We start from the raw sequence: 72089 nt of genomic DNA on the forward strand, positions 1-72089 counted from the left end.
GATAGATAGATAGATAGATATACTAGAGGTCTAGTGCACAAAAATTTGTGCACTCAGGGTGGGGGTCCCTCAGCCCGGCCTGTGCCCATTCACAGTCCAGGACCCCTTGGGGGATGTCCACCTGTCAACTTAGGCCCACTCCCTGGGAGATCGGGTCTAAGCTTGCAGTCAGACATCCTTCTGGCAGCCAGGGAGCCCTTGGGGGATGTCCGACTAAAGGCTTAGGCACCCAAGGGATTGGATCTAAACCGTTAGACATTTTTAGTGCTGCCACGGAGGTGGGAGAGGCTCCTGCCACCACCACTGTGCTGGCCAGCCATGAGCCAGCTTCTGGTTGAGTGGCACTCCCCATATGGAAGAGCACTGACCACCAGGGGGCAGCTCCTGCATTGAGCATCTGCCCCCCGGTGGCCAGTGCGCATAATAGCAACCGGACATTTTGCCGTTCAGTCAATGTGTATATTAGACTTTTATTATTATTATATAGGATGTCCCTATTTTCCCCTTTTTTCCCCCTATACCCAGCTCTTCCCCCCCCACTTCTCTGTGGCCATCACTATACTTTTGTCTGTGTCCATGGGTTGTGCATATATTTTCTTTGGCTAATCCCTTCTTTAAATTCACTTCTTTAAATTTTTATTTTCAGATAAGTGCTTATAACTGCACTATTATATATTTTCTATTATATCATTTAGAATTAAGATATTTTTTAATTGAACCCTTGCAAATTTTAGCACAATTTAATTATGCTAGGAGCAATTAGGAGATTTTTTCATGTAATGCATACACATTTCAATTAACATTTTATTAATTTTTAATTTTTTAATATTTTAATTTGAAATAATCTCATACATGTAAAAAAAAAAACCTATAAAATACTACAGCATATTATATGTACCCTTCACCCAATTTCTTAGGTATTAATAATATAGTCAGTCCATTCCCTTTCTATGTCCCTGATTCTATTATAATCACCAGTTCATTCTGTTCATCAGATTATTTATTCACTTGATTCTTAGATTCACTTGTTGATAGATGCATATTTGTTGTTCATAATTTGTATCTTTACCTTTTTCTTCTTCTTCCTCTTCTTAAAGGATACCTTTCAGCATTTCATATAATCTTGGTTTGGTGGTGATGAACTCCTTTAGCTTTTCCTTATCTGTGAAGCTCTTTATCTGACCTTCAATTCTGAATGATAGCTTTGCTGGATAAAGTAATCTTGGTTGTAGGTTCTTGGTATTCATCACTTTGAATATTTCTTGCCACTCCCTTCTGGCCTGCAAAGTTTCTGTTGAGAAATCAGCTGACAGTCGTATGGGTATTCCCTTGTAGGTAACTGAGTTTCTTTCTCTTGCTGTTTTTAAGATTCTCTCTCTATCTTTTGCTCTTGGCATTTTAATGATGATGTGTCTTGGTGTGGTCCTCTTTGGATTCCTTTTGTTTGGGGTTCTCCGCGCTTCTTGGACCTGTAAGTCCATTTCTTTCATCAGGTGGGGGAAGTTTTCTGTCATTATTTCTTCAAATAGGTTTTCAATATCTTGCTCTCTCTCATCTTATGGCACCCCTATAATTCTGATGTTGGTACGCTTGAAGCTGTCCCAGAGGCTCCTTACACTATCCTCGCATTTTTGGATTCTTTTTTCATTTTGCTTTTCCGGTTGGGTGTTTTTTGCTTCCTCGCATTTCAAATCATTGACTTGATTCTTGCGCTCCTCTGGTCTGCTGTCGGGAGTCTGTATAATATTCGTTATTTCAGTCCGTGTATGCTTAATTTCTAGTTGGTTCCCCAATATAAGATCGAGGGTCTCATTAGTTTTCTTGTAGATCTCATTAAGTTTATCAGCGGCTTCTAAACAGTTCTTGAGAGACCTTAAAAGTGTGGTTCTGAACTCTATATCTTCCATTGACAATTTTGTCCTGTTTCTTTGTCTCCGCATTTTGTTATGCTTCCTTGGTGCACCCCAGGTGTTAATAATTTAAACATAACCATTATACAACTAACAAAATTTGGAATATATTTTTCTTATAATCTCTTTAATGTTACTTAATCCATTTACTTTGTTTTTGTTAATCTTCACCCAAGGATATTTTTCCATTGAATTTTAGAGAGAGTGAAGGGAAAGGGAGAGACACATTGACTGGTTGCCTCCTGCACATGCTTTGATAGGGGCTGGGGATCAAGCCAGCAACTGAGGTACATGCCCTTGACTGGAATGGAACCTGGGACCCTTCAGTCCAAGGGCTAATGCTCTATCCACTGAGAAAAACAGGCTGCAGCTTAACTCATTTACTTTTAATCTATATGTGTCTTTATATTTAAAGTGGGTTTTGTTTTTGATTCACCCTCATAATCTGTCTTTTAATTGGTGCATTTTTGCCACTGACTTTCAGAGTGCTTACTGATAGAGTTACTGCCATATCAAGTGGCTTCTGGGGCTTCTGGGGCTGGCCTGGGGCCCAGGATCGGATCTGAATCCGGGCGGTAGGCAGGCAGCTTCGGGGGTCACACATGGGAGCCTGGATGGCGGCTTGTGCTGTCCCACCCTGCCTGCAGTATGTAAATTAGCTGCCATATTTGTTGGCAGTTAATTTGCATATTGTGCTGATTAGCCAATGGGGAGGTGTAGTGAAGGTACAGTCAATTACCATTTTTGTCTATTTTTAGATAGGATATAATAAACTTGCTTAATTAGGCCTGCTTTCTGATTTAGCTAAACTTTTTCCAGCCCAGGGAAGCACCCCAACTTCTCTTTTAGGTAATTGTCAGCAGCACAGCAGTAAATGTCAACATAAAGCAGATTATTATTGTAGATCACGCAAGGAGAACAAAGGGTAAAATATTTAACTGCAGCAGTGTTTGACTATATTCTGGACAGTGAGAAAACCTGAAGTCATTTTCAAGGTCCACCATTTCTTACTTCTTTTCAGTCGGGTCAAGTTTCTAAGCTTTCTAAATCTCTGTTTTCTGGCTAATGTAAAGAAAATAGGATTACACTGAGTCTCCTATCTACCTTCTCCAGGACTTCTGTGAGGATCAAATGAGATGAGGCATGGGAAAATGCTTCACAGACATTTGTTTAAATTGTAAAATGTTTCCACCTGGCTATAAAGCAAGTCATGTTCCTGGACTGAAGAAACTCCAAGGAAGCTAGTTGCTAGGGAGAGAAAGCCAGGCATTGCTACATGACATCATTATCTGGTGCCCACAGCCACCGTTTCTGGGCTGGGCTGAGCTGTGGGCCACATTTTTCTCCATGAGGTCTCGGCACCGTCGGTTGTGATTTGGTGGGGTGTCACTCTGGGGTGGTGGTAAGGCTGTGTCCCAGTTGGGAGAAGCCAAGTGTTGTTTTGAGGGCACCAGGTCCATGGTGCCATTTCTCTGTAAATGGACAGTGCACATCACAGCAGTTCCTGCATTGAGCGTCTGCCCCTGGTGGTCATTGTGCATCATAATGACCAGTCTGATGGTAAGACACTTAGCATATTAACCTTTTATATATACAGATGCTACCTGCCATGATTTTGAAAGTTATTATCCTTCAGGCTACTATGCAAAGTACTCTAGAACTTCTATACATCCACAGGGGGGGAAATCTATGTGACCCTAATTCTAATGGATAATTTGTGTGAGTAGGAACTCACATTAAAAACAACAAAAAGTCAAGAAAGAAATTACTTTCATAATATTACTCATTGGTCATTTATTCAATAAATATTTGTCAAATATTCACTCTACAAAAAGTTCTATAGCAGCTGCTAAGGTTCTGAAGATAAGACTTTTCTCTTTTCCTTTCCTTTATGTAAAAATAGCAATAGTAAGGGCTAACATTTTTCAGTGCTTATTTTTTTGGCCACACATTGTGCTAAGCTCCAAATATAATTCATCTCACAAAATTTTCACAGCAGTTGAATTAAGAAAAATATCCCTATAGTACAGACGAGGGAGCTGAGACTCAGCGAGATTAAGTGGCATGCACCACGCCTAGGGGAGGGTGTAGTTAGGACACACTGCAGCAGGCTGGCTCTGGAGCTGACCTCACAGATCTCCCTAGTGGACACCGTGAAGACTCACTGTCATTCACTAGGGAACCCCTCTGTCCAGAGCACCTATTTCCCCTGAGAAACCTGCCATAGCTAAGCGTTACTTAAATGTATTTCATACAAAGTATTTTATTGGAAAGTTTTATTTTTTTAGAATTATAAAGAACAGAGTGCCACAAGGGTTTCCAAGGATATACTCTTTCCCTTCTCTCTCCCTATTCTGAGTAGACCTCCACTCCTTCCCAAGGCTGTACTTGGACTTGAGGCCCTTTCACAAGGTGCTGTTAGGGGGGCCGTTCTTCTCGGCAGGCATAGTGTAAAAAGCACTGTGTATGGCAAAACACTGTATGTGCTAAGGTCCTTCCTTGCCATTTCCTAGCTCTGTGAATTGCCACATAACTGGACTGAGCCTTTATGTTTGAATCTGTGAAGAGAACAAGACATGTCTACTGGAAATAAAAGGTGTCAGCTTCATTGAGGACACCTGGTGATAGTGTCATGTGGTAACTTCAGCACTAACAATCCCTCTGTTGGGCACATGGTTAGGCTTGCTGAAGGGCTGATACTCAGCCACTGTGCTCTTAGGCCAATACTGGTGATCATAATACTGGAAAACTTCCTGGATAATAAATAGTTGCCCTGGGTCCTGCGAGCCACTCCCTCCGCTTCCCAAGCTGTCTCCTTATCCCCTTCTCTTGGATCCCTCAGACCTGTTTTCTCTCCAGAAAATAAAAGGTAACTCCTGGCCCAGCAAGATCCTCCAGAATCCTGTTCCACTTCCACAGGTCACATCTTTTCTAACAAAACAGAACTCTTGCTGTAATGGTTATAAAGTAGTTTTTAAAATCTTCTTGCTTTTAACGAATACTTCTTGCACATACTAAGTGCCTCTCAGAATAAGATATACATGGCTCTGTCAGAGAATGTAAGGTCTCTGATTACCTTTCAGAAAAGAGAACCAGTTTTCAAAGAAACAAGGAGCCCTGCCAGCAACTGTTTGTGAATATGATGACATGCCTGACTTTAGAGAGAGCTGCGAGTAATCAGTATGCTACACAATTTTCTCAACTGTTTATACTGTTCTGCCACCTTAGTGGCTTAGGCTTAATGAGGACTGGGGCTTGAAGCATTCAGTTTTATTCTCTACTATAAGGTATAAATTGTTTGTGTTCTTCTGAATAGTTTGTAAACTCACAGGAAGCCTTGGCACCTGGATTTCCATTGGCCTTTGGTTCTTGCCGAATGTTGCATGTGCTGAAAAGCCATTTATTACTTTACAGCAATTTTCCCCTCACCTTAGTCACTAATGACTCATTACTGATCCATTATGGTCCAGCTATTCAACTTCTTTATGGCATAAGCTTGGATTTCATTTTCCAAAAATCTGTGCTTTCAATTTAAACCAGAGAAGCCATTGATGTACAGATGCAGAATATGCTTGTGTAAGCTTTCACATGGGAAATACTTTTCTGCAACAAAAAAACTGATGCATTAAAGAAAAAGAAAAATGTTATCACCCAGAAATCAACTGTTCAGTCATGAACAGATCACAATATTGAGAGCAAGTATACTGGAGAAAATAATCTGAGTGGAAGACAATGCGAGTTCAAAACTTTTTGAGAATTACAGTGAATTCAATTTCAGAGTTAATACTGTATTCACCTAACAGTCAGTAAATTACATATTGAGAAATGAACTCTGTTGGGAACACTGAAGTCAGGTAGTAGAACCAAGATACTGATTCTGCCATTCATAGAAGAGTCCATACAGGATAGAAATACTAATGTACTAATTATAGCTGACTAGTTTATTGTACTACTGAATAGACCATGTAGAGGGAAATCCCAAGCCATCTTCTTTCACTGCAGCTAAAAGAAGTTCCAGTTCTAATTAATTTCTTCACAATATTTTATGCATTAAAATAGTTTTCTCCAAATTTGATAATTACTCTACATAATCATGCATTTATTTGTAGAACAAATATACAAATAGATTAATGTTTGGGTGTTACCTTAGAGGGCTCTCTCTGGCTTTGAAGTTGAGTAGACACTAAAGTTGGACTAAGCAATGGATTTGTTTGTAAATGTAAATTAAATATAAAACAAGTTTAAAGATAGTATCAGTGAGCACTGTTTCCTCAACATGCATTGACTCTGTCCTGAAACTTTTCAATGAGAAAAGTGCAAAATCAGAAAAATGTCAGTGATATTATAAGAGTGAGATTAACAGGATAGTGAGAGCTCAGAAAGATAGTTGATGGTCAAAATGAAGGAAGAAGTATATAAAAGAACATAGATTAGATTAAATTTGTTCCAAAAGATACCAACATTTATCGCTACCTAGCTCTGAAGGAACCAAAATTTACTTTTCTAATGCACACTTTTTGTAAAAGCTTCCTTTCTGAAAAGAGCTTGTATAGAATTGGTAAATATTAGAGATTTAAAGATGGCTATTTCTTTTTACCACTTCATAGTTCTTCTCTCCCTTGAGTAATGTTTGCTTTTTTTTCATTTCTCCTAAGTTGCTGAATGACATTTAAGATTTGAATTCAAGTATCAAATGTTGTGATTGAAAAAGAAAATATAGCAAAATTCAATGAAAAGTAGGAAGAAAACACTACAAAAAACAGAAAAGGAACTTAACATCTATTAATTAAGAATTAAATTCTAATTGTTTTCACAAGAATTGTGCATTGAACTAGTTTTATAAAATAGACATTGAGTTTTAACTGTACTAAAGATATCATGTTTACTCCTTTAACATGTATTTGTGATTCCAGGAGGCATTCATTGATTACTTATTTTAATCCTGTCATTAAGAACTTCTAAAGCAATTTGTTTGAGTCAAATTACATAACCAGCTTTTGAGAGGTTTAAAATGTAATCATAATAATCACTCAAGACAGTGTAACTCATTTTGTAGTTTGAACTTAATGATGTTATAGGTTTTCACAAAAGAAAAAGCTTGCATTAGGTTGAAATACTCAAGAAAAGAGCGGGGGGTGGGGGGGAAGGAAAGAGAGACACTCCTAGAGTAAGTGGAGTGTATAAAGCTGGAACTAAGTACTGCGAAATGAGTACAATGTTGACAAGTAGTAAGAATGCAAGAAGAATTTCAAGGGAGAGTCCACTACAAAAATGGAAAATGACAAAGTGAACAGTAGGCAATAAGCAGAACACAGGCATCAGACACAGGGAAGAGACATATGAAGAAATCGGTGTCCTTAAATGGCTGCTGACTTAGAAGATAGATTGTGGTGTCCACAGTAACAGGGAAAGCTGGAAACAAAAGGAGGAAGGGTACTGATGGAATGTACCAAGAAAGCTAATGTGCTTGTAGAGGCTGGGCTGTTTGCAAACCACGGGATGCTTGAATGTATAGCATTTGCAAAGGCAAATCAAGGTCAGACATTGCTTTGGAAGCCTCTGTGTGGCATTAAAGAGAAACAAATGTTCCAAAATAAAATGCGGTAGAAAGTAGAAGAGGATCTGACACAAAATGTTACCTTTAAGGCAAACACTTAAAAACCCATTATCCCTCATGATCCGTCCACTCATGGGTATACTCCAGCCAAGGTGAAGAAAAAGGTACGAGCTACTCCAACATCACAGAGCAATGTCAAGAATAAACTAGGTGCTCATGTGCTAGCACCAAGACCAGTCTCTAATCTCAGCAATGTACTGGAATGCTAATTAAAAAAACCAAAGTATAAACTCAAGGACATGGTAGAGAACATGAAGAAAAAGGAAAAAGGCAGACAAATAGATAACAGTGAGATTTTGCCTGGAGATATGTTTCATTTAGCCTATTCAGTGTTTTTAGCAAATATTGAATGAACTCTCAACATTTAGAAATTAGAATATTTAAGAGTAGAAAATAAACGCCTGAAATTCTACCTTTGAAAACTGTATTGCAAAATTAGCTTCATAGTCCTGAATGGCAAACAATCTGCATTATTGTGTTATAAGAGTCTCTTACATTTAACCAGGTTCCTATTTTCTCTGCTTAATATAGTTATTAAGTCTATGAAGACATAATGCAGTTACATTACCTGCCTGGCTCCTCTGTACGCCAGTAGGGACCTATGGTTTAAAATAGTGGTCTTCAAGCTGAGATATGCAACCTCTATGGCTCACAAAGATTTTACAATAGGTACACGGGAATGAATGATTTTAAGAGAATCAAATTTCAAATCTCGAACATACATACAACTTCCTTAAAGTTTATCTGCCTGAAAAGAAAATTTGAGGAGCAACTGGCCTGTTTTTCTTAGTAACACTTCTTTTCAAAACTGTCCATCTATGCCTCTCATTAATTTTAAATATTACTATGTTGGTATCAGCAAGATGTCAAAGCCTCTAGGGTCAACACACTTTAGGAAGGATTCAAAGGATTGCTATCAGCAGTGTTTGTGACAGACAAAGTGGGACAAACCATATATAGAATTTCATATCTTTGTGAATCTTAGTAACTTGAAACGTGGCTTTAGAAATGGTGTATTCTTACTAGTGATGAAGTTTTCTGAATTTAAATATTTTGTAGAGTGGAACTTAAGGAATATGGAATTTTTCATTTACCTATATCGCCACACTGCCTCTCTCCTGTTAGTGTTGAAAATGCATCATTACTGAAGAGATATTCATGAGATCAAAGCAAAACAGTGATAAGAAGTATTGACAAAAGCATTGCCTATTTTCATCCAGACATAAATCCATGATAAGGCTCTATACCTTTATTGAACTGGCCATTCATCCATTCATCTTAGAATTAAATTCAGAAGTCAAATGATTATCTCAGAAATTTATTTGTAGTGAAATCTGAAGTCATATTTTTCTTGATAAAATCTTAGTCTGAGGTAGCAGATTATCGAAGAGAAATGTCTTTGCCATTTAATTTATAAGATAGAGATTGTTTTGCAAATGGAATCAGTCAAATCTGTAGATTCAATGTCATACTAAAAATATATTTAGAACCTATGTTAATTTAAAAGTGCATATATTTACAGGAGTGACTTAACAGTTTTAGTTTTAAATGGCAATATTTACATAATTTAGGCAATTATACTCTTTCATACTATAAACTTGAAATGAAAGTTTTTTAGTTCTTAATTTACAAATATGTGAGAATATATATAATTTTGATAACTTTTTTGAAAGTATACAATGAACAATATTAGAAGATTACTTTTTTTGAGAAAATTGAAATTTGAAAGTTTGAAAATTGAATTGTATTGGCTACCAAATTCATTCTTGATAAGGTAGCTACATGTGTTTTAGTTGTCTAGCTTTGTCAAATGGGAGTCTGTAGCATTAATATATACTACTTACTAATCTTGCAAAAGTCAAATAAAAATTAGACAAGACTGAATTTTTATGAGAGGTCCACTGGGAAAGGCTGGGAAAGGCAGATACTAATAGTAATGGGGGAAAAGCAACATTCGAATATTGTGAAAGCCCTGACCGGTTTGGCTCAGTGGATAGAGCGTCGGCCTGCGGACTCAAGGGTCCCAGGTTCAATTCCGGTCAAGGTTATGTACCTCAGTTGCGGGCACATTCCCAGTGGGGGATGGTCAAGGTTATGTACCTCAGTTGCGGGCACATTCCCAGTGGGGGATGTGCAGGAGGCAGCTGATCGATGTTTCTCTCTCATTGATGTTTCTAACTCTCTATCCCTCTCCCTTCCTCTCTGTAAAAAATCAATAAAATATATTTTTAAAAAATAAAATATTGTGAGATCAGTTTGTGGGAACTTTGACTAAATTATAATATTTAGTTAATAAAAAACAATTTCAGGCTGAATTTACTGAGTGCTTACTATAGACTAGGGCACTTTCCTAAATGTTTACCTGCATAAATTATTATAATAACTCATGACCTTTTCCAATCAACCTTCTGAGAATGGTATTATCACTATTATTGTGTTAGTGGTTAAACAAAAACTAAGGCACAGTCCATGAAGTTTGAATCAGCAGAAGAAAATGTTTAAATCAGATATCTTTATGTTTTCTTGATCTGTAGGTAGAAAACTTAAAATTCGTAGTTTTTTTAGGACTGAAAAAGATAAATTCAAGTATCTTTGTTATAGAATCTCATTTTATCAATAAAGCAATTCAGCATTATGCCTAACCCCCTTCCCCCCCAAAAAAAGGAAAATAAAAGAAAGATCACAATTGGATACAAAATCTCCTGACATACATTGTCTTAACATAACCATGTATTTCATTACTAATATGAGAAAAATAATAATAATGTCAAAATGTTGCTTTGAAAAGTATATTGATTAATTCACATAAAACATCTAGAACATTTCTTGGTATAAAATTAGCACTCAATTAATTTGAGCTGATATTGTTGTGTAGACTGATGATTAATTTTCCCTACCTTTAAATATTTCATTTCTTCTGCAGTTCTCAGACATCTTTCATGTGTGTTTTTTTTATCTTTATTTATATCTTTTTAAAGATACAATTAATCACATAAATAACCAAAGCCTAAAATTCTTTACTTAATGACTTTAAAAAAACTATTATTTAAAATCGTTTTCATACTGTTAAAAGTTGAAAATGTTTTATGCTTGCATGCACTGAACGTGTATTTCATAATCAATAATTATGTCTAACAATCTAATTTTCCTTTGATTAAAGCCATTATGCTGCATGCCTAATAATAAAAATATAGGATTGAAGTTAACTCGGAAGTAATAGTATTTTTTTTTTCCTTGCATAAGATAATTTTCTAGTGCACAATTGATTTTTAGTATAGTGTTGTTAAAGTTGGGTTAGAACACTTTGGGAAAGAGGGACTACCTACTTCTAGAAATGTATCTGTCTCAGGCAGTAGGTAAATTTATAGTTGGAAAAACACACTCACCTCCAAACCAAATATATCCTTGAAGAACATGGCCCTAGTCATACCCGTTAAGAACCTGGGCCCCCAAGGAAATCTGATTAAGATTGAGGCTAAATAAGATCTGGGGCTTTTGTTTTTTTAAAAGGACACTTAAGTGATTAACTTTTGAACAAATTAAAGAGATGTTTTAGAACAATACTCATGTGAAAATTAAAATCTTTAAGATAAATTTAAAAATTAGGGGTTTGATATACTCAACAAAAGGCATCCAAATATTTGTAAACATTTGGAATTTCAACTGAAAATTTCAATTCTCATCTAGATGCTTATCATCATAAAACAGAGATCCTTAGCAACTTTAAACTTTTTGGGGGAGGAAGTTTGCAGAGAGAAACTGGTGTTATATCCATAATATCATTTTGTAGTCAGAAAATTGTACTTCTATTATTAACTTTTTATGTATAACATTGACAGTTTCTATTCCTTATTTATTTATTAATTACTAGAGGCCCAGTGCATGAAATTCTTGCACTCAGTCAGGGGGTGCGGGGGAGTTACCTCAGCCTGGATTGCGAAAGGTGCCAGCCAGGCCGAGGGACCCCACTGGTGCACTATTGGGGCCACGTAGGGATGTGGGAGGTTAGCCAGCTGGGGAGGGACCGCGGGAGGGCTCCAGGGCATGTCCCTCCGGTTTCGCTAATTACAGATCTGCCGGACCCCAGCAGCAAGCTAACCTACTGGTCGGAGAATCTGCCCCTTGGCCATCAGTGCCCATCATAGCGACTGGTCGACTGTCTGCCCCCTGGTGGTCAGTGCATGTCATAGCATATCATTAGCATATAATTAGCATATTATGGTTTAATTGGTTGAAAGGCCGACTGGATGATCAGACACTTAGCATATTAGGCTTTTATTATTAGGATTCTCTATAAAATAGTGGCTTGCACTCACATTTATTGAGTTTTGCAGAACATTTCTTTAAGAAATTAAATATTCCACAAGTAATTATTTATTTATGTGGATTTTTTCCCATTATAAGCTCAGTTTCTGCTACATAAATCTAGAATATATCATTTTACCATTTACATAATTGACATTTATCACAGCTGTTAAATATTCAGTTAGAATGTTCACAGTACAGTGTTGTCAGCTTGAAAACTATTGTACTCCAGGTGCTGCTTATGGGAATTTATGTTTTCAATAAAATGTCCTCCAACATAAGCAGCTGTGTTTTGTCAAGAAGTTTTCAATCCATAAGATTCAGTTTCTTCTTCCCTTTTTTCATTTTACATGCACTACATTCAGATGCCAAATTATATGTCCGAGAAAGAAAAGATTCAGAGAGTTAGAGAAAGGGAGAAGAGAGAGGGTAAGAAGGAAAGGGAGGAGGACAGGGAGAAGGAGAGAGAGAGTAAAAAACAAAACATTGTGATTAACCCAGATCAATTTCTCTAAGCTTTTCATAAACCTTGTGTAGACAGAAGAACTGATGACACTGGTTATTTCCATCCCTGTGAGCCACTATTGCAACACTTGGAAATTTTAAAGATTATGAGAATTTGTTCTTAATTTAGATCAGAACAGTCAGGCTCTTTCTTGGAGTTGAATTCAATTAAATAATTAAATATTTATATTAAAATATAAATAAGGCCCTAAAGAATTTAATTGTTGTTACTATGGCCACTAATAACCTAAGTCACATACTCCTCACCTTCAAGATGAGAAAATTTGCATGTCTTTTTCTTCCCTCTTACTATTTTGGCAGCCTACTTTTATTTAAGGTTTTCTCTCTCTTTTGTTTTCTTTACATTTTATACATAAGAGTGACAACTAAATACTGAATTTTAAAAAAAAATATTCAGTAATCATTTGTATGAAAAGATTTAATAAGAGGTTGTCTAGTTAGATAGAATAAAGGCACATAGTTGCATTTGTTCCATCCTCCAAATCCTATTTAAATGACAGAAAATGGGGTTCAAATTTTTTTAAGTCACAAAGCACCTAAAAGGATATAACAAGAGATAAAACATCCAAGCATTTTAAGAGCTGTAAACAAATTTATGAATGGTAACGTAACATACCCAAGGGAGCCAAATTCTACAGCTCAATTCTAAAGCCATGGCATTAAAGATAAAGCAACCCAGTTTATACTACAGAGACCAAAAGGCTCAAAGATTGTTAGCATCTGGTATCTCTCAGAAAGAGAGGGTGAAAGTGAGGATAAACTAAATCAAGATAGTATGAAGGTTTGTTTAATAAGTAGTTAGACCCCTGAAGAAGCTCTCAGACTCAGCACTACCAGGAAGTTTCTCTCTCTCTACACAATCCGGTGTTTTATTTGCTACAGAGTGTAAAATACGTATATTCTATCTATAAAAGTATCGCATATGTAAGAAAAAGTAAGATTCCCTATAAATCAACACAGATAACAAAAATAAGCTCTGAGAAATCAATAATTTTATAGTATAAACGGAGCCAAGATAACATTGAAGAATCTTCCAGAAAGGAGAGCAAAGAAAATTTAAAATTTGGCAAAAAAGGATGCAAGTTTTTAAAGAACTATTTCTGGCATTTCAAATATAAATAACAGGAGTTCCGGAAAGATGAACTAAAATTAAAGGAAAGAAAAATATGAAGAAAGTAATGTTAAAATGTCATAAGAAACAAGAGAAATGAATTTCCAGATTATAAAGGATCACTGAATGCTGAGAAAATAAATGAAAAAGATCAATGCTACTACCTGTCATCCTGAAATGCTAGCACACACAATACAGAAACTATTTTAAGAACTTTTTAAAAACATAATATTAGTTATTAACATAAAGAATCTGTAGAGAGAATGGCCTGATACTTTTAAACAGCAAGTCTAGAGCTAAGGAAAATGACGTGAAATCTTCAAAATTTGAGAGAAAATAACTTTCACCCAGAATTATCTATCCAAACAAATTATTTGTTATATTTAAATGTAAAATAAAGGCAGTTTCAGTATGCAAAATCCTCCCGAAATTACCTATGTGTCATTTTTTTCAGACCATGAGAAAAAAAATTGAATATAAATTAAGTTTAAGTTTTATTTACTTAACAACCTTCTTAAACTGTGAATAAAATTAATATAAACTGTCTCTTTAGCTGCAAGGATAAACCAACAATCAAGTATCATTTTATGTTTTAGAATTAATATTAAAAGATAGAAAAAACTGACTAGTTAACTAAAATGATGCCTATGATATAAAGAAAATACAAACAGTGTGGACAAAATATTGACAACAAAATTATGAGAATTTTTCCTGAAATTAAAACTTTTCTGAGATTGAAAGGACTTACTAACTTAGGGAAAACTGATTCTAAATCATCTATGCAGAAACAAATAAATTATATATATATATATATATATATATATATATATATATATATTTTATTTCAGAGAGGAAGGAAGAGGGAGAGAGAGATAAGAACATCAGTGATGAGAGAGAATCATTGCATGCCACAATGGGAATCGAGGCCGCAACTTGGGCATGTGCCCTGACCTGAAATCAAATCGTGACCTCCTGGTTAATATGTCAATGCTCATCCACTGAGTCATGCAGACTGGGTGAGACAAATAAAATTTAAGGATAAAGTACTCCTAAAACATTTAGAGAGACAAATAAGGGAAGTCAAATCTGAGTGTTCTCCAGAGGCATGATGATCCATAGAAAATCCCTGAGGACAATGGGACAATGACTGTGAAATTATGGAGACCCAACAAAAGGAGTGCCCATCCAGTTGTGTTAAAGAATGCAGGGAGGAGGAAGACGTTTCCAAACATAGAAGCCTTTTTAGATAAACTACTACAAAAATTAAAGCAACTCAGAATAAAAATGATATGCTATGATAAAATAATAATGACCTGGACTGAAATCATTCATATAAAACTACATAAAATGTGGTTAAGGACACTAAATGCCATACCCAATATAATATAATATAATATAATATAATATAATATAATATAATATAATATAAAATATACATATAGATGTCATAATAACAACAAAAAATTGGGAGGCAGAGTGAAAAATAGCAGATACTGGGATTCTATTAATTTTTCTCAATTTATTTGGTACAGAATTACAAATAGTGAATAAATGTGAAATATCAATATTAAAAATATAAGTTGTCATATACTATTATACAAGAAATGTTAGAAAATAAACAATGAAATCAAGGAGGTTAAGGAGAGTCAAAGGAAAGAAAAAGTAAAAGCAAGCTCCTATTATCCATCATAACTTATAAATAGATATTGTATAACAAAATCAGGAAAAATGCAGATTTGAATTTATCTATATCTACATCAATCTCTATCTACATAGACTAAAAACAACTACAAAAATAATTAATACAAAGGCAAATGTATGTGTATAGCTATCTATCTATAGCTATATGTTTTTATCTACTTTTATAGATAAATATTTATTTGGAACAACAAAACACAACTTTTAACTAATATTATGTTGGGAAGAGGAAATGGAGTGTGAATAGTTCTAATTTTCTTTTATACCTTTCTGTACTATTGAGTTTTTTTAAACATATGCATTTCTAGAAGTTTAAGAAGTGTTAATATATGTTTTTTTGCTGGACCTGTATTTGCTAGTTTTAGGTTAAAACACATGTGACAAAACAAAACTAAAATAAATCAAATAAACAAAATAAATAATGGATCAACAAGTTAGTTGTTTTTCTCTCAGGGCATTTCAAACTAGGCCTTCTCTTCCAGAACCTAGGTTTATTTCAGCTTGATATTCTAAATGTCTTCAAACTGGGTCACCATGTCTAAACTTCAGAAGGAGAAAGGGATAAATAAGGAACAAGCTGTTCCTGTTTTAAGGATCATTCCCAGAAGTATAATTTAAAATGTCCTCTTATCTCTTACTGGCCAAAACTTCATGGGTCTTACTTATAAGGGAGGCTGGGAGCCCTGGCATGTGTAGCTCAGTTGGTTGAGCATCATGCTGTGTACCAAGACAGGTCACTGGTTCAATTCCTGGTCAGGGCACATGCCCAGGTTGCAGGTTCGGTCCCTTGTTGGGGTACTGAGTAATATGTCATTGTATAAATATTTCACAACTTGTTTTGCCTTTTTCCTATTGATGGATATTTGGGATTATTCCCAGTTTCCAGCTATTATGAATAAGACTACTGTAAACATTTTTTGTACAAGTCTTTTTTGGCAAAATATGATTTCATATATTTTGAGTACATATCTAAATGTGAAATTGTTGGATTTAGTATAGAGATATATTTAACTGCAAACATTTCTATAAAGTGATTGTACCATTGCCACACCAATTATAAATTGAAATTTTGCCTCCAAAATTCATATGTTGAGTCCTAACCCCATTACGTCAGAACAATGTGATCTTCTTTAGCAAGAGGGTTGCTGCAGATATAATTGGTTACATTAAAATGAAGTCATTAGAGTGGTTCCTAATCCAATAGGACTGATATCCTTGTAAAAAGGGGGAATTTATAAACAGATACATAGAGTGGGAGACTACTATAAGCCAAAGAGAGAGCTTTTTGAAAGAGATCTTTCCCTCACGGGTCTCAGAAGGTACCCTGCTAACAACTTTATGTCACAGGTCTAGTCTCCCGAACTGTGAGCCAATAGTGCCGGGAGCCGGTCCATGCTTGCTGTTTCAAGGGACCTGGCATATATGGCATACTGTTCTTAATATGTTTGCTCACCTTCTTGGCACCATGTGTTTTAACCAAGGTCTCCTCTCTGAGAAAGGTTGTTTCCCCAGGTAGGGATTTTCCCCTGAAGTTAGGGAGGGAATAAAACCTCTTAACTAAGTGCCAGGCGGGTAATTAATCACTTTAACTACGAACAATCATGCTTAAACTACATAATCTTTACTCCCTGGAATGGAGATAAGAAACGCCCTAACCTTTGTAATAGAGTTTGATAGGATTGAATCAACTGGTATAAATACAGATGTAACAAGACAGCAATACACAGAACTTAGAACACAGAACTTAGGACACAGAACTTAGAAGACAGAGCTTAGAAGACAGAACCTACACAGAACCTAGAGACAGAAGAACTTCGCTGGAGAGAACATGGCAAAAGATCCTGGACTGAACCTGACTACAGAAATTGGCAAGAGAACCTGACTAGAACCTGGTGACTGAACCTGGCTGGAGAACCTGGACAGAACCTGGCTGAAGAACCTAGCGAGGGAACATGGCTACAGAACCTGGCTGGAGAACCTGGAGAACCTAGCAAGAGAACATGGACTCAGAACCTGGCTGGAGATCCTAAGCAGAACCTCTCTGGAGATCCAGACCAGAACTTGGCTGGAGATCCTGGCTGGAGATCCTGGCTAGGCTGCTGATCAACTGAACACTGTCTCCGTGTCCTTCCTTCTTTGCCGACTCCATCTACGCCTTTGGGAACCCCTGGACCTGCTGGGGTTGGACCCCGGCACAATAGATATCTGTTCTTTAAGCCATCCACTTTGCAGTACTTTGTTGCAACAGCCCTAGTAAACGAATACAATGTCCATGAGCAATATTTGAGAGCTCCAATTGGCCTACAGGCTTGATAACATTTCATATAATAATTGTTGGGGGGTTATAGCCTTCCTAGAGGTATGAATATAATCTCCTTGTTGCTTTATTTTGCATATCCTTATTGAGTAAAGATGTTGGCCATCTTTTCATATATTTATTGACAATTAATTTACCTTTTGTGAAGTGTCTCTTTAAGTCTTTTGACAATTTACTTTTACTGGATTATTTCTCTTTTTATTGTTTATTTGTAGAATCATGTATATATTCTGGATATTAGTCCTTTCTGCAAGTAGATTCTAAATACATTTCACAGCATATGGGATATCTTTTAAGTTGCCTTTTGATAAGAAAAAATATTTAAATGTTGATCAAATATAATTTATCATTCATTTTAATGTTAATGCTTTTTCATATCCTGTCAAATGATTTTTACCTATTAAACACGTCAAATTTAACCTACATTTTCTTAATATTATATGCCACTTTTTGCATGACTTGGAGGTACGTTACATTCAATGTCTGACAATCCAAATATTCTTACAATAAAGGTAAACATTAAAACATGCCAGAAATTTAAAATCTAGGATATGCTTGTTTGTTTTTTTGAAAAACTACTGTGTGTCCAATTTAGTAATACTTTCTTTTTAAAGCAAATTCTATCTTATAATACCAAATTTAATTTCAAAATGACTTAAATTATGGAAGGATTTCTAGATAAGGTTCTTTTTGTTTGTTTACTAGAAAAAATAAAATTTGTTCTTTTAAAGCAATTCAACCCTGTCTTTCTTATTTAATGTTTTTAGAGAGTTTGCCATATAGAATTTTGGCAAGTAGGATAATGAGACAAATACTTTTTAATCTTTTCATGTAAGTACAAATGTATAAGTATTAAAATTTTACTATGATAAACTCAGTTTTTAAAGCCTGAATTATTTTTCATTATAAGTTATTTAATTATATTTTCTCACTAACCTGTACACATAAACAGTCCAAGACATTTTTAAAAAGTAGGGGTAATGAAATAGATACTGTCTCAAAAATCACAAATCTGAAGCAAATAAATCAAAGATAAGTTACAATATATAAACTGGTTGGATAATGATATCTGCAAAATCCTTGACATTATTCAGTGGCAATTGTTTTGTGCTGCATGAAATTCTCTTTTCTGTTTTCGTGGTTTATATTTACTCTTATAATTGATAGTTTGAGAATATAAAATGTATTCTAAAAAGGAGATCTGGCTTCAGCTCTGACTTTGGCACTACTTTTATTCAGTGAGAGCATCACATTTGATGCATCTTTAATATAAATATGGGCATTTTGGTGCCTAGAAAACAAAGCCATCATAAACATTTACTACTTTAGTGTCACCATTTTAACTATAGCTAATAAACATATTACATAATTTCTATCATAAATAGTATGTTTGTCTTCCTGAAACAACTGTCCCTACCTCCCACCTCCATCAGGGCCTTGATAGTCTTCAGACGATTTTTTCCTTTAAGCACAGTTTCTAAACAATGTCCTTGGGCTATTTGTTGAAGAGGCAGGGCAAATGTATTAGCTTTGCCCAGAAAGCAAAGTCTGAAACTGTGGGCTTTTCTTTGCTAAGGAGTGCAAACCCATGGAGCCAGAATCAAGGACAAGGGCAGTGAAGCAGGAAGGAGGGAGAACCAGTCCAAGAGTATATTGATAAGTTGGCTAATACTTGTTATTTGCACACCTGCTTGCTTATCTCATGGGATTATTTCCTAAGAAAATACTAAGACCACTACTTATAATGATAGCTGGGAAGGAAGAGAGAATAATTTATCCTCCAGTGTGGTATTCTATTGTCAGAAGTTCAACTTTCAGGCATTATTTTGCCTCACTTTCAAGTTGTAGGCACTGAGCTGGTGCCCTTACTTCTCACATTCCAGCACCAGCCAGTGAGACCCAGGATAAGGAGTAAGAGGTGTGTAGTGTGTGCATAGGATAAAGTACGTTTTGCTACAGTGACACTTTTTGAAGTGCAGCCAGAGTCAGTTAATGAACAACACTGCCAAGGATGGGAAGAGTGGCCAAAAATTCCAGACAGGTGGCGCAGAAAGAATAGAAAGTAGAATAGAAGAGGTACCTGATATAATGTTTAAGTAAATTAGCATTTTAAAAGGAAGTCAAAATAGTATAGTAATTTCCAAAGCATGAAAAGATGTGAAGCTTACCTCTCCTAGATTATATTTCTAGGGATAACCCTTAAAATTAGATAATATCTATTCTAAACTGGGATTGTATATTTCTCCTCAAAGAATTCATTTTACAAAAAAAAAAAAGTTTGAAATACAAACACATGAATTCAATAAAGCTCTAAGTCAAAATTATCTTCAGCCAGACCCTGGAAAGTCTAATTTGGTTCATGTGCTCTAATATGCATAAATCTGTTTATAATAATTTGGCAAAAGTTTGTACAGTCATTGACAACCCTTGGTGACTCAGGCCATGAGGAAGCAAGCATATTCCATGGTGGCAGTGGGATGATTAGAAGACCAGGTAGCATACACAGGTAGGTAAACCTTAGGGAAGAACTGGATTTAGGAAAAGATGGTTAGGTCATAGGCATTTTAATTTTGAACTTGTAAGAGAAAATCTGTGTAAATATCCAGAAGGGAAATAGAAATGGAAGACTAAATCTAAAGAAAAATATTTGAGTTAGAGTTGCAGACTTAGTACCATCCCTGTAGGTTATAGCTTAAGCAAAAATATGAGTGCTCTCTTCAGAAGAAGCCAGTCAGAGAAAGATAAATATCACATGATCTCACATATTTATGGAATAAAATGAACAACATAAGCTGATGAACAAAAACAGATCCAGAGACAGAGAAGCACTGATCAGACTGTCAAACCTCAGAGGGAAGGTAGGGGAGGGTGAGAATAAGGGGGAGAGATCAACCAAAGGACTTGTATGCATGCATATAAGCCTAACCAATGGACACAGACAACAGGGGGGTGAGGGCATGAGTGGGAGGGGTAGAGGGGGGCAATGTGGTAATAAGAATGCATATGTAATACCTTAATCAATAAAGGAAAAAAAAAATATATATATATATATATATATATGTACATATATATATATATAAAAGAGAAGAATTTGAGAAGTGTCTTTATTTGGAAAACAGAAGAGGAAAATAAATCTATATATATAAAAGGCTAATATGCTAAGTGTCCCTCCACCTGTCTGACTGGTTGCTATGATGCACACTGACCACAAGGGGGCGGATGCTCAATGCAGGAGCTGCCAAGCTGCAGTAACTTGGCAGCGGTGGTTCTCAGGTGATGCACCCCAAAATCAGAGAGGAGAGAGCCCAATTCCTCACAGGGCTGTGCAATTCCACCTTCAGCCATGCATTGTGTTGTTGCTGGGGCACTGTCGGCCCCGAATCTGGTTTACTGTACACTTGCATTCCATACCCTGTATGACAGCAACTTTGCAGAGTCCCTCTCACACTTCGGGACCCCTCAGAGGATGTCGGAGAGCCAGTTTCGGCCCGATCCCCCCAGGCCAGGTTGAGGGACGCCACCTGCCAGAGGGACCTCGCTCACTCTGCAGATGCCAGGGAGGGTTGGCAGGAGGTTGGCTCCAGTGTGTGTCTGGCCCATCTAACCCAATCCCACCCCACCAGCCACCTTCTAATTAATGTCCTTTCAATGTGCACAAATCCATGCACCGGGCCACTAGTGAAAATATATAATAGAAGTAGAAAGGTAGTTAACTGTTACACAATCATCTCATGAAGCTGAATTAAGAAAGTTCAGAAAGAAATGGTAAGCACTTAGAAATAGTGTTATGGGTCAAAGAATATGAGCTATCATAAGGTGGTAAACATACTTATGTCCTTAGGAATCAGAACAACTTTTCTTCTTTGAGGTTATTGTTATTGTGCATATCTTAATGGAAGGCATTATTTAATCAGAAGAAGTTAGGCCTTCTCCCTACTTTGTGGCTGGCTAGAATGTGAATAGTTAAATGCACATATCTCCATGTTTTATTCTTGAAAATATGGCCAAGTGATCTGGGTGTTTGGAGACTTTCCCCTGCAGGATTGGCAATCAGTGCTGTGATAGTTCAGGAATGAAGACAGTGATAAGTAGTCAGTGGAACTAGAGCCAGCAGCAAAATCCTAATCAGACTGTCCCTGATGCATGACATTGGCTCTCTTTCCTGCTATCTAGATGCCCTTGGTAACTGCCCAATTTTTTTTAGCTTGGTTTCCCAGCCTCTTGTGGATATTAAGAACTGGCACATGTCCTTGAAGCAAATTCCCTTTCTGCTTGAATTTTTTAAAAATATGCTGGGAACTGTTGTTGTCATTCTGTTGAGACAAGATGGACCCCCCTCTAAAATTTAATTCTTATGTCAAAACTGATGGCACCAAAAACACACTCACCCAGAAGATATGAAAAGCCCTAGTTACACATGAAGAGCAGTACTGGCTCCCAATCTGGTCAGAAAAGGGCTTTAGAGATCTTGGAAAGAAACTGGCTTGACTTTTATCATGATTAGGGGTGGTAGCTTGATGAAGTTACTCACAAGTGGTGACCTCAGTTGCATAGTCTGACTTTGCAGTAGCCAAAGGTAGTAGAATCTGGGCTTCATGATAGCTTGCCTGGATGTGGAGCAGGAGGTCAAGAGAAGTGGTGGTTCTTTAAAGCTGTTAGCAGTTCAACATAAAAAAAAAAATGGAGTTAAATTCATCATTAGAAAAAAATATTATGAGCATCCAATAACCTAGACCAAGTTAACCAGACCAACATTGTAATTAACTAGAGACCCAGTGCATGAAATTCGTGCATTCAGGGGTCCCTCAGCCCTGCCTGCACCCTCTCGCAGTCCGGGAGCCCTCAGGGGATGCCCGAATGATGCAGAGGCAGGAGAGGCTCCTACCACTGCTGCTGCGCTCCCTAGCCGTGAGCACAGCTTCTTGCTGAGCGGCGTTCCCTTGTGGGAGTGCATTGGTCACCAGGGGGCAGCTCCTGCATTGAGTGTCTGCCCCCTGGTGGTCAGTGTGCATCATAGCGACTACTTGTTCCACCATTTGGTCAATTTGCATATTAGCCTTTTATTATATAGGATGCTTTTTTTTTTTTTAAATATATTTTATTGATTTTTTACAGAGAGGAAGGGAGAGAGATAGAGAGCTAGAAACATCGATGAGAGAGAAACATCGATCAGCTGCCTCCTGCACATCTCCCACTGGGGACATGCCCACAACCAAGGCACATGCCCCTAACCGGAATCGAACCCGGGACCTTTCAGTCCGCAGGCCGACGCTCCATCCACTGAGCCAAACCGGTTTCGGCAAGGATGCTTTTTTTTTTTTTTTTTTTTTTTTCTTTTTTTTTTTTTTAAATATATTTTATTGATTTTTTACAGAGAGGAAGAGAGAGAGATAGAGAGTTAGAAACATCGATGAGAGAGAAACATCGATCAGCTGCCTCCTGCACATCCCCCACTGGGGAAGTGCCCACAACCCAGGTACATGCCCTTGACCGGAATCGAACCCGGGACCCCTCAGTCCGCAGGCCGACGCTCCATCCACTGAGCCAAACCGGTTTCGGCAGCAAGGATGCTTTTTAATGGAATAAAATTGTTTTCTAACTAAGAAAGATTGAGCACATGTATCTAAAACATGGTAAATGAAAAATTAGAGGCCTTTGAAATAGATATGAATTAAGTTCTAACCCATCCCTACATTAGCTAAGTAATCTTGTGTTAATTATTTAATTTCTAAGCTTCAGTTTTCCCATCTGTTAAAAAGGTTATCTACATGATACCTTGACAGGATCATAAAGGTAGATCTTGTTTTCAACTAGAACTCACAATAGCAGAATTTTTCTATAATGAAGATTCTCATCTCAGGAATTATAGGGCTTTGGTTAAAATCCCCATTGTACCATTTACCAACTCAATAACCTTGGGAAAATTATGAAAGCTCTCAGAAAATAAGTTTCCTCATCTAAAAGAAGAGGTAGCCCCAGCTAGTTTGGCCTGCGAACTGAAGGGTCCCAGGTTTGATTCCAATCAAGGGCACATGCCCAAGTTGCCAGTTCAACCCCCAGTAGGGGTTGTGCAGGAGGCAGCCAATCCGTGATTCTCTCTCTCATCATTGATGTTTCTATCTCTTTCCCTTCCTTTCCGAAATCAATAAAAAAAGAATTATTAAAAAAATTAACGGGTAAAAATAGTACCCTTAAAAACATTTTTGGGGAGGAATGAAGGTGATTGTATATTTGGTTCAGAATACTAAATTCACTAAATATCAGCTGTTAATATCCTACCCACCAAATGGATCCAACTCTACTCTGCATTCACAGGGATCAGATAGTTTTACTGGAGATACTGGGGGGATGTGACCAGGTTTTATGTTATACACCACACAGAAAATGCTTATTCAACATGCTAATTTCATGGCTTGTTTCTTCCTGATTAAGATCTTTTCTCTTCACCATTTGTCTCCTATCTTTCCATCTATAAACACTAAAGCATCCCATAAATTTAATTCTTACCTTCACTCCAATACCCTAATCCAGGGGTACTCAAACTACGGCCCGCGGGCCACATGCAAATACAAATATTGTATTTGTTCCTGTTTTTTTTTTTTACTTCAAAATAAGATATGTGCAGTGTGCATAGGAATTTGTTCATAGTTTTTTTCTTAAACTATAGTCCAGCCCTCCAACGGTCTGAGGGACAGTGAACTGGCCCCCTGTTTAAAAAGTTTGAGGACCCCTGCTCTAATCAGTCAAATAAAAGCCTGAGGTCATTGTATTGAAAATTGATAGTTCTCTAACATGCTCATGGAAGAGGGTCTTATTTGCTACCACAGCACTAGTGATTTACCATATTATTAAATCAAGAAAGCACCTGTCTGTATAAAAGGGAGTAAATCTCCCAAGAAAATAAATATGTCTAAATAGGGCTGCATAGGTGTTGTTATACTTGCCTCATTTAACTAGGTAATTTTGGTGAAGAACTTACTATAATACCTTGCTCATAATAAATGAACATTTTATATTAATATTAGTAATTCATATTAGTTACTCCCATTGTGCTACACGAATCTATTCTGTATTTCTCAGGATAGCATTTAATCTTATAATGGATCTGATATTTTAAATCTTATTTGTTAAATATTGTTTCTTATTTGTGAAGCTACCTTATTTAAGTTCAAATGCCAAAACAAATTGTATGCTATTGAAGGGAAAGTAAAAAAAAAAAAAAAAAAAAAAAGTTAGAGGCATACCAGAGCAACTCTGGACTGATAAAATATACTCTTTTTATGGACCTTTAAATTTTTGTTAATGTTTCAACTTTCCTTTTCCTCTTTAGGCCTATGAAATATAAATTAACTTGGAAAAGTGTGCGAAGATTCTACTTTTACATCCATGGAAAATATTCTAAGATTACAAAATGTTTAGTTTATTTCCTTGTCCAATACATATTATGGTTTTTTTAAAAAATATATTTTTATTGATTTTAGAGAGGAAGGGAGAGGGAGAGAGCGAGATAGAAACATCAGTGATGAGAGAGAATCATTGATCAGCTGTCTTCCACATGCCCCCCACTGGAGACTGAGCCCACAACCCAGGCATGTGCCCCTGATCAGTATGAAACCTGGGACTCCTCAGTACATAGGCCACCTCTCTATCCACTGAACCAAAACTGGTAGGGCTATCTATTGTTTTTTGATTTTCAGAGCCTCTATGTAAAAATTGCAAATTTTTACAGCACATTTAACTTGTTATCCTTTAAATGTTTTGAGGGCATCTTTGCTTATTTATTATTTTAAAAACCTGAACAATGTTCATGAATATTTGGGAAAAAATATCTATATACATAAAAGCCTAAGTGACCGACTTACAAGCCAACTGGCCGACCATCCAGTAACTATGACATGCAATGACCATCAGGGGTCAGACGCTCAATGCAGGAGCTGCCAAGCTGTGGTGACTTGGCAGATGCGGTTCCCGGGTGACACACCAGGAACCAAAGAGGAGGGAGCCCGATTCCAGGTGTGTCACCCGAGAACCACCCTCTCACAATCTGGGACCCCTTGGGGGATGTCAGAGAGCTGGTTTCCACCCGATCCCCACAGGCCAGGCTGAGAGACCCCACTGATGCACGAATCCGTACACTGGGCCCCTGTAACTAGATAATGAAGGTGAAGGGATTAGCTGAAGAACAGATGTGCATATCCCATGGACATGGACAATAGTTTGATGAAGGCCAAGGGAAGGGGAAGGGTGGAGGTGGGCAAAGGGGGGGGGGTAAACAGGTGGACACCTGCAATAATGTCAACATTAAATATATATATATATATATATATATATATATATATATATATGTGTGTGTGTGTGTGTGTGTGTGTGTGTGTGTGTGTGTGTGTGTGTTAGGTGTGCACATCCTCTTTCTGAAGGTTTACAGATCTCTACTAGTACTGATGTTGCAACTGTAGAATCCTAAATAAAATCCCATAGTCCCTTTCTCTTTCAAAGTACTAAGGCAGGCCTTGGGTAAATGGCTTAATGGTAAGTTCTTGCATTACTAACATACAATGTCATCCACCTCAGAAAGAAGAAAGAAAAGGCCCAAGTAATTTTTAACTATTGAAATATTATTGGTATTTGCACACAGGCTTTTGGTTCAAGCCTGGAGTGAACATGCAGAAAGGTTAATGCTTTGACAAGAGATGGGTAAAAGATGGAGTTTGGTGGGTAATTCTCACCCTGAAACCCACTTCTTGAAATATAGTCAATCATTCTAATGCTATGTTTCTGTACATCAGCATTTTTATTAGAAGAAGTGTATTCTGTTAAGTACATTGGTGAGGAGGAAGGGTGTTTCTGAGCCTGGTTAAATCTAGGTTGAAAGACAAAAAGTGATAAATACAGGTACAGAAACTCAAAGCCAAATAAACTATTTACTAAGCAAGCAATCAATAAGTGCAACAACATGCTTATAAATATATTACCACCGTGCAAAAGGAATACACTAGTCATTAGCAAGTGCTGAAGCAGGGGCGTAAGACTCAGACATTATTCAGTAAATATTTGTTGAATTTAATTGCATGTACGTCTTCCTAAATTGTTTTGATCCCGATTTGAAAACCAAGATCTATTTCTTTACAAATAGGACAGGGGAGCAACTCTTGGTGTGACTAATATGGATCCAGAATAGCTTTTGATTTCTCAATGAGCATGACTAGAAATAGTTAATGAATCTTAGGCCAAAGGTAACACTCTTCACAATCTCTGCCTCCAGTGAAACATCCTTAATTCTAAAGAGAAGCAAGCTGGCAAGCTCCAGTTTAGAGGAAACAAAGCGGGGACTGAGTAGAAGGGAATTTAGTCTAAAAGCCAATAACAATTTAATTGTCAAAATTAAATTGCCATGACATTTATCAACGAACAAAGATTTATGTCTAATCTGAAAGATAAATAAAGATCTGTCCATGGAACCTACATGCAAATGATCCCCTGGAGTCAGAAAGAACTGCCTCTTTCCTATGAGATATGCACTCAAGTTCATTTAAGTTCCCATAATGCCTTATTGTCTTGTCATTAACATTTCACTCTAATATATTGCCTTTAGTTCTACAGGCTGTAATCTTGGTACATGCTATACTCCAACCCAATCAGGATTAATACCAAAAGCCATTGATATATAGTCTAATATAATTTTGCTCTTCATGCCAAACTCTGATTATTGAGCTTTTGTCCTATACCTATAATCCCATTCTTTCCATATACCCAGTTTATTGGATACAGTTTTGAACCCATGACTCCAAGTTCTACCATGGTAACCTGCCAAATGCCTGTACATGCTAGGTCTTATAACTGCCCATTCCACCTTCCTCTTTCCCAACTGGAGCCTCTCTCTGAATTCCAGTTATCCTATATAATCAAAGGCTATTATGCAAACAGTGGAACAACCAGAACAACCCAACAGCCGGTCGCTATGACGTGTGCTGACCACCAGGGTGTGTGTGCAGAACATGGCAGGCATTGGCTGTGGTAGGATGGTGGAACAGGTGAGTGGGGGTGCCAGTCGCTGTCATTGGGGCAAGCCTCTGGTGGTTACTGAAAATTCTTTGCTCTTGTGTGCCATGGTCCCACCTAGCGCTCGCAGCTGCTGTCAGTGCCGGAGATGCCACTTGAACCCACTGCCAGTGCCAGCCCTGTTCGCACCTGCAGCTGGCACCAGAACCGCCACTTGCACCATCCACTGCAAGTGCCTGGCGCCCATCCAGATCACTCAGCGCCATCAGCTGGTGCAAGCGGTGGCTGTTGGCCCTGATTTCCCCTGAGGGCTTCTCCACCTCCCCCTGCTCCTGAGGGGTGATCGGGACAGCAGCTACTGCTCACACCCACTGAAGGTACCCGCCTCTCTCGCACCCGCTGCTGGCACCGGCCCTAATTGCTCTGCGCCATCAGTGGGTACAAGATGGCCCTGCCCTGTCACCTGCTGTGGGAGCAGAGGCGGTAGGGGGCTGCCAGCAGACAGGGGGTCAAGGGTGCGGAGGATGGTCTGAGAACTGCCCCTATGCCTACTGCAGACTTGTGGCCCACAGTTCCTTTCAAAGTGCAGGAATTCATGTACTGGTTCCCTAGCGTGTTATAAATTTCTAATGGTACTTCCTGCATGCATGCAGTACCATCTTTAAACTTTCTGCCTTTAAGATTCCCCAGTGTTGTTCTCCATATACCAGCTGGGATGTCACTTCCCCAGCTTAATGTTGTATCACAACACACATTGTCACAAGATAGAGCTGCCTTCCATGTGCTATCAACACTTCTTATGCCTTTAGAACACTCTTCTTCAGATTCAAATGCAGCCAAACTCTTTACAACAAAGTATTTGGAATTTCAAATCACTTATTTCCAATACTCTCTCACAATTCCTAAAATTGTTCTCCTATTTTACATTTTTATGTATCTTTATGAGACATAAGTAATTTTCAAAGGTTATCATTATCTAGTGAAAGTGTTAAGTCACTCTGATATTTTGAAGATAACTCATAAAAAATAAAGCAAAATACCATCACAGTATAAAGCAGAAATATCATGAGGCATTTAGCTGTTTCATCTGAAGAATGATGGGAATCAGAATGACAATACCCAATACCCTGTTTACCGCATTTCTTGAGTTCCTAGAGTTAAATGCAGTTTCCTCATAGCATAGGACACTGTAGCATGATACACTTAAATTGCTTTTACTTCTTTGTACTTTATTCTTTCAATTATTTTGAGTTATGTTAAAATCTATAGTTATTTTAATAACCTGAACATAAGACTGAGAATTGATTAAAATAAGAATATTGTTATTGTTTTGAATTTTTACTTAATTAGTATTTTTAAACAAACATCATAACTATATACATATTTTTATACATTTTACACACTTTTGAGAAGTCTGAAAGATAAATTAATTATATTTTTTGGATAGCTTCTGATGAATTATCTTTGTGTTACCTTAAGCAAAATATATGAAGCTAGAAAGATAGATTGTTATTCTGAAGAGTTTGGATTTCTATAGCAAACTTATTATATTCCCACAATGATGATAGACCCTACTTTTAAACCATAGGATGTAATGACTTTATGCTTGTTAATAATTTATAATATGTATTATTAGATTATCATCAGAATTAAAACTAAAACTTTTGGTTTTTTCCAATTTAGAAAAACTTAAAGAGGTGACCTAAAACATCATTGATTCTTAGAAAGTCTGATGAAGGCCATCTTATGTTTCATCCACATAAGGAGACAATTTTGAGAATGTTTGAAGCATTCAAATGTGATATTTATATTGATGTATGGAACATTTGCAGAACTATAGTTGAATATATACCTGAATTATCAGTCGTATTTCAGTATCTGAAAAAATTGCAATATTTAAATAGAGATAGTGTGTGTGTGCACATGTGTTAATTTTTAATGAATTTCTAAACATTCTATATAATAAACTTTTAATATGCAAATTGTCCCTTCAACTGGTCTTTCGACCCGGAGTTCAACCACTTGCTATGACGTGCACTGACCACCAGGGGGCGACGCTGAACATGGAGGGCATCGGTGACACGGTGCTGGCAGCAGGCGGCAGTGCAAGCGCTGCTGGCCCGGATGGGTTCCTATGAGAGTGGGGCCATTGCAAGATGGTGGAGCAGATGAGTAGGTGGCACCAGGCCAAAGCAGATGTGAGCAGGAGCCCAATCGCCCCACCGCTTGCCCTGCAGATGGCGACCAGTGGCGGAGGTCGGGGGCTTGGCCACCACCCAGCTCCCAGGCACTGAGGGAGTCAGGCAGGAAGGGTCCCAGCCCTGATCAATCACCCAGTAGGCAGGATGGTGGAACAGGTGAGGGGGTGGTGCCAGGCTAAGGTGGGGTGCCAGGTGGGGTGGTGGGGCTGCAAGCCTGGGGGTGTGAGCTGGAGCCCAATTTCCGCAGGCCACCCCAAGGAACCCCACCTGTGTATGAATTCATGCACCAGGCCTCTAGTTTAAAATAATAAATCCATGGATTCCAGAAAAAAGTTAATACTGGAAACTTAGAAGCAGTTAGGAGTAAAAGTCAAGTTCTGCCAAAACCTAGAAGCCTTAATCATCTAATTTGGGGCTCTACCGGATATTGAGAAAAGGACCTAGAGCTTACTCCCAATATTATTTCTAATATAATGAAATATCTCAGCATAAACCTGAGACCTGGCCTAAAGTTGAGACCTTGAATGGTTATAGTGCCAGTATAAGAACAAATGGGAAACAAATCCCACTTTGAAGGACAATAATCTATAATGAACCTGGTATTGAGTTGATGGGGAAAGATATTCCCTGGAAATTTGTTATCATAGAATCATCCATTTGAGGTTTTTTTTTTTTTTAAATTTAAATTAATACTATTTTATCTGAAAAAAAAAATCACAGATTTAGATTTAAAGTGCCCCCTAGTTGACTAGCAAGACCAAGGCAGGTGCTCTCTAGTGAAACTGTACTTCTAGTTACTCTTCTAAAAAACCACAGAGTTATAAGGTAAATAGTCAGGCAGTTCACATTTGATTTTTCAAACATTTCATGAAACAATGTCCATGTATCAAAGCTAACAGACAGGGTAGAGAAAAGATCATAATTTTATATTAAAATCAAAGCTAAGATTTACCAGATACCGACTATAAAACAATCACGTATAATATTTCATAAACTAAAAGAGAAAACAATGATGTGGAACAAAAGAAACAAATCAGCTTTGCCAAATAACGAAATATACCTTTTAGGAGAAAATAAGATAATAATTTAAATTTAAATCTCCATAGATGGGTTAAACAAAAAATTAAACACAGCTAAAAGAGAATTAATAGAAATGACAATCGAACAAAATCAATTACGCAGAATGAAATTCAGAAAGACAAAGCTAGGCAATATGAAAGGCATGTTAAGAAACGTCAAGATAGAGTTTGTTTTAACATATGTCCAGTTGGATGTCCAGAAGACTAGAGGAGACATGAAACTGAAAAATATAATTGCTTAAATGTTCCTATAATCGAGAGAAAAAGAAAAACAAACAAAAAAAACCCCAAATCATATCTAGAAAGCCCCCCTCCATATTGCTTGTAAGATAAAGGAAAACATTCTCCACCTGAAACATCATAGTGTAATTTCAAAACACACACATTTTTAAAACTGTTTTTAAGAGGGACAGAGATTTTGAAAGTAGCCAGAAGGACCAATAAATCATGTAGGATAAAGCAATTAAACTAATTGCTCTTTTCTCAACAGCCACAGTAGAAGCCAGAATACAATGGAATCATTGTTCTATGGTTGCAAACAAACATATCTATCACAAAGTTCTCTGTGATGATAGAAAACAACTGCCAACATAAAATCCTTTGTGAGGCGCCACTGAAATGAATTGCCAAGATCAATGTTCAGGAATAAAAAATTTATTACACCAGTACCAGAGACTGTTTCAGGACAGCTCTGAACCCTTAGCCCACTTTGGGCCTTGTCTCAGCTGGAGAAACCTGCTTTACGGAGGCTACAGTTTCATTCTCATGCAGACCAGAGCCAGTGACTGATCAATGCCAGGGTTTTTCAAAGTCTTAGCATCCCTTCTAACTAGAAATAGCTTCCTCATCCACCAAAAGACCTACATAGGAAATTCAAAGAAATGTATTTAGGAAGAAGAAGAATGTTCTCAGATAAAAATGGAACATTTATGAATAAAAAATAAGTATAAATATTATAAATAACTAATAGAGTAAAACTGAGCTGATATTTACAGTATAAATTGATATGAATGATGTCAATTTGTCAATTTGGGTTGAAAACAAACCAAAACTATACTATTAACAGCAGAATAAAAATAGGATGGGTCATTCTAACTATTTTTATTAATATTATGTTTATATTTTTACTGTTCAAACAGAAGTTAAAGATGCTGATCAACTTTAGATTTTATGAAGTTAATATTGCTATTCAAATAATTATAAAATTATATACATGAAAAATATAATTCTCTTGTCTAAAAAATAAAGGGAAAATGTAATGACCAAAAAAGTAGTACTTTGAAAATCTGAACAAACAAGGAGGTAGGGCCTGGCCAGCATAACTCAGTGATTGAGCATCAACCTACGAAACAGAAAGTCACATTTTGATTCCTAGTCAGGGAACATGCCCTGGTTGCAGGCTCAATTTCCAGTGGGGGACATGCAGGAGGCAGCCAATTAATTATTCTCTCTCATCATTGATATTTCTATCTTTCTCCCTCTCAGCTCTTCTCTAAAATCAATATATGTGTGTGTATGTATGTGTATATATATATATATACACACATATATATAAACTGAGTGGCCAGATTATTATGTCCACCTCATCAGTACTTCATTGGGCCACCTTTTGCCTTCAATTCTGCAGTGATTCTTCTTGGCATTGACTCCACGAGATGTTGAAAGGTGATCAGGGAATCTGACACCATGCCTGATGAATAGCACTGTCCAGCTCTGTGAGATTTGATGGTTGTGGAACCAGCTGCCTGATGGCTCTTTTAACTTCGTCCCACAAATGCTCAGTTGGATTGAGATCTGGTGTTTGTGGCGGCCACCTAAGCAAGGTAAAGTCTCCCTCATGTTCCTGAAACCACTCCTGCACAATATGAGCACCGTGGCATGGCGCATTGTCTTGTTGGAAGAAGCCATCTCCGTTGGGATACGCCATCAACATGATAGGATGAACTTGATCAGCAACGATACTTAGGTATGTTGTGCTATTCAGATGTTGTTCCACATGAATTAAAGGGCCCAAATCATGCCAGGAAAACATGCCCCAAACTATAACACTGCCCCCACCAGCTTGAAGGGTTGTACTCATGCATGTGGGGTGCATGCTTTCATGCTGTTTCCTCCAAATCCTCACTCTGACTTCTGCATGATGCAACTGGAAACGTGATTCATCCGACCATATGACTTTTCCAATGCTCGACTGTCCAATCCTTGTGTTCCTGTGTGAATTGGAAACGTTTTATCTTGGTAACTGCAGACAGCAAAGGTGTTCAAACAGGCCTTCTGCTTCCATATCCCATACAATGCAGTGTACAGCTAATTTGCCTACAAACATCAGGTGGTCATAATAATCTGGCCACTCATGTTCAAATATATCTCACATTCAAAGGCTGTTAAATCACCTTGTTCACCCATATCGTCAGAAAAAAAATCACTTCTACTGTCATGGTAAATAACCTGCTTCCCTTTTTATAATGGTCTGGCCCTCTAGCAACTTCAGCGCTAAATTATAGCTAATTTGCCTACAAATGTCAGGTGGTCATAATAATCTGGCCACTCAGTATATATATATATATAATGTTTTTTAAATAAGGTAGAGGGGCAAGATTGGAAGAAGAAAGTAACACAGGACACAGGAGAAAAAAGTTGAAATAGTATGATACATAGTAGAAATAATTACCAGTACATCACAAGTGTAGGGAGTGGCTCGAGTCAAGCCTCGGGCTGACCTGTGGCAGGGCCACAAACAAATCCCAGCCTGGAGGGCAGAGCTCTCCTAGCATAATTAAGCCTGACCTTGTAGCCCTCCCTAATTCTTTCCTAAGTAGTTAATGGGCTGTGGAAGGTTCAGCAAGTGTTGCCAAAAAAAGAACATTTGTTTATTTTTGTTTTTTATATACATATTTTTATTATTGATTTTTTTTACAGAGAGAAAGGGACAGGGATAGAGAGTTAGAGACATCGATGAGAGAGAAACATCAATCAGCTGCCTCCTGCACACTTCCTACTGGGTATGTGCCCGCAAAAAAACAAGAACATTTGTGTACATGTTAATCCATCCTTGTTTTAATCAGACTATAAAATAAAGCATCTGCTTGCAGGCTGGGTCTTTTGTGTCCTCATCCAGGCATGGGAGATCTACCTAGCCCCAGCTGTATTCTCTTGTCTGTTTTTTCTTCAATCCTTCACTACCTGTGGTGAGCCTGCATGGCCATGGAATACTCAGCCCCAGGGCACCTTATGTGCCACCCAAGCTCAGCCAGGTTCAGTGACCCTGAGAGGGGGTGGTGAAGGATGGAGAAAAGATAGACAAGAGAATAAAAGCTGGGTCTGGGTGGAATGTTGCTCCCGGATGGAGAGGAGAGACAGTGCCATAGACTACCAGCTGTGTCTTTATTTTATAGACAGATTCCACGAGGCAAAGTAAGATGTTCAACATTCTCGTGGGTTTTGATTCTACTCAATTACATGCACCTGAACTCTATCAAGCCCACATTACTCAGACACGTGGGGCCATGTGTTCAGACCATAGGTTCAAGCTTACAACTGTAGCTGTTGGCTGTAATTGTGCTGGGAGTGCTCTGCCCTCCAAACTGGGACTTGCACGTGGCCATGAGAGGACTGTACCCTCTTATTAGTCCAAGAATTGAACCTGTCCAAACACTGTAGCCGATCTCCACACTGCTCCTCCTCAGGTTCACCCTTGGCCATGCTGGCTCGGCACACTCAAGTATCAAAATAAATTCAATAAACTATTGAGTTAAAGATTGTCAAACTGGATTTCAAAAAATACAGGTATCTATAATTTCAAAAAATGTAAGAACATTAAAAAAATTGAAGACTCTGAGCTATATATATATTAAAAAAATCGCCAAATAAATGGTTGTGTAGTAATATTAACAGCAGTCAAATGGGTTTTAGAAACACTTTTCCCAAAGTAAAAAGGATGGAACCTAAATATAAAGAATTTAATTCTACAGAATAATAAGACATTTTTAAACATGTCCAAATAAAAACAGATACTCTCAAATAAGGTAAAATAAACATTAAAGAACAAATCCCACCCTAGCTGGTTTGGCTCAGTGGATAGAGTGTTGGCCTGCGGACTGAAGGGTCCCAGGTTCCATTCCAGTCAAGGGCACATGGCTGGGTTGCAGGCTCGATCCCCAATAGGGGGCATGCAGGAGGCAGCCGATCAATGATTCTCTCTCATCATTGATGTTTCTGTCTCTCCCTCTCCTATCCTCTCTGAAATCAATAAAAAAATATATTAAAAAAGAACAAATCTTTATTAGTAATTAATAAGAAAGAGAAATAGAAAAGCAAATAGAGGTTTTTATTCAAGGCCAAAGTAATTTTTTGTTTTTAATTAGGACTTTATTTATTTTATTTTTTTTGAGCAGTTTGAGATTCACAGCCAAATTGAGAGGAAGGTATAAAGATTTTCCATATATTCCCTGGCTCCACACATGCATAGACCCCCTTATTATCAACACCCTCACTAGAGTGGTATATTTATACATGATGACTCTATATTGACATATCATACACCTTCAATTCATAGTTCATATTATTATTCATTATTGTTGTACATTCTATGGGTCTATGCGGTTTTGGACAATGTTTAATGACGTATATATAAATCATTATGTTATCATATAGAGTATTTTCTTTACCCTAACAATCGTCTGTGCTTTGCCTATTAATCCACCCAACCCAAACTTTGGCACCCACTGCTCTTTTTACTGACTCCATAGGTTTACCTTTTCCAGAATGTTATATAGTTGGACTCAAACAGTATGCAATCTTTTCAGATTAGCTTTTTTTTTTTTTTTTTTTTTTTTTTTTACTTAGTAATATGCATTTAAGATTTCTCCCATGTCTTTTATGGCTTGACAGCTCATTTCTTTTTAGAAGTTTATTTTTTAGAAAGTTTTATGCCCTGACTGGTTTGACTCAGTGGATAGAGCGTCAGCCTGCAGACTGAAGGGTCCCAGGTTGGATTCCGGTCAAGGGCATATACCTTGGTTGCAGGCACAGCCCAGTAGGGGGTGTGCAGGAGGCAGCTGATCGATGTTTCTCTCTCATTGATGTTTCTAGCTCTCTATCCCTCTCCCTTCCTCTCTGTAAAAAATCAATATAATATATTTTAAAAAAGAAAGTTTTATATCTTTTATCACTGAATAATATTCCATTGTCTGGATATAACACATTTGTTTTGTCCACTACTGAGGGACATCTCAGTTTTTCCAAATTTGGGCATTATAAGTAAGACTACTACTAGTATAAGCATTCATGTGCAGAACACATGTTTTCAGTTTTTTGGAGTAAATACTAAAGAGTGGGATTGCTAGGTCCTTTGTAAGAGTATACTTGATCTTATAAGACACCTCCAGGCTCTCTTCCACAGGGGCTGCACCATTTGCTTTCCAACCAGCAATGATTTAAAGTTTATTTACTCCACATTCCCAGCAGCATTTGGGATCATCAACACATAAATAATTATTCTGTAATATAAAGTATGCCCAATCAAGATGGCCACACGAGAGACAGTTTCATACTTGGTGTGCTGTGGGACAAAATAACATTCTAAAATAAACACCCCTTACAATTTAATAATTGATGGTAGCTCATAAAATCATTTTCTCTAATGGTTTAAATATACACCTTCTGCCTAATTTAGCTTTTACCTATACGATATCTACACTATAATTATGTCTTTATTTCTTAGACGCCCCTGTTTTCTCTGTGTATCATTGTCTCTCTCATGAACAAAAAAAAGTTCCTCAAAATCAGGTATTATTTCTTGAAACCGTTCTGCACTTCTTTGAACCAGAAAAATTCTCAGATGATTTACTTTCCCTTAGAGTTAGTTTAAATTGGTTATTTAAATGATAACATATAATGAAAAGTGAAAATTTAAATAATGGCTTTTGAAGTGGATAAAAGATTTGTTATTATCAAATGAAAGCAAACTACACATATTTGTGCCAGGCACTTAGCTGACACTGGTAATACATGAGTGACTAAACATAGTCTCTATTATTAGATTTAACACTTCAAGGTTGAGAATAAATATGAGGATAGAGCTGCCCAAAAGTGATTACCAGAAATAGTCCCAAGAATTAATCAAACCAAGAGGGATGCTTACCTAAGGATCCTAGGAAACCAGAAGTGTTTTCTAAACTGTCATAAATAATAGTATGGGAAATGGAACCAGGCTTTGTAAACATGGAGTGAAATGAAAGCAGAGGCTAAATCATGGGTAGTGTGTTTCTTGTTAGCTGATGAGGATGGAATCAAAGAGGAATCAGGTAACATTTCTGAATTTAAGTGAAAAGCAAGCTGCTTTCAATGTTGTAATCCCCAACATGATCCTGGAGCCAGCTGGTGGATTAAAGGAATAGTTCATCTTTGAGCTCTATTTCAGACATTCTCAAATATTTTGCAATTTTGTATGTATCTGCTCAAAAATGTGAGCATTTTTGTTATATGCAAAGCCACATAAACATAAAAAGAGAAAGAGAGAGAACCTACCTCTTAGGATTCATTTATTCAGGTTGAGAAGATTTGATGCTCCACAATGGAAGTAAAATTTATTTATTTTTATTTATTTACTAGAGGCCTGGTGCACAAAAATTTGTGCACTCGGTGGGGTCCCTCAGCCTGGCCTGTGCCCTCTCACAGTCTGGGACCCCTAGGGGATGTCCACCTGCTGGCTTAGGCCCACTCCCCGGGGGATCAGGCCTAAGCTGGCAGTCAGACATCTCTCTGGCAGCCCGGGAGCCCTTGGGGGATGTCCACTTGCCAGCAGGGAGCAGGCCTAAGCTGCAGTCGGACATCCTTAGTGCTGCTGAGGAAGCGGGAGAGGCTCCTGCCACCACCACTGCACTGGAAGCCCTCAGCCTGGCTTGTGGCTGAGCAGAGCTCCCCCTGTGGGAGCGCAATGACCACCAGGGGGCAGCTCCTGCATTGAGCGTCTGCCCCCTTGTGGTCAGTGTGTGTCATAGTGACCAGTCATTCCTAGTCATTCTGCTGTTAGGGTCAATTTGCATATTACCCTTTTACTATATAGGATAGAAGCCTGGTGCATGGGTGGGGGCTGGCTGGTTTGCCCTGAAGGGTGTCCTGGATCACTGTGGGGGTCTCGCTGGGGTGCCTGGTGAGCCTGGGTGAGGGGCTGAGGGCTGTTTTCAGGCTGACCACACCCCCTTCAGGGTGGGGATCCCCACTGGGGTGCCTGGCCAACCTGGGTGAGGGGCTGATGGTTGTTTGCAGGCTGGCCAAGCCCCCCAGTGGGTACCCTCTCCCCATGGGGGTGTGGCCAGCCTGGGTGAGGGGCTGAGGGTCATTTTCAGGCTGCCACACACCCCCGGTGACCCAAGCTCCCAGCCTCTCCTTTTTTCCTTTTTAATTTTTTTTCTGGGATTTATTAACTTCTATAATTGAAACTTTGTAGCCTGGAGTAGAGCCCAGGTCTGGCCAGGGCAGGCGGAAAGCTTGGCTTCCTCCATTGCCGCGGACAACCCAAGCCTCCTGCTCGCTCCAGCTCCGTGGCCACCGCCAGCTGGAAGCAGGTATCTGGCATTTATTTATCTTCTATAATTGAAACTTTGTAGCCTTGAGTGTAGCTCAGGGCCTGTCAGGGCATGTGGGAAGCTTGGCTTCCTTCATCACCAGGGGCAACCCAAGCCTCCTGCTTGCTCCAGCCTTGTGGCTGCCGCCATCTTAGTTGGGTTAATTTGCATACTTGCTACTGATTGGCGGGTGGGCATGGCCTGTGGGCATGGCTTGGGCATGGCTTCAGTGTAGCAGAGGGACAGTTAATTTGCATGTTTCTCTTTTATTATATAGGATTTAAATTCAGAGACAGAAAGGATAAACTATGAAGACCTAATGAGTCATATAAAGACAGCTCCTAAATAGGCAGGCCTTACAGATTGCAGAATCTAGGTTTATTGAGGGACAAAAACCCTCCATAGATGAGGAAAATAATGCTTTGTGATGAACAAATAAAAGAAACTTGACTTTCTGTTAGTATTGAATCCTATAGCACAAAGGTTTTAAGACATTTGTGGATCACAGGAGTATAAAGTGGGGCACTTCTATTCTAAGGAAGATTTTTTAAAGAGATGAATGGTGTGCTGTGGGACAAAATATCATTCTAGAATAAACACCTCCTACAATTTAATAATTGATGGTAGCTCAGAAAATTATATATATATATATATATATATATATATATATATATATATATATGCCTAAGCGGTCGTTATGACCAGCCAACTGGACGATTGGCCAGTAGGACGCGTACTGACCACCAGGGGGGCAGACGCTCAATGCAGGAGCTGCCCTCTGGTGGTCTGTGAGTTCCCACAGCCAACCTCCCACAGTCCCTCTCCCTGGCTGACCAGCCCCAATAGGCTCTGATCACCAGCCAAGCCAAGGGACCCCACCAGAGCACAAATTCATGCACCAGGCCTCTAGCTAGATGTGGTGAATGGTCAGCAAGGTCCATAGACTTGAAAGATAAAAAAAAAAGTCATTGTAACTGAACTTGGCAAGGGGCAACAGAGAAGCCAGCATAGCCCACCGGTTAGAGCTGAAAGTCCAGGAATTAAACCTGCCTTAGCCTCTTTTATTTAGCATAATGTCCTCCAAGTTTATCCATGTTGTCATATATGGCAGGATTTCCTTCTTTCCCCGGGCTAAATAATATTCCTCTGTGTGTGTGTGTGTGTGTGTGTGTGTGTGTGTGTGTGTTACATTTTTTAATCCATTTATCCATTGAGGGACATTATTTCCATTATTTCCATATCTTGGTTACTGTGATTAATGTTGCAATAGTTATGAGAATACAGATATCTTTTCAAGATCCTTATTTCAATTCCTTTGGATATATACCCATAGTGTGATTGCTGAACTATATGGTAGTTCTATTTTTATTTTTTTAAGGAAACTTCATATGATTCTTTATAGCAGTAGCACCATTTTACATTTCCACCAACAGTGCACAAGTGTTTCAATTTCTCCACATCTTTGTCAACACGTGTTGTTTTTTTATTTTTTATAATAGCCATCCTAATAGGTGTGAGATGATATCTTATTGTTTTTATTTTCATTTCTCTGCTTGTAGGTGATGTTGAGCATCCTTTCATATGCCTGTTTGGACATCTGTATGTCTTCTTTGGAGAAATGTCTATTCAAGTCCTTTGACATTTTTTAATTTGTCCCCAAAACAAATATTGCCTTATCCTGCCGGGAGCCAGCCCATCCTTGCTGTTTCAAGGGACCTGGCATATATGGCATACTGTTCTTAATATGTTTGCTCACCTTCTTGGCACTATGTGTTTTAACCAAGGTCTCTGAGAAAGTTTGTTTCCCCAGGTAGGGATTTTCCCCTGAAGTTAGGGAGGGAATAAAACCTCTTAACTAAGTGCCAGGTGGGTAATTAATCACTTTATCTACGAACAATCATGCTTAAGCTACATAATCTTTACTCCCTGGAATGGAGATAAGAAACACCCTAACCTTTGGAATAGAGACTGATAGGATTGGAGTCAACTGGTATAAATACAGATGTAACAAGACAGAACTTAGAAGACAGAACCAAGAGACACAGTACCTAGACACAGAACTTACACAGAACCTAGAGACAGAAGAACTTTGCTGGAGAGAACATGGCAAAAGATCCTGGACAGAAACTGGCCACAGAACCTAGAGACAGAACCTAGTGAGAGAACATGGCAAAAGATCCTGGACAGAACCTGGCTACAGAACTTGGCTGGAGAACCTAGCGAGGGAACTTGGCTACAGAACCTGGCTGGAGAACCTGGAGAACCTGGCTGGAGAACCTAGCAAGAGAACATGGACACAGAACCTGGCTGGCGATCCTAACCAGAACTTTGCTGGAGATCCTGACCATAACTTGGCTAGAGATCCTGGCTAGGCTGCTGATCAACTGAACACTGTCTCCATGTCATTCCTTCTTTGCCGACTCCGTCCACACCTTTGGGGACCCCTGGACCTGCTGGGGCAGGACTCCAGCATTATCTCACTTATATGAGGTGTATAAAATAGTCAGACCCATAGAAACAGAGAGCAGAATAAAGGTTGCCAAAGACTGTAAGGAGGAAGAAATGGGAAGTTTATATTCAACAGATATAAAGTTTCAGTTATATAAGATCAGGTCTAGAGATCACCTGTACAACAAACACTGTGCCTATAGTTAACAATATGTTATTATGCAATTAAAATATATATTGATGAGAGTTCTTATCACATTTTAAAAATTGAAAACAAAACAAAAAGGAGAAAACTTCAGGTGGAGAATCAGCACCAATTTTTTTGATAGTATAAATGTCTGTGGAAATAAAGTACTGCTAATGTGACGACATCTGGTAAACCTTTGTTTCTCCAAAAAGTCCCTCTTTGTAGACCTAAGAAGGATTTTTTTTTCTTAAAGGTAACATTGGATTTCTCTTCTGTTTTTGAAAATTGGTTCACAAGTTGGATTTAATTTGTTCTCAAAACAGACCTTCTCAACTGAGTTTCCATGACAAAATTTCTCTCTAATGCCTGAGGCATCCATTGTGTATAATACATTCACTCATCTTTTATGCATCTAGAGTGGCACTAGCTGTGTACCTTCTTTGGGAGACCTGAAAAAAAAATAGTGGTGCTTAATTTTCTCAGAACCCTGGTTGACAAAGGCTGTTCTAAAGTTGTAAATAAATATAACATGTGCTACACCCCAAGTGTTGCACCAAAGTTCATATATGTAACATGTGTTACATATTCAGAGATACTAAATGCCTGAGATTACAACAGAAATACTAGTTTTTCATTTTGACTAAATTATAAGACACATGTAGAGTTATGTTAAAGATAGACAAGACTTTTAAAGTGGGTGACAAAAATTGTCTATCATCCATTAAAAAATTAAAAGTTATTTAAGTTTTTCGAGAAGGATGTTGGGAGGCTCTCGTAATTCACAATAGGGGCTTCTGTGTTCTCCTTGGCAGACTTTTCCATGCTCCCTTACAAACTCTGCTATACAGTCACAGGGAAAACAATTAAAAGGATCCTCTAACTTTGGAAAATCCCATGCTTGCCTTAATATTTTTTAGAAACTAATCCAAGTGGACACATTGAGGGTAAGTTACTCTAAACTTCTTACAACCCAAAATTACTTACATGGGCTCCTTGAGGGACCTACTGCACAAATTTCCCAAGTGTGAGTAATTCTCTACTTGGTCACTTCCAGCAGGTGACAGACTTGTCAAGGAATCTCACTGTGAATTTAGGCTGATTTCAATTGTATTGATTCCTTGCCACAGTTTATTTGTGGGGAAATGGCATGAACCTTAAACAGTGAGTTAGGTGATGGCTCTTAGGTTTTCTTTATTTCATTCAAAATAGGGATGTAATGGGATCAGAGCTCAACTTTAGGAAGACTACTTTGATAAACTGGAGGAAGAATGACTACATATGCAGGTAGTTAGGAGTCATTTATGCTTCAATCAGGTGATGGATGGGGTCTGAGATTATAAAAATATAAGAGAGGTGAATGACTTACCATAAGACATACATATGTAAGACACAAAATGTATATACAAGTCAATTAGTGAAGAGCAAATCTTAAAATGTAACAGCTCACATATTTGACATTCAACAACAAACTTTTCATTCCTGTGACTAAAAAAAATAATTTAAAACACAGCATCATGATCTAAGATATTCTACTTCTCTCCTTCTACTCTGGAAATAAAACTACTTCTCGGTCTATGTATCATGGGTAAATGAATGGGTTTATAGGATGTGAATTATTTTCATTTGTGAGAACATGTCTTTTCTTTGTGTTCCTCTTTCTTGTTGTTTCTGGATTGTTTGTTTGAGGTTTTTTTAATGATATTTCCAGAAATTGTTTTCCAATGTTAATTAAGAATCAATGCTATTGCTAGTTTAGGCCAAATTTGATATGGACAGCAAAATTTATACTAATCAGAAAATGGACTGGCTTCCCTATTTCCTTTGTTCTTTGAATCTCTCTTTATTCAGTTAGGCATGGTGCTGGAAATTTGCAAGTTTCCTGTATGCTACAAGAACCTGCGTGTCAGAGTACCAACATATTTTGGTTGGCATTAAAATGTCACAGTATCCCAGCACAGGGGGACGTTCCATTTGTATATTAACTCGTCATCCTCAAGCAGTGCTCACAGTGAATTTGCTCACAAACAGTCTAATAGTGTAATTAAAAGTATTTAATGAGTTTGAAATAAAATTAAGCAGTAAATTAAAATAAAATAAACTTTCCAATTCAATCTATTTTTAATGAATAAACTAAAATTCCTCTATTTCAAGTAAAATGGCATTTTAATTTAAATGGGAAATTTGGTGTAGAAATAACATTTTATAGTAAACAATTTCATACACAGCTAACTAAATATATGTATATATCTCCAAGGAAAACAAGTGAATGAATATAAGACATTTAATTAAAAGCAAAGACAACTTCAGACAAAGATCATTAAGTAAACCTTAAATAGCCACTCCCTGTTTCATTTATGCTGGTGAAGCTTTAAGAATCCACTGTTGTATAAAATCTGGGATCCTGGGGTGCTATGTAAACTATAAATACCCAATTAATATATTTTTGGTTGAAAGCCAAGAATCAGCTTCTAGAGTGGGGAGAGACTCAGCTTTAATCTTCCTATTGTCAGGATAACCATTGTGATTTTTTCTGAAGCCCTAAACATAAGTACAGAGTCCTGACAGAGTCTTTGGCAAATTGTGCAAACATGGCCATTCTTTACAAAAACCCTCACTGATCTGTCACAATGGGTCTCTTGAGGAGTCATAGCATTGTCTCTCTGGCTCCATTTACCTTCACCACCTACAAACTCCACCCCAAGTCTAAGAAACAGAAAAAAAACTAGAGCTTCCCAGTTAATTTTCATAAGAAGACCTCATAAACAAAATACCTTAATAATATTTTATTTTTAAAATTCTTCAAAAATATTTAAATTTCTCTAAGAGTTTTTGTCTTTGGAAAATTGAGATTGTTGTGAGGATTAAATGAGACAATGCTTTTAACACTAATAGTGTATCTGAGTTCAATAAATATCAGCGATTATAATTGTTACTCTTCTTTTTTTTTTTTTAGTAAACTTGTTTTTTTTACCTCAGTTCCAAAACCCCAGAGCATATGCACAGTGATTTTGCATAATAAATAGTCAATAAATGCTTGTTGACCAAGGAGGCAATGAATTATAGAGGGGAAAGAAGTCTACGAAAAAATACATCAAAAGCGGTGATGATGACACTATTGGAGAATATGGAAAGAAAGATGGGACAACACTCTTTTTAATAGTGCATCAGTGATCAGTTCCAGTGACTAAATTCTCATCCTCATGCTTGCTTAAGTGCTATGCTTTCTTTACATTTAAAAATATTTTAGCTTTATTGAGGTAAACTTAATATATTTTAACTGTACACCATTGTGATTTGATATAAGTATACATTGTGAAAGAATTCCCCTCATCTAGTTAACTTTTCCCAAGTTTGTACCCTTTACCAATCTCCCCTTCTAGCTTTATCCTTCTTTCTCAAGATTGCATTGGCTATTTTGGGTCTTTTGTGGTTCCATACAAATTTTAGGATTTTTCTCTATTTCTGCTAGGATTTTTATTTACTTATTCAATAACCTAGCAAATATATGTCTGCTGATATTTAAAGGGTTTTTTTTTTTTATAAACGTAAGTTTAAATTTTATATAATGATCTATCTTACCTAAATTGTCTTTATTGATGGGCAAGCAGCATGGTTCTAGAGCCTCAATATAATGACTATCCTGAATAATATCTTTCAGTATATTCTTACTGTATTTTTATTTATTTCACTTCTAGTATAGGATCCTAGAAGTGAAATTAATGAACAAAGGAAGGTAAATAATTTTAAGACAGAATGTGCCTCCAAATAAACTACTGAATTGAGAAATAAGTTCCCATTTGGGAAAATTTACAATAGTTCAGCTTTCAAATCATTCTAACATAATATTGTGTAGATTTGCTGTCTGTTTCTCTGAGATAACAGGTAAGCATCTTCTCTAACAAATTCCTTGAAAGTCCTTCCTGCCACTAGAAACTGTTAGAGAGAGGCTAAACAAGAGGCCAGCAAATGTGGCAAAGCTGTAGTTCTTGGCATTACAACAGTAACAACTGATTCCAGCACATTAAACATGAAAATCCCACTTTTCCTGAAGGTTTTGTAGGTTTTCAGGAATTGTCATATTACATTTATCACTTAAGCATGTTGAAATTGTACCAATGTAGTCAGGAGTAAATTTTATAGCTCTGAATTTTTCAAAAAAAATCATTATTTGGGTCACTGAAAATTGTAAAAAATACTGTCAGGCATTAATTCTTCTGCTTCAGCAGACAATAGTTACTATAGTACAAAAGTGATAAAAATTGTTGTAGTAATATGAAGTATCAGCAGTTTATGAGAAAAAAACAAAAACAAAATCTAGCAGTGCAGATATATTCAATCAGGAGCATTTTCAAGTGGCCACCTGAAATGTTGGAGGCAAATAAATGTTATAGATTATTCTGGCTGAAACCAGGAGTCATTAGGTTATAGATGGTAGTCAAAGGAGGATAAAAATCATAGAGAATGAGACCTGGCCAGTGTAGCTTACTGGTTGAGCATCGACCTGTGAACAAGGAAGTCACAATTCAATTCCCGGTCAGGGCACATGCCCGGGCAGCCAGTGTGGGGCATGCAGACGGCAGCCAATCAATGATTCTCTCTCATCATTGATTTTTCTATCTCTCTCCCTTTCCCTTCCTCTCTGAAATCAATAAAAATATATTTTTAAAAAATCACAGAGAATGGGAAAGCCAAACTGAGGACTGGGAAATGGAACAAGAGCACAGTGGAAGGAAAAAGTGAATCTTTCTCATTATAAGCAATTAAATTTTGTAATTTATTGCCACAGCACATCCTAGCCTATCCTGATAATATATAATTTGATACAAGAGTGTGAACTCATGTTCCTAGCATAAGGATGGACTAGATCATGCTATAGAGACAAATAATAGGATAGCTCACCAGCTTTAAATGACAAAGTTTCATTTTTCTCTCGTGTTGCATGTCCATCATGAGTTAACTGTGGACTCTGCTCCATGTTCTCCTCACTCTAGGCTCCAGGCCAACAGAGCAGTCACTGTCTGGATTACTGCCAGTTGCCACAGTAGAGAAAAAAATGTAGGTAGCAAATCATACAGGGGCTCCTTCAGCCTGAATAGGACACAGGTCAATTCCACACACATTTCCTTTCAGTTTGGGTTCCTCAGAAGTAGCACTTGAGCTAATGGTTCCTGTGAAAGTAATATAAGTAGTAAGTGTTCACAGATAAAAAGCACTAGCAGAATGGGGAAGTGGGACTGCAAGGAAATGAAGCCAAGAAATGTTGCAATATCAAGCAAAGTGACTTGAAATTTTGGCTCCATCATCAGGGTAGCTGTGGAGACTGGGCAAGTCAACTCTTGTTCTGACCATGTGGGCACAGAACCTGTACTATTATACCTCTACTTGCCAGTTACTTTGTGGGGTTCCTCTGTGGTGATTAAGAAGAAATTTCAAGGCTTTTTGGGCTCCAGCAGTCCAAAGAACATCACAGATCTGAATTTTGGCAGTGAAAACACAAGAGTCTTTGTGCACTAACATGGCAAAGGGATCCTAGGGGAGAAAAAGGCACTGACAGCTCTGATATGCATTTCAATGGAAAGACACAACACACCTAAGTTTACAGAGGCAGGGAAATGCAATTCTACCAATGGGCAGAAAGGGGAAGAACTGATAACAGTGAATGGCATTAATCACCCCCACAATGACAGGAGAGATAAAATAGAAAGACATATGGAATTGTAGCTTTCTTAGAAAAAACATGACTGGATAAAAGAGCTTTATCCAAGAGTCAGTGGGAAGGAGAAGAGAAGATAAGAGGAAAAGAGGAGAGTGAAGAAGAAAGATAAAAGAACTCACAGGAGGTTTTTGTTATTGCTGTTTTATCCCCCTCCCACCCCAATTTGTCAGGTTTGTTAGTTATTTGGCAATTGAAGCATTAAATGATGACAGTTTTTATTCTCCATCATTTAAAAGTCCTTACTATATATCCTATATAATAAAAGCTGAATATGCAAATCGACTGAACGGCAGAACGACCAGTCACTATGATGCACACTGACCCCCAGGGGGCAGATGCTCAACGCAGGAGCTGCCCCCAGCCCGCAGGCCCCAGGCAAGCCAAGGTGGGTGCCAGCGGGGGCCCTCTGATCACCATGCCTGTCACTCCACAGATTGGACCTGACCACCAGTCAGGCCTAAGGACCCTACACATGCACAAATTTCATGCGCTGGGTCTCTAGTAGTGAATATGAAAGGTGACTTTAAAGGTGTAAGTAAAAAGAGATAATATATGAAATAAGGCTTTCCAGGAAGCACAAGAGAATGAAACCAGCTGATAGGTGAAAACTTTAGCAAGGTGAATAAAAACCATTTACTTAAGTGAGAGAAAAAAAAATAGTTGCAAGACTTATTGGGAATGCAAATAAACCCGCAGACATGGGACTGGAGAAGTAAGGAAGTGTTGTGCCCAGATTTCAAGGTTCCCAAGACCCCCAGGGAGCCAGTCAGTCCAATGAAAAAGCAAAGAGTCCTTTATTATGCAAGCCGGCTTGCGCTCCCCGTTCACCAGACCCACCGACACAGCGGAAAGTCCAGTGGCCGAGAGAGCGAGGCCTGATGGGACAGGGGGTTTTAAAGGGGGGTGGAGTGAGGGCAGGAGAGGGGACTGTGTGCCCCGCCGATTGGCCAGGCGCGAGTCGGTATAGGATGTGGTCATAGTGATGGCGTGCACTTCCCTTGATTATTATTGGTTAGTCCAGAGAAATCCTGGGTGTGGCTAGCAGCGGCTTCCCCCGGCGAAGAAGCACATGGCTCTGTCCCAAAATGGAGGACCCAAGGCAAGATGGAGAGCGCAGTCCTCGCCCGGCTCCCGCTGCTGCCGCTCGAACACGCTGCAAGGCAGGATGGCCCTCCCGCACAGCACCTGCAGCCGGCCTGTGGGCGAGCCGGGACTCCCGCAGCAGCGCCTGGGCGGCACAGGCCCAGCACACGGGCTGCGGCCGGCAGAGTGGCCCAGCTCCGGAAGAGCAGCATCCGCTCAGAGCAGGCCTGGCCCACGGGGCTGGCGCACTGCAGCACCGCGGCCTCCCCGGGCTAGGGCACGCACCCCACTCCGCTGCCGCCACTGCTGCACCAGGGCCGGGGATCCATGTGGCCCGCGCGGACGCCCGGTCCGGGGGGCAGCGTGAAGGTGGCAGCCTGCGCTGCGCTCCCGCTGTGGGCCGGGGAGCCGATGCCCCACGGGGCCCGGCGGCCGGCCCACACAGGCCCCCCTGACCAGGCCCCGAGGGCCTCATGGACCCCCGGCCCCAGCGCAGGCAAGCGGGGAGCCGACCACGGGGGAAGGGAGGAAAGAGCCAGGCGGTGAGGCCTTCTGCTCCCATGACCTCTCCCGTGGTCGGTCGCCGCCCGGCCCCACCTCTCGGCCCGCCGCCGGCCACGCAGCCGGTCTGGACACTCGGACCCGCTCCAGGGAGGCCAGGCCCTACGGTGGGCGCGGAGGGATTTCAGAGCCCAGCGACCAGACTCCTCCTCCCGCACCGCCCGGAGAGGCGGGCGGCGCGCCTTTCAGAAGAGCTCAACTTTGGCCTCCCTTTTCTCTCTGAAATAAAATCATCAAGGCAGCTCCTGAAAAGGTAAAAGGGGAAAAACCTGGGAGTAAAGGTGAGTTTGTAATAAACACTGAGGGGAGTGAGAGAGAGGCACCCCTAGGTTTATCATGAAGTGCATAATGGCAATGAGGACCCAATGAGGACCCAGAACATGAGGTTCAAGTGAAACAACCCGTGTGATGGTTCCACATACAGCCACAGGGTATTGCAAGGTGGAGTACACCAGTGCAAGAGGGAAAATAGTTTCATGGTTTTGGCTAGAGACTGATTAAGTGAGTTATTGTATGGCATTGTCCTTAAAGGAAATAAGAGAAACTAAGAGAGTGCTAAAAGACAGGGAGAGTAGAGTGTGTTAGGGGCTTGAACAGAGTAGAACTAAAGGCATATGATAACTGTGAGGCAAGAAATTGTACATACACATAGTCTTGAATTTTTGAATTTCCGGAATTCTGTATTGAGTGATAAGAAGATTAAGTGGATAGGTTTCAGTTATGGTCAAGAAATTACAAGGTGGGGTAGAGTGCTGGGCACTTTATTTACAGACTAGAGGCCCGGTGCATGACATTCATGTACTTAGGGCAAGTGTCCCCTCAGCCCGGCCTGCACCCTTTAGCAGTCCAGGAGCCCACAGGGAGTGGGCCTAAGCCATCAGTCGGACATCCTTAGTGCTACTGCAAAGGCTAGAGAAGCTCCTGCCACCACCGCTGCACTCACCAGTCGTCGAGCTTGTGGCTGAGCGGAGCTCCCCCTGGGGGCAGACACTCAATGCAAGAGCTGCCCCCTGGTGGTCAGCGCACATCATAGTGACCAGTTTTTCTGCTATTTGGTCGATTTGCATATTACCCTTTTATTATATAGGGTACAACTTGATTTAGACAGCGAGATGAGGAGATCAAGAATAATGTTGTAATTTTGGAGCATAATATTCTACAGTCCAAATGCACAGAGTTAATTGTGGAGACATTACTGTTGGAGTCCTGGATCTCTACAATTCAATATCTAAAATGATAAATTGTGATTAATTACATCTGCCCTTCCTTCTTAATGGGTCATTATGGCTAATGATATTCTTTCTCTTGAAAATTAAATACAATAATAAATGTGATGTTTTATCTAACATGCAAAGTGTTAGGCAAATATTATGCTACCCAACTAGATTGTTTACTCAAAATCTCACAGTGCAGCAAATCAGAGCTGCTCAATGTACTCTAAATTAAATTGAGCCATTATGTGAAAATGCCAAATACCTTTACTCTTATTCAAACACAGTGTGATTAGAGAAAAAGTGGTAGCTGGCTTCAGATCATATGGTATTGATCAATATTCTCCTTAGATAAACAAGAATCATTTGATATAAGTTACTATTTGTCTTTGTCTAGAAAATACAATTGAATAGTCAGCAGGAAAACCAAATTGCAACTCCATTTAAGTAATAAGACACAGCAGGGTATGGCATTGTTACATTAAACACCCTGAAGTGAGTTAATGGGATTATAATGTGCCTTCTTTAAACAAACCAATTATAGCATGCACAGGTAATAAATTATTATCAGTATTAGTATCTAAACCTTAATCTTGCATTTTCTATTTATACATATACAAAAATTTTAAATGCATCACCATAAAATATGAATGTTTTTATTTTAATTCACCCAGCTGGAAATATTTTACTCTTCATTGAATTTTTAATTCTTTCATTTATGTCTTTATTCTTTTATTTACTTAAATAAAATACTTACCAATTAAAGCTAAATGGGGGATTCAAATATGATACCTGCTATATATGTGGTTCATGTGCGTATAATGACTATGTATTAAAGATGTCACATTATAGCCACATTATCTCACTGGTGGGGGAGGAAGGGATACTAATATGACAATAGCTTAGCCTGCTGTGGCTTAATATTTAAAAGAAGATGGCTTTAAGGAGTTTATAATTTGACAGAGGAAGAAACATATTCAGAACAATAACTCAAATGTCAGGAAATAAGTGTGTTAAGCTCCACAGAGAGATAGAACTGAAAAGTATACATGGAGATTCAGGAGAGGGAGAAATTACATTTCCTTGGGAAAAGAAGAGAAAACTTCCAACAGAAAAGAGTATTTCAAATAAGCCATGACGAAAGAGCAAAAGTGCTACGTTCATAAATGAGATTGGTTGAGAGGGAAAAAGTTTATAGTCAAGTGGTACTGAATAAGTTCATTAAGTAATGGGTATTTCCTTTTAAACTGTCTTTTTATATTGTTGACTAAAAATTGGAAGCATTTTCATAAAATCTTTCCATGAATATATGCATAAGTAATGTTCAATCAGTATTTCTAGAAAAGTTCACTGAACGGGAACAGCTATTAAGAATCTGTAGGCCTGTGAGTCCAAGATACAGGTGATTTATCTCTTTTTTAAAAATGCTGAAATGAATGTCTTTAGGCATAGAGAATTTCCACAGCTAGGAGGCTGCGGGCTTGAAGGGGTCTATCTTTTCACCTTTCATGAAGTGGGAAGTGAAACAGGCTGGCTCTTGTACTTTCTCTTCCTGATCATTCAGATAACCCATCTCTGTCGTCTCAGAGCCATTCCTATGGTAGCAATGAGACCCATCAATATGCAACTTGTCTCAGTATTTATTGCACCACATAAAAAGATATTGGCCAAACTTCTTGGAAATCCCTTCCCTCAGATCTTAGGAGTGAGGTCTGCCACGGGCTTCTCCTCCTTTCTACCTTTCTAGGAAGCGATAATGTCCTTCACAAAAGTTTTCTTGACAAAATGTGACTTCCTTTCTCTGCTCAATTATCAGACCAATTCAATTACTATCGCACCTGAAGGGAAACTGTTAACAGAAGAGAGAGAGAGAGAGAGAGAGAGAGAGAGAGAGAGAGAGAGAGAGAGAGAGAGAGAGAGAGAGAGAGAACAAAAACAAAATCCTATTACTGATTACTGGAAGAATCCCAAATTGGTGAGAATTATTTTCCCAGTAACTGCTATCAACTATGCTCTTTGGAACCACCCTTTCCCATGGGTTGTGATCCCCCCTTAACAATATATCAATTTGAGTGCATACATTTTAGTCATATTAAGAAGTTGCTCTTACTCCTAATACTAGTAGAAATTTATTTATGAATGTTTAGCTAAGGAGTGACATGACATATTTAGTGTATTGGAAAATTATGCTGAATCGATATAGAAAAAGAATAGCCCGGGAAATATGGGAAAGTGTTTGGTAGAGACCTTTTAAGTTGTCAAAGGGAAAGAATATTACCTGAATTAAGAACGCAACAGAGGAAATGGAGCTAAGTGGATGATTTTAAAATATAATTAGAAAGTAGCATCAATAGGAATTTAGGAATTAGAGTTCTGCTCATTGTGCAAAGTGAGGAAAAGAAGGACACAAAGATGATACTGGGTTTCTGCTTTTGACAATGATTTAGATGATAATGGTATTTTGTGAGGTAGGATGGACATAAGGAGAGGCAAAGGACAAACTATTGTCAGTTTTGATCATGTTGATCCTAATCTAACTGTGTGTGATATTTGATATTCACTTGAGTGCATGAGTCTGAAGCTCATTAAATTAGAACTATTTGGCTAGCTAGTTGTAATCATTAGAATTTATGGGAATTGAGCCCTTTAGAGGATGTGTAAAAACTCAAATACAATAAGAGATGTGAGAAGGAAGACTATTCTACAAAGAACCTGGTTAAATGTAACAAGATAATAGGGGAACCTTGGATATTGTGACATGGAAGTACTTAAAGAAGGAGGGATATAATGTAAAATGACTCAGTGAGCCCTAGCTGGTTTGGCTCAGTGAATAGAGCATCAACCTGCGGACTGAAGGATCCTGGGTTCAATTCTGGTCAAGGGCACATGCCCGGGTTGTGGGCTCAATCCCCAGTAGGGTGTGTGCAGGAGGCAGCCAATCAATGCTTCTCTCTCATTATTGATGTTTCTATCTCCCTTCCAATCTGAAATCAATAAAAATATTTTTAAATGAATTAGTGAGTTGATAAAACTAAAATTGTATATCTCAAAAATAAAGATATATGTGATATCACATAATAGTACCAGGGTACAAGTGAGAAATGAATCCATCTAACAGTAAATTGTGGTATGAGTGGGAGTGAAGAGGTACAGACACAAAAGAAATCAACATTTTGAAGGAGTTTGGAGAAGGCTATGGTAGGCAGTGCAGGGAGCTAGAGAACAAAGACAATGTGTAAATATCAGAGAGATGAGCATATTTAAATGCTATGAGAAGAATTTACTAGAGAAAGAAGTTGAAGATACATATAGAATATAGTTGGGTAATACATAGTGTGGAACCTAAGGAGCAAAAGATAAATTTTCGGTGGCCTAGAGAAAGTATTACCTTTAGAGTAGCAAAATCTATTCCTATTTTATTTTAGAGGAAAGAAAAAGAACAAGATGAATGAAATTACAGCTAATAGTTCAAGTTTGGTAGTTGAATTTCACAGAGACAATCCTAGTTGTAAAGAGTAGACAATGAAGTAATCTCGAGAGTTTGACTAAGGGCCCTGGTAGAATTGAGAGTTAAGAGAAGGGAAGAACAAACAAAAATGCTTTTCTGAGAAAAAGGAGAGGAAGCTGATAGTACAAGCATAGAGGGATTTCTAGGCTGCATTATAGACCCAATCAAGGTTAAATAGCATGGATTTGGAAACAAAATCATCTACATAGTTCATGAGGGTTTTTCTGTTCTTTTTTTGCCCCAAAGTGGAAGGTAATCTGGCAGTGTTAGTTTTATAAATCCTATATAATAAAAGGGTAATATGCAAATTGACCCTAAAGGCAGAATGACCAGGAACAACTGCTTGCTATGATGTGCACTGACCACCAGGGGCAGGCGCTCAATGCAGGAGCTGCCCCCTGGTAGTTGGTGCACTCCCACAGGGGGAGCTCTGCTCAGCCACAAGCCAGGTTGACAGCTGCAAGCACAGTGGTGGTAGAGGGAGTCCCTCCCACCTTCTCGGCAGCACTAAGGATGTCTGACTGTGGCTTAGGCCTGCTATCCATGGGGAGCGGGCCTACACTGTCAGTTGTATATACCTCGAAGGCTCCTGGGCTGCCAGAGTGAAGTCTTGGGAGCGGGCCTAAGCTGGCAGTTAGACATCCCCTGAGAAGTCCTGAACTGCAAGAGGGCGCAGGCCAGGATGAGGGACCCCCTTGAGTGCACAAATTTTCATTCACCAGGCCTCTAGTATAAAATAATGGCCAAATTTACTGTAAAATACAATCTAATCTACACTAATAAAAGAGAAAAATGGTAATTGTTGTACGGTGCTACCCTTTTCATTGGCTAATCAGGGCTATCTGCAAATTAACTGCCAACTAAGATGGCAGTTAACTGCCAACAAAGATGGCGGCTAATTTGCATATGTAGGCACAATGCAGGGAGGCTAAAGGGAAAGCAGGGAGAAGCCCCCTGCCACTGACAGTGATCGGAAACCCAGGGGGGAGCTAAGAGGCGCCTTTGCCGCCCTGGCCAGTGATAGCAGGAAGTAGGGGTGGAGCCAGCGATGGGAGCTGGGCACAGTCGAAGCTGGCAGTCCCGGGAGCTAGGGGTCCCTTGCCTGGGCCTAAAGCGGAGCCCACGATCGCGGGGCCGCTGCAGCTGCGGGTCCCCGCTGCCCGAGCCGGACGCCTCAGCCAGAGCCGTCCTGCAGGGGCAGGGGCGGAGCCCGCGCAATCACAGCACCCCCCCACTGCCACTGTGGGTCCCTGCTGCCCGGGCCTGATGCCTAGGCCAGAGGTGTTAGGCCTGGGCTGGGCAGGGGCGGAGCCTGCAACCGCGGGGAGCTGGGGGTCCCCTGCCCAGGCCTGTCACCTCTGCCAGAGGCCTCAGGCCTGGTCAAGGGGCCGATCCGGTGATTGGTGATCGGAGGGTGATGAGGGTCAACTCCTCTGGCCGAGGCATCAGGCCTGGGTGGGGGGCGGAGCCGGGGATTGGAGGGATATGATGGTCCCCTTGCCCAGGCCTGAAGCCTGGGTCAGAGGTGTCAGGCTTGGGCGGGGGGTGGAGCAAGCAATCAGAGGGAGATGGGGGTCCCCTGCCCAGGCATGATTCCTGGGCCAGAGGCCTCAGGCCTGGGCGGGGGTGAGAGCCAGTGATTGGGGGGAGATGGGGGTCCCCTGTCCAAGCCTGACACCTCTGGCGGAGGCATCAGGCCTGGGCAAGGGGCCGATCAGGCGAACGGAGGGTGATGGGGGTCTATGCCTCTGGCCGAGGCATCAGGCCTGGGCTGGGGGCAGGACCAGTGATGAGGGGAAATGAGGGTCCCCTGCCCAGGCCTGACACCTCTGTCAGAGGCGTCAGGCCTGGGCAAGGGGCCGATCCTGCGATTGGAGGGTGATGGGGGTCAACGCCTGAGGGCTCCCAGTATGTGAGAGGGGGCAGGCTGGGCTGAGGGACACCCCCCCCCACACACACCCAGTGCACGAATTTCGTGCACCAGACCCCTAGTATAAAATAATGGCCAAATTTACTGTAAAATACAATCTAATTTTGTCATCTTGTTCTTCCTAAGTTATTTAAAATATTATTATTATTTAGTATAAAACTCTTCTGTGTCTGGATTCTTTCATCCATGTGGTTATTCATAGTTTACTTCATAGCTCTACAGCAGGGTTTCTCAATCTTGCACTGGTCAGATTTGGGGTTAGATCATTCTTTATAAGAGGCGCTGTCCTGTAGCATGGTAGGATATTTAGCAGCATCCTGACATCTACCCACTAGAAGCCAATAGCACTCCCCAGTGTGACAACTGGAAATGTCTCCAGACATTTTCAAATACCCCAAAGGAAAATTGCCTCCAAATGAGAACCACTGCCTCATGGGATTCAACTCAGTATTGCAAAAATTGTTAATGCATTTTACTACTTATTGACATTGAAACTGTTTACCTTATTTGTTGTTATAAACATTCTGGTACATGACTTACGGTAATCATATGCAAGTCTGTTGGCTGTAACCATAGGAGTGGAATTACTGGACCAAAGGTTATATGTTAGTTTTCTAAAGTGGTTGTGCCATTTTATTCTTCTATCAAAAGTGTTTATCATAGTTGCTGTGCAACGATAAAACAATCTCATACACATTGAAATGAATTGAATTGTTTATTCCATCTGTATTGTCTCTGTACACTAAGATACTCCTGCAACATTGAGATGAAGTGACTAAAAATTCTTTAACTTACCATGTAAAAGAAACTAAAATTTATTTTAAATACACATTAAATAGGAAACCTGAACAAGTTCACAGAAGATTTCTCTAGTGCACATCATCTGTGAACATCACAGCCTGAGAAAACTAAAAAGGTGAGCCATGAACATTGAGGCAGGATAGTAAGAAGCTAAAAAAATTCCTTGGCAAGTGGAATGGGAAAACTGAGAGAAGACATTTAAAGAAAGCCAAACAATTTGAACAATTTAGAGCCAGCTAGTGAATCACAAGACCTTATCTTTCCTAACTATGGGCACTTGAGAGTAAATGGTTTATACTTCTCATCCCTCACCAGAGAATAAAGAGCTTAAATCACCCTGGTCAGGGACATAGGTAACAGAAACCCAATTAATGCCATTTGCGCCAGCCAAACTCAAGGACAGATGAAGTCAGGGAAACAAATAACAAAAGCTCTATTAGAACCAGACAGACCCAAAAGTACAGCACTGAAATCAACCAGAGAATGACCCCAAACTCCTCTATACCCTCATTTTGATGCATCAGCGTATTAAAAATGCACCTGGGAAGCCGAAGAATATTCTGCTGAAAACTCCCCTAAGATTCTTGCCCACAGAAGAAATATTAAAAAAATCTCAAGACAAAGACCCAGCACAAACTCTTCCTGGAACACACCCATGCCTTTCCTCAAGCATGAACTTTTAGTTTCTTTTCCTAAATTCTAAGGGTCCCCACGAGACTGGCCACCAGGAGAGCAGCGGGCAGCCACAGCTCCTCCCAAGCTTACCCCCTGGACCTGTCTCCAAGGCCCTCCTTTTTTCTGATTTTCTAGTGAGCTAACAGCAGCCCCACCTTGCCTCACTTCTTTCCTATAACTCTTCTAGGGAGCCAAAGCAGAGCACCACCTAGGCTCTCTCCTGCTGCTTCTTCAACCCTAAGTCCTTCCTCGTTTCACTGTCCCCAACTTTAATGAACATACTCTCAGAATCACCTGGACTCACCCGCTCCCAGCCCAGTCCCTGTCTGGTAACAATAGAATATTGTCGGTAGCATAAGATGATGCAGCTGACGGTCCACTTTATCTTAAGAGATAATGATATCAGAAGAGGCTTTGTAAAGTAGAAAACTCCACATAGTTTGACTCTCTTTTATGAGATGTATAATCGTTAGCAAAGCCGTCCCCTCATTCCATTTAGCATTGCATCACATCCTCCGGGAATGCGTGTGCCTGCTACATTGCATGTGCCTTACTGTAGAAAACAGGTGAGATTCTTTAATATACGGTTTAAATGTCTAGTTAGGTGTTACTTTATTAAATATTATTGAAAGAAGGAACAATCACAGATAAAACTATTTTAACAGAGCAAAATAATACTTTGTTAAAGATGAACTGGCTTATTAAAATCTATTTAAGTTACTATAGTTTCATAATCTTATTGTAAGTTTCCTAACTGACTCATCTTGGAGATTTCACAGAGATTTGCTCAAAGTTAGTGTTCATTTATAATTTGTTTGCTTGATTATTGTTCTTGTTAGTAACCATGCTTTTGTTGTTGTGAGCTATTGCTTAAACCTTTAGTTGTGCTACCATTAAAATTTCCCAAACTACATTATGATGGCCAGTGGCCACAATAGGTTTTTTTCCTCTATAATTATTTACTATATTCAGTTTAAATATCTAGCAGACTAATGTCTATTTTAAGTACAGTTTTACATGTGAAGTCAAAGACTGTATTGTCTTTCGTTAGCACCTCACCTTTGTAGGTACTCAAGAAAAAATGTTAAAATTAAGTATGCATTTCATACATTTTTTTCATATTTAGTTTTCCTGTGCCTTGAACCTATATATTAAATAAGTATAAGAAAATGCATAGAATGTGTGATAATTGATGATGGTAAACAACTGAATGCTAATTACTGATTTCATCTTAACCGTTATACAACCCATATGTCTATATAGTTCTGCTCAGCTATGCAACTATTTACACTTACATATTTTTTTTCACAAATTCAGTGTCCTCAGAAAGGTTCCTGCTCAACTTAGTCATTTTATCCTATTTTTTTCTTGCACTATTTATTTTATTATCTCATTATCCTTTGGCCCCTATGACCTTATTTTACATTTATGAATTATTTTCTTCCAGAGACATTTTAAGAATTCCAGTACCATGAGTAGTCTGTTGTATCTAATGCTTTTAAACCATTGCTGCTTTATTTTCCAACTTTTCCATTACCCTTTAGACATTTCCTTAATATTTCAAAATCTAAATAGTACTTTTGTTTCTGAAGAGGAACAGAATATACCACCCAAAAAAGTGCCACTTTGGCATATTGACCATTTTTAATATGTTTTTTTTATTGATTTTAGAGAGAGGAAGGGAGAGGGAGAGAGGTAGAAACATCTATGGGAGAAAAACACCAATTGGCTGCCTCCTGCATGCCCTTATCCTGAGGACTGAGCCCGCAACCCAGGTATGGGCCCTGACACGGAATCAAACCAGCAGCCTCTTGGTGCATAGGATGATGCACAATCCACGGAGACACACTGGCCGGGCCATATTGATCATTTTGAATTAAAGTTACTTAAGAAATACTGGTTCAAGAAGGACATCCTTACCTCTTTGTCCCCTTGAAATCAGGAAATACATTTTCCATGTGAAAGTTATCCCACTGTACCATGAGGGTAGAAGACATCCTTATCACCGGAGATGGGAATTTCGGGGCCAAGAAGGCAGTATGAACCAAACTTGTTACTTCTTACCTAATTTACTACCCCAAACCCGAACTTATTTGTCTTGTCAATTCTTCAAAAATGTATTGCTTATCTGTCTAAACAGTGTAATAGCTGCTTGCTTTGGTCATTTATTTGAGCCTTATCTTTGAGTTTTGTGTATGTATAAATTTAAACTTGTTTTTCTCCTGTTAAACTGTCTTTTGTCAATTTAATAATTGTATCAGTCAAAGAATACTTTTCTTCTTTTACATTTTCATCACTTATTTTTCATTAACTGCTCTACCCTGAACAGAAGTATTTGTTGCTGTTTTGTTTTTCATCCTTGAGATCACAATAAATTTGATATTAAATGAAAAAATAAAAAGTTAAAACAAAAAATCACGCAAATGCAATTATTGTGTAGGAGAAAACACTTTACATAAATATTGGCTACTTCTTTGTTTTTCTTTTTTTAATGATATTTTATTTGCCTCTCTTTGGGGTAGATAAAGATTGAACTATTTTTTTTATTTTTATCTGAGGATATTTTTGCATTGATTTTTAGAGAGAGTGGAAGGCAGAAGGAAAGAGAGAAAGAAATCTCAATATGAGAGAAATATATTGATTGGTTGCCTCCTGCACATGCCCCGACCAGGGCCCAAGCTGACCCTGCAACCAAGGTACCTGAATCAAACACAGGACCTTCAGTCCACAGGCTCTATCCACTAAGTCTAACTGGCTAGGAGCTAGCTTTGTTTTTTATTATTAAAATATATTCAGCAAATTAATAGGTATTTGTATGTCAAGTCCTCTGTTACACACTGTTAGGGAAATATAATTAAAAACAAAAATTCCTCCCAACCCAGATAAATTTCCCACAAAGGTAGAATAGAAAGAAAATAGTTTTATTACTGAGCAAGCTCTCGAACAAATACTACCCATATCGCAAGCAATCTAAGAGATTGTCCAGTCAGAAAGGATTCTCACACTTTCTTATAGTTACGAAGATATAAACCATTATATGTGTTCTCAAGAAAAACAATCACTAATCCTCAAATTAGAAGAATAACACCATTTGTCACATATGTTCATCCTATATTCATCTGGAAATGGGATGACCATTTGGGTTAGTTCATCAGTTTTATTAAAAAGAAAATAAACTCATATCTTTATGACAGATGGTAATTTTGGAACAAGTTGCTCACTAAAATTAGGCTCCTACCCTCCAATAGAAACTAAGAAATGGGGGGTGGTGGGGGAGAGGAGGCGGGTGATTACATTTTAAAGAGATGGCTCCTGGGTCTTTGACAAAGACTTTTCTGATCTGTAAAACTGAGAAGAGGTTTAATTAGGTTTCAGACAGGCTTAATTAGGTTTTTGCATGTCCAAGGGACAGAAAGAATGCATAATATTTTTAAATGAAATGCGTTGAGAGAAAAGAGGCAGGGAAAGGAGTCTCTTTTTTTTTTTTTTAACCAGGAATTTTTAAAAATTTATATTTACCATTACAAAACCCAGGGCTATATATAATTATTTCCTGAAAATCAATGTTGGTGAACTAGTGAAGATGACTTTAACAGGATTTTTCACCCACACACCCACAACACTAGGGTCTATGTGGGGCAAGCAGGTTGTGATCTCTTTTTCTGACATCTTTGAGCCTTTTAGATGACGTTCATTTAAAAAACAAACAAACATTTATATGCTTTAGTTAGTGATGTTTATCTAAAAGCATCGCTCTTCATTTTTTTTTCTGGTCAACAAATAATAATTAGAATGCTTCTTTGTTCAAATGAGAGTCCAGATTGTATGTGCATGAAACATTTCTTGCTATTGTTACTTAAGGTATCATACATTTTCTGAAGTTTGAAATAGGTTTCTTTTATCATCAGATCACACAAAAAGTCTATTTTATAAGTAAAAAAAAAAACCCCTAAACAAATTATCTTTTAAAGAGTCTTTGAATAACTATAACATCATCTAACTAGTGCATTTATTGTATGAGTTAATTTGTCCTTTTAACATTTGTCCTTTTCAGTCCCGCAAACCCCCCCTTTTATTTTTCTTTAGTTAAATTATACTTTTCAGTGACAAGTAACGGCCAATGCCATGGCTATTTCTGGATAAATTTAGAACATATGATGTAAAATCGTTCACTACAAAGGACTTTCTGATTCTGACAATGCATGTATTGTGAGCTCTTAATTTCCTCTCTCAAGTCCTGCAGGATATCAACCATTCCCATTGCACTGACATATGTATTAAAACACTCTTGGGGGTACGTTTCTGGATAAATGAATTTATTTATATAATTTAGATTCTCCATTTGATAACGTTCTATTCAAGCACCCTGATTATAAGTTCACTTCTTTTACACAATCTCCCTCTTTCTTTTTCTCACTCTTCTCTTCCCTCCCTACCCCACTCTTCTGTTCTACCTGTTAGACCATTTAAAAATAGTACTAATGCACCAAAGGAAATCACATGTTTTCCATGGACTATTTTATAATAAGACTTAAGAATACTTAAAATTCTATCTGTTTTTTACTCGGGCCACAATTTTGACTTTCATCATTAGAAAGTTCCAAATCAAGTTATATTTCAGCTACCTATAGTTCTTCAAACCCTTGGGTAGAGTAAGTTGTTTTACTCTTCTGAAAGAAAGAAGTAGCACAGTCCAAAACAAAGCAAAATATAACTATATCTCGATTCACTTTCTCTGAAGCAATATTTCCAAGAGATTATAGATTTTTGTTAAGTTAAGTGTATATCAGTCATTTGCCAAAGGGCATTAGCCATTACTAACATGAGCTCCTAGGCAGCACTTTTTTCTAATACATTCAGAGAGAAGCAGAAAAGGGTAGACATGGAATAATATAATTAAAAATACATAATAGGAAACAACATATTATCTAAGACTTTTAACTTGATACATCTTAATAAGAACTTAAGCACTTTATCCAAGATCAAAATGCTTTCTTCTTACCCTGCCAGTGTGGCTCAATAGTTGAGTGTTGACCTATGAAGCAGGAGGTCATGGTTCGATTCCTGGTCAGGGCAGATGCCCAGTTTTGGGTTTGGTCCCCAGTGGGAGACATGCAGGAGGCCGCTGATCAATGATTCTTTCACATCATTGATGTTTCTACTTCTCCCTTCTCCCTTCATCTTTGAAATATAAACAAACAGGGGAAGTGGTTTTAGTTGTTGCCCATTGAGTATGATGTTGGCTATCGGTTTGGCATATAATCTTTTATTATTTTGAGGTATTATCCCTCTATTGGCACTTTGCTGAGAGTTTTTATCAAAAAAGGGTATTGGATTTTGTCAAATACTTTTTCTATATCAATTGATATGATGATGTGATTTTTGTATCTCAATTTGTTTATGTGATGTATAATGTTTATTGATTTGTGGATATTGTACCAGCCTTGCATCCCCAGAATAAATCCCAGTTGGTCATAGTGTATGATCTTTCTAATGTAATACTGGATCTGATATGTTAGAATTTTGTTGAGGATTTTAGTATCTATTTTTCATCAGGGATATTGGCCTGTAATTCTCTTTCTTTGTAGTGTCTTTATCTGGTTTTGGGATTAGTGTAATGCTGGCTTCATAGAAAGAGCTTGGACATGTTCCCTCCTCTTGAATTTTTTGGAATAGTCTGAGGAGGATAGGTTTTAGTTCTTCTTTGAATGATTGATAAAACTCCCCTGTGAAGCCTTCTGGACCAGGGTTTTTATATGCTGGAAGTTTTTTTGATTACTGCTTCAATTTTATCCATATTTATCAGCCTACTAAGGTTTTTTTATTCTTCCAGATTGAGTTTTGGAAGATTGTATTTTTCTAGGATTGTATTTTTTTTTTTGTCCATTTCATCTAGATTATCCAGTTTGTTGGAGTAGAGTTGCTCCTAGTATTGTATTTATTTTATTTTATTTTATTTTATTTTATTTTATTTTATTTTATTTTATTTTATTTTTACAATCATTTGTATGTCTGTGGGGTCAGTTGTTACTTTACTTCTTTCATTTCTGATTTTGTTTATTTGGGTCCTCCCTCTTTGTTTCTTGGTGAGCCTGACTAGAGGTTCATAAATTTTGTTTATCCTTTCAAAGAACCAGGTCTTGGTTTTATTGATATTTTGTATTTTTTGTTTGTTTGTTTGTTTGTTTGTGTGTTTTGTCTCTATGAAGTCTATTTCCATGCTGATCCTTATTATTTCCTTCTTTCTGCTTACTCAGGGCTCCTTTTTTTGCTCTCTTTCTAATTTTTTAAACTTTAGGGCTAGATAACTTATTATCAGTTTTTCTTGTTTTTTGAGGTAGGCCTATAGAGCTATGAATTTCCCTCTCAAGGTTGCCTTCACAGGATCCCATAGATTTTGAATTGTTGTGGGGTTTTTTGTTTGTTTGTTTGTTTGTTTGTTTGTTTGTTTTTTGCAGATGTCTTGTAATTCCTTCCCACAGATCTAACACACAGTTCTGTGAATAAAGGAAACAACATATTTATTCTATGAGGAGTTTCCAACGAGGATTGTTGTGTTTTTATTGCCATTTGTTTCCAGGATGTTTTTAATTTCTTCTTTGATCTCTTTGGTAACCCCTCATTATTTAATAACATGCTATTTAGATCCAAGTATTTGATTTTTTTCATTGCGTTTATTGTAGTTGATTTCTAATTTTATGGCATTTTTATCTGAGAAGATGCTTGATATGATTTCAGTCTTCTTCAATTTGTAGAGATTTAGCCTGAGTCCTAAAATGTGGTTTATATTTGAAAATATCCCAGATGCACTTAAGAAGACTATATATTCTGTAGTTTTGGGGTGAAATGTTCTGAAGTTGTCAATTAATTTCATCTGATCTAGAGAGTCATTTAGGATTGTTGTTTCTTTGTTGATTTTTTTCTCTAGAAAATTTATCCAGTGATATCAATGGGATATTAACATCTCCTACTATGATTGCTATCGATCTCTCCCATGATATCTTCCAGAATTTTTTTCATGTATTTGGGTGCTCCTGCATTGGGTGCATATATGTTTACCAGAGTTATATCCTTTTGTTGCGCCGATTACTTCAGTATTATGAAGTGACCTTCCTTATCTGTTGTTACGGCCTTCAATTTGTGGTCTATTTTGCCAGATATAAGTATTGCTTTTGCTACTCCAGCTTTATTTTTTCACTTCCATTTGCCTGAAAAAAATTTTTTTAATATATCTTACTGATTTTTTACAGAGAGGAAGGGAGAGGGATAGAGAGTTTGAAACATCAATCAACTGACTCCTGCACACCCCCTCCTGGGGATGTGCCTGCAACCAAGGTACATGCCCTTGACCAGAATTGAACCTGGAACCCTTCAGTCCCCAGGCCAATGCTCTATCCACTGAGCCAAACCGGTTAGGGCAGCCTGGAAAAATTTTTTCCATCCCTTCACTTTCAGTCTGTGTGAGTCCCTTGTTCTGAGTTGGGTCTTGTAGACAGCATATGTATGGTTCATGTTTTCTTATCCTCACAGACACACAATGTCTTTTGATTAGAGCACTTAATCTATTTATTAATAACTTCAGGTTATTATTGATAAGTACTTGTTTGTAGCCATTTTTATTCTTTATTCCTGTGTTTCTTCTTCTCTTTCTATTCTTTTTATAAAATTCCCTTTAGCATTTCTTGCATTGCTGCTTCGGTAGTAATAAACTCCCTCACCCTTTTGTTTGCGAAGCTCCTGATTTCCCCTTCAATTTTGAATGAGAGCCTTGCTGGATAAAGTATTCTTGGATTCAGTTTCTTGCTTTGCATCACTTTTTATACTTCATTCCATTTCTTTCTGGCCTGATGTGTTTCTGTTGAGAAATCACTTGATAATCTAATGGGAGATCCCTTGTAGGTGACTCTCTGTCTCTCTTTGCAGCCCTTAAGATTCTCTCTTTGTCATTAACATTTGCCATTGTACTTATGATGTGTCTTGGTGTGGGTCTTTATGAGTTCATTTTGTTTGGGACTCCCTGTGCTTATGTGACTTTTTCTTCCCCATATCACCGAAGTTTTCTGTCATTATTTCTTCAGTTTGGTTTCCTAATCCTTGCTCCTCTTCTTGTCCTTCTGGGACCCCTTTTATATGGATGTTGCTTCATTTAATGTTGTCCCAAGCTCCCTAAACCTCTCCTCCTGCTTTCTACCTTTTTCCTCAATTGCTTTTCAGATTGGGTGTTGTTCAACCTTTCTTCTAACTCACTGATTAGGACCTCTGCTTCTTCTAGTCTATTGTTGAAACATTTTATTGTGTTTTTTATTGTAGCTATATTATTTTTTATTTCCTTTTGATTCTCATGGAAGTTGTTGATTTTCTCATCCAGCCTGTTTAGGAACATTATAACCCTTATTCTGAATTCTTTCTCTTACATATTGCTTGCCTCCATTTAATTTAGTTCCTTTTCTGGTGATTCCTCCTTTTTCTTTCCTTGGGGGTGTTTCTTTGTCTCCCCATTTTTGCTCTCTCTTTCTGGCCCTGAGCATCCTGTTTGGGGATTGAGAGTTTGAAGGCCCTATCAGGCCAATGGTCTGGAAATCATTAGCCCAGAAGCTGGTCTGCATTGAGTCTCATGCCTTTATTGTCTCTGCTCCTAGTTGAATCCCCTTCTCCCACAGATCTGGTCCCTCAGTTGTCTGCTTCAAATGCACAGGGCGGTGGGAACACATGCACAGTTCCTCTTGGTGTGCAACTCCCTGTGAGGATCCAGAACCCTCTAGTATGCAATTCGCTCTGTGGCAGTGTGAAATCCACACAGCTGTTTTTATGTTTGTTTTTTTACCAAGTTACCATACATTATTTTGGAACATAACTGGCAATGTTTACCAAGGTAGAAAATAATCATACTCAATGATTTATTGTGAAAATGTCCCACTGCCTTCAATGTCATTCCTTTTTGCAGAATTGCCTTGAGCATCTTGATCTGAACTTTTACACATTTATAAGAACTTAAAATAAATTTATCAAGATTCCCCCAAGAAAGTATTGGAATTTTTATTGTAATTAAATTATTATATTTTAATTTGGGGAATTTAACATTTTCAACATGGAGCCTTAATATTAACAAACACAAATATCATTCTATTTATTCAAATCTCTGATGAATCAGTTATTTTTTATAATTTTCTCCCTAGAGCTCTTTAACTGTACTTAACAGTGTTTACCCAATGATTTATTACAGTATTTATCACATTAATTTTTCTATTTGTTATAAAGTAAAATTACTCATATAATAAGCAGAAATTTTAATGAAGTATTTAGTAGTTTTTTGAATGAAGTATGTAGTAATCTTTTATAGAGTTATAAAGAGTTTTGATTTGCATCAAATTAAAAATAGTGTTTTTTTTTTCTCTTGGGATAGAACGCACTTAAAGAGAATTTAGAGAGTTTCAACTGTATCTGTAAATTTTTGTATCTTTAAAAAGAGATGGTGAACAATTTGAAATAGACATAAAACTTTTGAATAGTGGGCCTACATATATTACACATATTCTTGTAATTATCTTTAATTTTTTATGTAATTAAACATATATAATGAGGCAAGACTTTTAAAGAGAAATATAATAAAATTAAATAAGCAAATAAGTATATAGAAATACAATATATACCTGTGTACTTGCCATTGTTGATTTAGCCAAGAGAGGTAGTCCCAAGTCACCAGAGGAGGGACCTTTCAGGATCAACAACACAGTGCTTCAGTATTTTAGTTAGAATCCTAAGCAGGTGCTGTACTTGGCTGGGTGTCAGCATATCTCCATTCAAGCTGACACTGGAAACCCAGATAATAGCACTTCAGAAATCTTACAAAACTAATATTCTTTTGCCTACAATGACGTGTGCTCTCTCAACCACTTCCACATTGATCTCTGAAACCCCTGTTCATTTTAAAAAGAACCTCCTTTAATCTGAAACTCTTCACAGAATTCTCCATTCTTGTCCTTGCCTGGAGCTGACATTCTCCCCCCCTTCCCCCAAAGCTTTCTTAAGGGGAAGAGGACCTTCATTCTTTTATACTCTGTGTGTCTCTAGACAAGTAGATAATTTTGTTAGTATTCTCTTAGTGTTTCATTGCCACTTCCAGACAATTTCAACTTCAAAAGTGTTAGGTTGGAGAGAGCCCAGGATCGGATACATGCAGACATGACAAGATAATGGACTTCCCCTGGACACCAAAAGGCCGGGATGTTAGGTTGGAGAGAGCCCAGGATCGGATACATGCAGACATGACAAGATAATGGACTTCCCCTGGAATTTCTCACAGATCAAGGTGCCAGACACAGATACCAGCTTCTTCTCCCTGAATTCACATACCCCCACACAGATAAGAACTTCGTCCTGAATATTCCGCCCATTCCCTGCAGCAGAGAATTCCTCAGCTCATGTCCCCGCCCCTCACCCAACCGCAGTATAAAAAAAGCGCCCCCCTCCCTGTTGGTGTGAATCCACGTGCCCTGTCCTTGGGGTACGTGGGTCTCCCGGGGACGCAGAATAAACCTTTTCCTTTCCTTTCTTTTCTGACTCACTGGACTCTATTTCTTGCGCCGCCTCCTGAGCCACCTAACCTAACAAAAAGTAGCATGTAGTTTAACTTTGTTGATTCTGAGGTTAGATTGCCAGGGCCTGAAGTCTGGCTCTATCATTTCCTGGCTATGTGACCTTGGGCAATTAGTAATTCATTCTGTATCTCCTTGCCCTTTACCTAAAAGTCAGATATTGAAAAACAAACAAACAAACAAACAAACAAACCTGTAGACGTGTGATAATTAAATGAGGTAATATACATAAAGCGTATGGAAAGTGTTTTTAAACTAACTGATTATAATATGTTTTCATATACATTCATTACTATAATCTTTACTAGAAAAGCCCAATTTCAAACACTGGTTTCATATAAGATGTCCGTAAAAATAAAAATCTCAAATATTGCAAATATTCCAAATTTGTGTATAAAACACTGATATTCTCTTTAGTGTTCTTTATGGAGAATTTTAGTCATTTACTTAATGTATTCTCTTAAGATAGGATTTCAGACAATGTATAAGTTTATCTTCATATCTGAATGATGGTTTGATACTAACTTACATCTAAATTTTTAAAAAGACAAACATAAAAATACTGATTCATTGTAAGTAGCTGAAATAATTAGTTTAAATTATATAGCTACTAGTTTCTAAATGTGTAGAATAAAAAAATCAACGCAAATACATAAAAATATGAGGAAATATAAATTCTCTTTTTTATAATTCATAAATTAAAAAATGTATACACTATAATGCAGAGCTAGATGCACTGCACTGCAAGTGAACACTCCATGGCTCAAGTGAATTAATTTACATTCCAGTTAACAGGATAGAATCTCATCCTGTGGGAGCTGTGACTTACTGAACAATTTTGGTGGTCTCTCCAGAGCCCAGTAAGTCAGAATAAAAACCAAAACCAATGAAAATATAATTATGGCTCTAGAGATTTTATCTACAAGTTTATTATTTACTACAAGTTGTAAAAACTTTAATAAAAGTTGGAAAATTTTGTATATTAAGACAAGTAGCTTTGTCTAAAGCTTTCCAGATTGTTCCCCTTGAGTGATATAATGAAGATAAGGTGCTTATGCAAACCATTATAAAGTTAAGACTCTTGCAAAACTTTCCTTAACTCGCCAAACAAGATTCCATGCTTACAATAGTCCTGAATTGGAAATAATTATATGATCTCACCCCAAACATAAAAAATTAACTTGGACCAACTTGATGTGCTACATTTGTTTTGTGAAAGTCCAAATTTGCTGTATAAGTCTGACGTTCTGAGCTTCTTTGTCATAAACTACTTTAATAAATATTACTCTATCCAATATGACAATAGCAACATTAGTATTCAAGTTTTGATAATTTTAAAATAAGTATTAGTGCCTCTCAAAGTGTAGTCTATAGATACCTAGGTATCCTCCATATTGTTCCACAGACACCCATGAGGGTAAGACAATTTTCCTAACAATATTAGAATGTTATTGTCTTTTTTGTTTTTTCACTGTCATGGCATTGGTAGTTCAAAAGCAAGGGCACATAAAGCTCAGGGTACTTAAGCATGAGTCGAAGTAATGGTGGCTAACTGTGCCCTATTGATGTAGAGATAGGTGCTGGGGAAACAACCATATTCTACACCTATAATTAAACCTCACTCTTTTAGTGTGCCTGTATCCCTGAGCTATGACATTCACAAATCTTTCTGAGTCTTCTTATACCACTTGGGTGAGACAAGAAGGATAGAGGGGGTTGCTCTTTCCATTCAGGTAATACTTAGGTAAAGTATTTTCTTTTGAGGCCTGGTCATCATTACAAGAACACAATCAAAGAAGGACTTCTTGGCATATTTCAAAATAATTTATTTCCCTCCCTTGTTGGAAGCATGAGGGGAAGTTCCTGCATTCTTCAGAGTGAGAAGCTGGTAGCATTTCTGGAAACAAAACATAAAATGACTTCTGAAGTTGTTTTTAATTCTTAAGCTACTCTACACTGAGCATCTTGCAATTCCCCACTTAAAGTTAAGTGTCCTAATGGTATTGGCTTCAAAGTTATGGATAGACATGCCTACTGCCAAGTTCCTAGAACAGCAAATTGGACCCAGACTATGGCTTAACAGGCTTGGAGCTGAGTCACAAGACTGATTCAGAATATATGTTGGACTTAGGTTGGTGGGTGTTCCATAGGCAAAATTTTAAAAGCAAAAAGATGACACATTACCTGCAAAGAAAGACCAACACTTATTTTTCAACAATGCATAATATTATTAAAAGACTGAAGAAAAAGATTCCTAATACAGAATTCTATACCCCAAAAAGATACGCTTCAAAAATAAAGGCGAAGACTTCCAATGTTAGCCTTGATGTGTAAAAAACTTGGAAGTTGTTGTTCTGACTGTCTTCACAACAAGAAAATAGCTAAAGAATCTAAAGAACAGACCTCTTCTTAGGTCCATCAGAAAATTAAGTTCACAGAAGGAACTGTTTGCCTCCAAAACTGGTGAGAGAGCCCACCACTGGAGCCAATACCATCACTAATTATCAACACTAATCATCAGGGAAATGCAAATTAAAACCACAATGAGATATCACCACATTTTTTAGGAGGGCTAATATAAAAAAGGCAAGAGATATAAGGTGTAGGGAAGGGTGTAGAGAAAAGAGAACACGGGTACACTGTTGGTGTGAATCTAAATTACAGAGCCACTATTAAACAAAAAAACACAAAAAATAGTATGGAGGTTTCTTAAAAATTAAGAATAGAGCTGGCATATCATTAAGCAATCTTATTTCTGGGTAAATATGCAAAGAAAATGAAGTCTTACCTCAAAAATATAAATGCACTCCCATGTTCATTGCAGCATTGTTCACAATAGCCAAGTTACTCAAACAACCTAAGTGTTCTATGATGGATGAATGTGGTATATATATTCAAAGAAATATCATTGTGCCATAAAAAAATAAAAGAAAAAAAAGGAAATCCTAATATTACAACAGAGATAGACCTGGAGAACATTATGCTAAGTGAAATAGCCATATTCAGAAAGACAAATACAAGAAATGTTATAGAATATGCTTCATGTTGAAAGTATGGAGAAAGCAGCTGGTGCTATAAAATGGTGAATATTTTAAATGATATAAAATATTTTACCTGATATCTTTTTTAAATAAAAACTAAATTGTATAAAGCAACAATAAGAATATTGCATTTGGGGATTTACAAATATGTAGAAGTAAATTATATGTATGAATATAGCAAAAAGAATAGAAGTAAATGAATTATATATTAATATGTAATGTAGTAACATATTAATGCTGACATTACTAATTTAAAAATAATTATTTGATTCCTTTACAAAATATAAAACAAAGAATGGCTAAAAACTAATAAAGGAATTAAAGTGAGGTATAAACAAACAAAAACACCAAAACTCGAATAAAAAGAAAGCAGGAAAGGGAAAATTAAATTAAACAAGAAGAAATGGAACAAACATAAATTATTGGAAGATGATAGATTTAAAGTCGACAACTAATTTTTATATTAAATGTAAATGTACTAAAACATTCTATATTTTAAAGTACTTAGTAAGTGTAGTGAATTCATATGAACTAAATTTACTGTGTGGTAGTTTGGTTTCTACTGAAGAGATATTATAAAAATACTTAAGAATTGCTTACCTAGTATGCAAATACATGAATGAAATACTTTTACTTATTTTATGTAATGTCCATTCTTTCCTTTAATGATTATATGATGTTCACAATATATTGCCTAGTAAATCAATGATAATATTTAGAAAAAACACACAAAAAGGCTATTTTTCTCAGGGAAATAATGATTCTGTAATGTGAGCATATAAACAAACTGTAAATACGAAATACTTGAGTTCTAAGATCTGTACTTGTTTTTGAAAAGTGAAAATGAAAAATATGAATCTTTAGTGCCATATGTTTTTAATTCAAATTTTGAGATTTCTACTTAAATGTAATTTACAAAATAAATACAGTATGTTTTGTTCTCTGGAGAGAAGTCTGCTAGGATGTTAAGTTTTTACAAAAAGTTCTGAATTCAGAAGATGCAAGAAAAAAATACACAAGTCAAGTAATATAAGTATGTTTTTGTGAAAATAGATTTTACATAACTTAGCAATTGAGAAAACATCTTATGGATAACTTTTAATTTATAAGCTTTAGCATTTATTTACACCAAGTTCAGTCATTTATGTATGCTTACATTTATTAATATGTGGTCTATTTATAAGTCCAGATTGATAGTAAATGTAGCAACATGTTAATTTACTAGTATTAAAAGTAAAAATTATGAGACAAATGAAAATTTAAACATCGATAAAATATTTTATGTTACAGATATAATCTTTTATTAAAATATTCAATATTTAGATATAATGATGTTTTAATGAAAGAAAAATATCTTTAAAATATATATTATAATATATTTTAATTATGTGACATCTGAGATTACATTTGAGCAATATAGAAGGATGGGAAATTGACTAGCTCTGAATTGGGTACATATGGGACTGAATCAGTCAGATGTTAATGGTTAAGGGATGGGAATATGTTTATTATGGTTCATTCTAATATTTTTGCTACTTTTGTCTAGGTTCAAAAATTTCTCCATAAAAGAGATAAGAAAATGAATGTGGCTTAGTAAAAGTCCTTATGATATTTATATAATAAGAATGGATGTTATATTCAATATTCTCTTTGTTTCTAATTTAAGAGTTGTTGAAGATAAAAATTTTGAACAGTAGAAAATGTCTATAAAAAGTTAACATTTTAAAACAAAAGGATAATTTAAGGGTACCAGATGAGACTAGAAAGAAAATTAGTACCAAAAGAGAGAATTACATGAGTGAAATATTCAGTTTTATCACAGTATCAAATGTGATTAGAAGTGTAACAAATATAATGAGAAACACACATTTTCACAATTGAAAGGTGAGGAAAGTGGAAGAATCTTTCAAACATAGAAACAAATGTAGTAACAAATATTGTTTTTCCTTGGAAACCATTCTTATTGTTCCAGAATAATATAAATAATTAAACCCCCTTTCACA

The sequence above is a fragment of the Myotis myotis genome, unplaced genomic scaffold, assembly GCF_014108235.1.
Source record: "Myotis myotis isolate mMyoMyo1 unplaced genomic scaffold, mMyoMyo1.p scaffold_m19_p_2, whole genome shotgun sequence".
NCBI classification, from domain to species: Eukaryota; Metazoa; Chordata; class Mammalia; order Chiroptera; family Vespertilionidae; genus Myotis; species Myotis myotis.